Source organism: Struthio camelus, chromosome 1 (genome assembly GCF_040807025.1).
Source record: "Struthio camelus isolate bStrCam1 chromosome 1, bStrCam1.hap1, whole genome shotgun sequence".
NCBI lineage: Eukaryota > Metazoa > Chordata > Aves > Struthioniformes > Struthionidae > Struthio > Struthio camelus.
In genome coordinates, this window is record NC_090942.1 from 126,922,582 (window position 1) to 126,990,855 (window position 68,274).

Genomic DNA, 68,274 nt, shown 5'->3' on the forward strand with positions numbered 1-68,274 from the left:
GTGGTATGCTTGGGTTGGGAATTTATGACTACATTTTATTTTGTAGGTTCTTAAGCCAGGCTGCAATGCTGTCACTGGGGATGTTATTTTTGCAGTTGGTGCATGTCTGTGATAGCATGAATGGTGCTAATTTGGGGTGCTTTATGTTACATAACCCTTGGAGAAATTCCTCAGCTTTTTGTGTGAGAAAGGGCTAACAATCGTTTATCTGCCTTGTGATAATTCTTCAGGCAACCTGGAAGCACTAGATCTGCCAAGATGTTGACTCCGCAGAGCGAGAGTGCTGAATTCAGACTTGCTGTGTCAAAGCAACCTTTGTGAGCTGCAGGACTTCCCGAACTCTGCAGCCAGGCAGCTAGCTGGCCTCTTCCAGGAGCCAAGCTCCAGGCTCTACACAGTACGTGTGTATGCATGCAAAGAGCTGATTGTTCAGCCTTTTTTTTATGACTCCTGCATTTTCCCCTCCTTTTACTCTAATTCTGTTACAGAGGAAGAAGTTGCTGCAAAGGCGAGAAACTGCATAGACAGGGAGCTGAGGGAATACATGAGATTTTCAATTGTATTATCCTGACTAGAAAACCTGGTTATCCTCCTTCAATACTCCAGGCAACTAGTCTGGAAAGAAGCCTAATCCTGTGGTACCAGCCAGTTATATTAACAAAGATCTCTTGGTTAGATCCGTATATGTTGTACTGTTCATTTCGAATGAAACTACTCTGCCAAAGCCCCAGCATACTTGGCTCTTAAAGTACCAGACTGGTAGTAACAAACTTGCAGACGTGCAGTGAAAGGGGTGAATTCCTGTATTTTCCTTATGTCTTGTGTCCTGGATCCTCCTGCCTCATAGCTTTTCCAGCTCTCTTGTTGTGACAAGCCAGAGAAGGCAGGCAAGATATGGCGGGGGATGTTCCTTGCAGCTCATATTTTTCACTGGCCCCAACTACTAATATGATGCATAATGAGGTGGGCAAAAGGCTATGTCTCCGGATAGGTTTGGAGAGGTTTGTCTGATGTCAGATCTAGATTTTTCATCTTTCGGCAGAAGATGGTGAATGGGCTTTCAAAAACAGGTCTGGCTCCTCAGCCTGTGGGGAATCAAGGCACTGAGCTCTTCATCATACTGAACAGTTTTTAATGCATGCTGGATTCACTGGGAGGTTCCTCCTGCTTCCTCACTGCAACCATAGGAGGAACCAGGAGGAGAGCAACATGCACTTGAAAAATAAACCCCACAGAATATGGAGCAAAAGGACAGCAGTTACATGTCTACAGAAGGAAGCAACAGTGCTATTTGGAGCCGCCATGTGCACACGCCTCGGTGTGTGCACAGAACCCACTGGCAAACTCCAGGGCACATCTGATGAATTTCTTGTCTCATGCTCCCACTCCTGGCTGCTGGGGCTGAACCCCCATCAGGACAACTAACTCTTCAATGCTAGTGCAGCCAAAGGCTATGCCTTGAATTCCTGCTGCTAAAGGCTTTAGCTGGAGTTGAAATAATGTTAATGATCTTTTCTTCTCTAGCTGACTTGGCCTGTATTCCTACTGGGTGTATTCACTGTTACCCTTTTCACCACCTTAGAAGAAACTGGGAGAGTTTCCCATCCAATATTTCTGTCCAACACAATTTGCATTTCAGAGCAGAAGGCTTAATGGGGAGGGAACAGTAATGACCCTGCTTCCTTTCCTCCTCTCTGGCTCTGCATCTCAGCTCTGAAAGGTCCCTCTGAGGTGTTCATCTGCTCCTGGCAAACACCAATCAAACACCTGGCAGCCAGATGTAAACAGCTGCATGGTAGGTGCCATTTGCGATCCAGCCTTAATACAAACCATGCTTAGGAATGGTTACAAATGGCTTCATAAAAAAGACAAAACACATAGTACAGGTAAGTAGCACCTCTTTTAGTATTTCATGTCTCCTTTTATCTTATTTGCTTTCATATCTGTGGTATGGAGGAAGCCTTTGTGTGCTGGGATGAATAGCAGTTAAGTTTCAGTAATCTGGCCTCAATGTACTAAATCGCTTAAGTAAATACTTAAGTCACATGCTCAGTCTAAACATTTGTTTAACTGCTTTCCTGAATAGGGATGCTTTAGTGAGCAAGGGCCCCCTGTTATTTATTTTTGCTAACACTAGTGGCTAGCCTGCTAGGCTGGCTAGTTCTCTTTTTGATGTTTAGCTTGGTGGGTGCAAGATTACCTAATCTGAGTGTTTATGATAGCAAACCACTTTAAATACTGTAATACCTAGGTACCACAGGTTTTCAAAGGGCATTGCTGTAGAACAAAGTAACTTATGAGACCCATGTGTAAGGATAACATGCCTTTTGCCTTCAAGACATCCGTGTAACAGGCTATTGCTGCCTTTGTTCACCCCTTTAGGGCTGGCTTTCCACTACTTCTTTCCTATTATATTTTCCATTTTTTTGGAATACTTTGGACTGATATTAGAAGCCTTTTTTGTTATTCACTTTAATTTTAAGCGTGCATCTTCTTGTCTTGTCCAAAAGCCACTGTTAGGATCTGTGTGGAATGCACTGAGAATTTTCCAGTAGTCTGTGTACCTTTCCTGACAACTTCAACAAATATATTGAATTTCAATCTGGATCATGAGATTTTATAATCTCACATTTTATAATCTCACATTCCAGGCAGTTACAGTTTGATACTCCTGTTATCATGAGCTATTTGTATTTTCAGTAGGCTGCTAAATAGTTTGTGCTGTGTCAGATCATGCTGTTTTCTCTGCAGTAGTCTCATTATAAGCCCCCAAGGAAACATATTCTGAAAAACAGATTTGGCTCAGAATGGATGTTAAATCAAGGTTATAAAAAAGCTTACATTTTTTCTTCATTTTCTTTCATTCTTTTCTTTCTTTGCTTTCCTCCTGCCCTCCTCCCTCCTGCTTCCTTCCTTCTTTTTTCTTTCTTTCTTTCTTTCTTCATTTCTTCCTTTTTTCTTTCTCTTTTTTCCTTTATTAATTTTTTCTCTCTCTCTCCTTCCTTCCTTCCTTTCTTCCTTCCTTCTTTCCTTTCTTTTTTCCTCTGTCTTCTCCTCTCCTCTCGTCTTGTCTCTTCTCCTCTCTTCTCCCTCTCCTACTTCCATTTCCAATTCTCTCTCTCCCTTTCCTTCCCTTCCTCCATTCTTCTAGTGTGGCCTATATCTGTTTTCATTTGCCATATAGGCTAGGAATTTTTCGTGAAAAGAAAATCTTGATGTTGTTCTCGGGTGTATTGTCAAGTCAGTTTGCTGAGATGGATTTGTAGCCACAGGGAGCAGGATCAAAAGGTAAATGATAAATAACAGTAAATATCAGACTGCTACTTTTGCAAGTCATACATTTCAGAAACCTTTAGAACGTGAAGTACCTTTAAGTAGACTTTTAGTTTTTTCCAAATCACACCTCAATAAAGCACTAAGGACTTGATACTGTCAACTGCTTCATGTTTATTTTACAAAAAAAATCAATCAATAAATGCTATCCTTAATTATATCCTTAATGACATTTGAAAAATAAATTAAAATACAGATCTAGAGATAGCAACTGAACACCTGTCAGGTAGGTTTGCACATGCATGCATACCTATAGCAACCACTCAATGTAAAAGGGAAGCAGAATTTGAGATAATTTTGATGTTCCCTTAAATCAGGAGATTACCTAATAATGTGGTCTCCTGTATGGGTGTATATTCCCTGCCATGTCCGCAGTGCTGTTGCCATGGCATCACTTTGGCGACAGGTCCTGAAGAGGTGGGGAGAGACCGGAGGCTAGTGTCTGCTGGTACTATCCCACATAAACATGATTTACTTAATCTGAAAATGTCAAAAGAAAATGTAGAAATGTCAGGTTAAGCTGTAGGTTGGACAGTTGAAAGTTAGAGATTCAATAAATACAAGTTTTGTTTTTTTCTCATTTGCTCTTATTATCTCCCCCCTTTTCCCACCAAACAGTTCTCCAAACCAGCAACAGGTTGAATCATTTTTGTTCTGGTTCCAGAAAGTTATAACAATAAATTTCAAACTTGAACAGAAAGTTAAGAAATGAGGGCAGAAGAAATATACTGGCTTAGAATTTTTTTCTTGAGAGCAAACTTGCAGAACCATATTTGAATAGCTTAATTTATGGGGGCAAACAGAAGATGATATTTAAATATATTTAAAAAATAAGAAAAAAGCAATAGATAGGTTGGTGTTCCCCATCAAAAGAAGGACCAAAATGTATCCTTACTCTGGAAAACAACAACAAAAAAAACCCTAAGCTTTTCAGGGTTATGTGACACTCGTTAATAGTTACTGGCACTGTGCTTTAATCTAAAAGAGAGCTGTATGTTGTATTGGTCTGTGTACACCCTCTCTCTGCAGTTACACTGCAAAGGAGGAAAAGAAAATTTACCCCATCTCTGTGATTTATCTAAAGGCTATAGCTTATTTGGGGAAAAGGAGAGATGTGGTAGTATGCAAGGACTAAAATTAAAAAAAAAAAATTAAAAATGAAGCCCCAAAATTTAGAAACTTACACCTACCTTTGGAAACCTGTGTAAATGACCCGGTGTCTCAAAAGTGTGAGAACCTGTAGCCCACCCCAAAGGCAGTTGCCTCCTGGTCCCCGGTATTTGGTGTTTGGTGCCCAGCAGGGTGGGCACCCTGAAGGCATCCCACAGATGCATATGTCTCACCCTTCGAGTGATACAGCAGGTATGATGCCAAGTAATGACTTGTTACTTATCAGGGACCTTCACCTGCTAAGCCTGGCTATAAAGCCAAACACCTTGAGGAATGCAGCAGGGATGACAAGGGAATACCCCAAGCCATTGCAGTGAAAAGGTCTTTCCTTTGTGCCTGCAGAACACTGCCTTCTAGAAGTACTGTCTTTATAAAAGAGTGCAAATGTAGGATCCTGATGCTGTGGATACCACGAGGGGTTACATCAGGATCAAGTGACTGCTGGATCAGTGGTCTCCAGGCACTTGGAGAGACGGTGGCTGGGCAGGGGCCCTGGGACTGCCCTGTCCCCACCACTGCAGCCCTAGAAAGCTAAGCCCATTTCACTGGCTTCCTCCAGCACCAAACACTTTTTCCTCCTCCTCATTTCTGTAGTGGCCCCTGCCCACCTAGACACTGCTGAGGAAAAGCAGGATTTTTTTTCTCTTGGGCCCGACCACCAGTTGGCTAGCAACTCTGCAGCGCTGGAAAAACTTTGACAAGCTTGTGTGTGTTAGTGAGCGCTAGAGCTTATCTCTTCTGATGATGCTCTTGCCTGTTTCTGTGTGTCTGGGGAGGCATAGCTGCCCATAGCATTTTATTAGCTGAACATAAATGAAATAATTGGTTGTTGACTGGTGGGTATAGTTCTTTTTTTTTAGATTTCTGGTTATATGCACACATCAGCATTATCTGTCAGGTTTATCAGATTTTTGCAACTTTTCTTTTTCTGTTCTTTTTCTTTTTCTTTTCTTTTTCTTTTTTGGTAGCATTGGGTTGTCAGCTACAGATAGTCCTTGCATTTAAGGCCACCGAAATGAAGTCACTGCACAGATCCTGGGAGGGGTTGTTGATTTGGAAGAAAAAGCACTGCCTTATGAACTCTCTATCATAAATAAGATGTATTATGCTTGCTGAAAAACTGTTCCAAATAGTTTTTTGTTTCTTAGTCTCTCCTGTGATGCTTCTGGGTTGCACAAGAGAGTAATCTACATAGGTGAAACTTTATATAGTCTTATGAACTTAAAAGCAAATGGCATTTTCTCTTACCATTCTGTGGATGGAACACTTTGGGATCAAAGCATGCCTCCCTGCACAGGAAGATGCCTAACAAACTTTCTTATAGTCTCGTGCACCAAAACGTCATGACGATAAATGATTTCAGCAGTTTAGAAAGGTGGCTGCCTTCACCAGGAGAATCGGAACGGGTAACGGTAATTAAGGAAACTGTTTATATAAAGGTGTCAATACTTGAGTGTGATGAGAAGTTTGAGACTGCTGTGCTGAACAAAGATGTTCTGCAGTCCCTTCTAAACTGGAAAGATAGAGCTGGCCTCTCAAGCCCTGTAGGCCACTGAAATAAATGGATCTGATTAACAGCTACAGAGAATCTGACTTGTAATGTTGCTATTATAAAATTCCAGAAGATATCATTTCTCTTTTCCAGCAGCATCATTTTCTCTAGAAAAGTACCGTGTGAATGCAAATGAAATATTCTGTGAAAATGTAGCAATCTCAGGGAAAAAAAAAGAAAAAGAACTTCAGGTCTTTTGAAAAAACAGACTCAACAAACCATGCTATTGCCTTCCTTTGTGAGAAGGCTTCATTTTAATAATTTTGAAAAGTTTTGTTTTGAAGAAGCAAGACCATTTTGTTTGAACATCATCCTTTGCTTCACTTAATTCAGTTAATTATTGTGGCCATGCTATATGTGTCACGCTATATCATACCATACTACATTGAATCATAAAACCTTAAGAATAACCATATCACATTGGCCAAAGCTGTCTCCAATAATGGCTCGCAAGAGTGGAGATGCCTTCCTGGAGCAGCCTCCCAGCCCAGTCCCGCTCGCAGGTCAGAGCCCTCCGCTGCTGGGGCTGGTGTCCCTGTTGCCCTGCTGTGGTAGTGAAGCCCCCCTTCCCGTGGGCACCGACATCATGACACTTCCTGAATGAATTCTTGCTTTTCCACACCTGTGGGAGATCTAGAGAGCCTAATTCACCCTGGTATCAGCAGGGGAACGATTTGGAATTGGAAAGGAAGACAGATGTTTCTCCTACCATGTTTTCTAACTGTGTCTTACCACACAGCTTTAACCTCCTAGCTTTAGGAGACATGGTACCAAAAACATCAGTGCCTTGTCTATGCTAGAGCTCCTGTTCTTCTAGGTAGTTGAAAGCACTTTTCCTACTTCCAGTGTGAGCCCTGCAGTATTTACTCATGTCTTAGATATACCAGAAAGGTGAGTTTGCATAACTATTTGCAGATGACAAATCCAGGGTAGGGCAGCTCAGTCACACACAGTGAGTATATGCATGACAACAGAGGCTGAGGTGCAGTAATCACATGCATAATTCAAAATGTTTTCGTGGCACATGTCAGTCTGCTCTGTGGTTGCTGCAACTCTATCATACTATGCTGTAAAGAGCACTTCCACATCACTAAAACAACCAGTTTTAGTGGTTTTAGCGGTTTTAGCTGTATCTGTCTTCTGAGTTTAATTTTGAAGGCTTTCTGTTTCAAGCCAGAAAAACAACAAAAGGACCAAAATGGCAACAATGCCAACAGACTAGCCATCCCTTTTCTGTGCTGAACAACAGGAAGATTAACTGCAAGCATCACGTCTATGTAAACTCTAGAAGTTTTCAGAAAACCTAGAGCACCACTATGATTCTTTCCCTAATTTGCCGTAAGGAATCAGCATCCTATGGTGCTACATTTTAAGCACTGAAACAATACAACTGCTCCATCCCATTCATTAGATTTATTAAGTCAATATGTATTGAAAATACCAACTTAGATGATATCACCATATAACCAGAAGGGCAAATGTACAGCTGGTGTAAATTTAAGTAAGCCTCCCTGGTGGAACTAGCGCAAGTAGGGTTAACTGGATCTGATCCGCATTTTTTTCAAGCCGAGGCTACAGCGTTACCACCTTATCTTCTTAAGCGGTCCCCTGAAATTGCAGAGGTGAGCTCCGCAGGATGAGACAGTCAAATTTGAAAGCATCTCTTACAGTCATTGCAAATAAATGTTACAGCCTGGAAGAAGTCTGCAACACAAACATGGTCTTACATAGGTTTTAGCTGCACAGGACCAGCTTCTCAGTTCAGCCAAGGGAACTTCGAAGGAGCAGTTGAGAAGAGGGTGAACAACAGGAGCTTTTGTTAGCTTTGGACCAGCACTGATGACCCTGGTCCATAGTGCAGAGCTGTCAGCAGTCCCAGATGTATGCGTGTGCTGTGCAGCTCCGAAACCACTTACGGTCAAGCAACATGACAAAGATCTGCGTCATTCATTCATTCATTCACTCACTCACTCATTCATGCAGTGGATGAGCTATAAGTGATCAACATTGCTCACCAAGAAACTCTGTAGCTCGCAGGCGTTATTTTCAGCTAGGTCTTACTAGGTCTTACTAAAAATTTCCTGAAAGTCAGTTTTCCTGTGTCTTTCCTATTAGGTTAAACACAGGAAAACTGACTTTCAGGAAATTTTTCCTGTGTCTTTCCTATTAGGTTAAACACAGTAATCATAAGGAGCGATAAACAACACAGAATTTGAAGGCATTCAAGCAATCTACTAATTAGCGGTGCTCACTGAGTTGCTGAAGAGCCTTTCACTGTCATGTGAAGATACTTGTTTGACTGAGGTGTCTGCACCAGTTCTGTTAGGAAGCAGTGAATCCTCTGGCTGTCCCATGCTCTGGAGCTCAGCTGCTTTGGCCTGCTGCAACAGCCTGGTAGGGATCTACAAGGATGGCCAGTTACATGTCTAAACGTGCACCTCAGGGCACACTAATCTCATGACCATGAGTCTGTGCCCCTTGTCAGATGTTCTTATGTTAGGCGCAATGTCCAGCAAAAATCAAATCTTTCTGCCTCATCTCCAGGGTTTTTCAGTTCCTCAGTCCACACTTGTATTGCTGCTGCTAAGTCCTAGCCCCAAGGCCACAGGCTCGTAGCAATATTCGTAAGTCCTAGCCCCATCCCTGTTAGGTTTGTTTGGAGAGAGCTAGCTGGGGTGTCCCAGAACAGAGTCAAGGAGTGAGCTGTCAGTTACCCAGCCTGGACCACGAGGGAACCGTGCTTGAGCTTGCTGCCTGAACCTTTCCTAGTTAGCAACATATCCATACTCTTACTGGCCTTCCTGTGTCCTTCAACCTTCTAAGACATCCTTTTAGGGCTACAAGTCTTCCCTTTAATGATTGCTATGGGGTGGGTAAACGAGGTCCTTCATCCTGGGCTAGCAGCTTAAACTTAAACTGTTTTCTGTGGGGTGACAGCCACAGCAGTCACAGTTCCTGTTCTAGCCAAGAACATCCAGATTTGCTTTCTTCTTTGCTCTCTGTGACACTGCCCAACTTGAGACAGAGAGTGTGCAACAGCTGCCACGCTCGTGCCTGGTATGCTTGCAGTTACCAAACCCTGCCGTTACTGCCGGCTCCTTCCTCTCACGCACCTGCACTGAGAGTGACAGGACATGCTCGTGTGGACCCGTTGGCAAGGCTGTTGGTGTCCTCTTGTTCAGCCCACCTGCAAGTAAAGATAAGAGGCTTTTTAAACCAGGAAGCTTTTTTCCTATTTAGTGATACTGAAACCTAGTTTCAACAACTTAGCAGGGCAGGGTCAAAGATTCTTTAAGGATTCCTTAAAGAGTTACTTCTCTTTCATAAATTCTTTATTAAAATTTCTACACCATGAGCACTGGATACAGCTGTCCAAAAGCCTTGTCAGCTTGCTGGTTATACAGGTAGATTCTCTAAGCAGTTTGCCAATCCAAGCAAACTCTGCATCCTCTCCTTGTCTGTTGAGCTACAGGTATTGGTAATGATTTCAGCCTTATGGGGATCTGTCTGCACATCTCGCTGCATGGAGTTTGCAGTTGTTGTTAGTTTGGCTGGAGCTCTGGGAGCTTGAGCCGTTTCTGATCTGGGAATTTTCTTCTCTTTAGACAACAAAACTGTGTATGAAGACCAGGAAGATCAATAAATCAAATGGCAGATTTTCTTCAGAGGTTTATTCTCCTGAGAAATACCTCCGGTTTTGATCACTGCCTAGATGGCAGATTGAGGCAATGATGTCTCTGAAATGAGGATGTTGAATGCACTTTCTGTTTCAGGAAGGGCTCCTACCCAAGAGCTCTGCCTGGCGTATAAGGTGTAGTGTGTGGTATCAACCATTTTCTAAAAGTTATTTCCCTCTAGGACGTAAGGAAAATGTGTTCTGTCCACATACTGATTTAATTTTCCTTATTTGCAAATAAGTGACATCTCCTCCTGTGGATGAGTGAGGAGTCTCTCTACTTGCTTAGTTTTTCACTGGATTTCTAATTCTCTGAGTAATGAGCCTCCAGGTTTTACCCCTGGCTTGAGGGTAAGACGGAGTTTCCCTGCAGCAGGGATTGGGATGGTGAGATGCTTTCTGCTCTGTTCTGAACTTTTTGGAGAGCATCTCTGTTCCTGCAGGTCCTCAGAATTTTCTTGTATTTTTTGTTACAATGCATTCACCCTTCGGATGAAATCAAGGATGTGACATTTTTAAAATCCCTGACATTATTATGAACTCTCTCTTTCATTTACACATGCATTTTTCTCCTTCAGTGGGAAATAGTCCTTCTGAGCCATTTTTTTTCTGCCTTATGCTGCCTATAGTTTTTCTTCCAGGCTTGTAACCCTGTCAGACACCATATCACCCTGTGAAGTTCTGTCCAGCTGAAGATCGATTATTGCCATTTGCCCATGGCATGATTGTCCATTTATCTTGTGCCATAACATTTTTCACTGTGCCCGTGAATAATTCCCTTTCCTTTAATGGTGCTGTCACCATTCTCCTCACCCATGCTGTGCACCATAGGTTGATGTTTATTCTTTCACAGTCAGTGTCATCTGTTGTGATTCTTGCATCTTTTCTCAAATTCTAGTCATAGCTGTGCCTTGCCACAGCATGTGCAACAGATGTGCTCTTTCAGTGCATTCCATCACCGAGCTCGACTTGTCCTTCCACTTCAGGGCTCTTTTCCGAGGTGTGTTGGAGTCTCTGCCCATCCACCCATCAGCTTCAGTTTGTTCTGGTTGATCTCCTTCACTAAGCAAATTCTAATTGCTTTCTCTAGAGTGAATTCCGCTTACTGAAGTAAACCCTCAGGTTTTGCCCCAGTTAGCAAGTGAAGCTCTTTTCAAGGAGGTGAATGACTCCTAAAGTCATAACTTTAGCTCTGCCATGTGAGGGCAGCTGCAGACTTTCCTTTTTGTACCCTTTGTTTGAAAGTTTGTCATTTATCTTTTTAACTTGTAGGTGAATATGGAACTCTCATTTTCTATAATGGCTTCTTTGCTTGGAAGAATTGAAAATGATTAGGAAACATAAAGTGCTCCAGGACCAGCTACTGTCAGGAATATTCATTTGTCCTGCCTGTCCTCCATTTTGCTGACAACTTCTCTCATCTGTGCTGCACTCATCCTCAGCAGAGAACAATTTATACTCTTTTCAGATGCCCTCTGCAGCTCTGGTGTTTCAGCTCTGTCAGGCCTTTTGACTTATCCATTCTCACACATCGAACATTTTCTTAATTCATGTTGCTCCCAAGGCTGTCTCTGCTACCCAAAAAATCTCTCCATGATCTTACTCATTCATAGTCCAAGCTGGAGCTGAGAAGGACCGTGGACCCCTTGGTTTCTGTGGCCTGTTTCTTAGGCTCAGGGTTTCTTAGGCACCCTGAGCATCCACGTCAAGTTAGCTCACACCCTGGTAGCAGGGCCCAAGGGGTCTTGACCAGCCCGTGAGGATAGCTGGCAGTTCTTATAGTATGCTCACAGCATAGAGCCTGCACAGCCCCTTTCCTTTTAGAGGAGAACTCAAATTGCACCTTTTTAAAGGTAACAATATGGCATTGTTTTAAAGTGCTTTTCTCAGGTTCAAAGGTGTTTAAATTTATTACCACATGAGCCTTTATTCTTTCTGTGCCTGAAGTCTGTCTCTGATTTACACCTGAAGTTAGAGGCATATTCTATACCAGAAAGAAAGATGTTCTTGCTTTTATTTAAAAAAAACTCATAAAAAGTTTGTAAGATGCCAAAACTTCACTCATGTCAAAATCCATAACAAGATCTTTTTAATTCCTCATTCTAGACTTATAGTATGGCAGAGTAATCAGGTTCACATGTTCCTTTTGACTGACTAAACTGCAATGCTCTAAAGAAGTTCAGTGAGCTTCACCTTTGCTGCAGAGGCCAGAAGTTAGAGTACCCAGTCATCAAATGCCAAGAGGTAGTGGACCACATTTGCACCTAGTGCAGGGTCACAGATAGCAACGAACTCAGTGAAGCGTTGCTGCCTCACTTTTGGCAAGGATCTGGCTCCCGGGCTGTCTCCTTCTATGGTCTGAATTGCAGCTATCAGCCTCTGCAAGTTTGGCATCTGCCAGTGCATCACTCTTTCCTAAGCAAGGTATGTATTGTGTTGAACCTAGAGTTTGCATGCAGCTGTGTACATGAGACGTCCTTGGGGCTCCGTTCCCAACAACTGGTGTGGCACAAGGAGTTCATTTGAGTTCAAAGGGACTTCTGTGTACGTAAGACTAATGACTAGCATAAGTTTTGGTGCAGTTAGGAAGCTGCCCACAGGCAGAGCCAAAAAAAAAGGACTGACTCCTGGCCCTGGTTAAATCAGTGGGAGTTTTGATGGGGACGTTTGTGAAACCATGTTTCACTGAATGGGTCAAAATGACCGTATGTCTGAAGAGTTACTTGAAAAGTGGTATTAAGCTGTAGACGTTTTGCAACAGAGGACACAGTCTGAACGTCTGACCATTCCACCTTAATGACTTGTGTCCTAATAATAACTTAAATGGTTTCCTAAACATTAACTTGAACTTGCTCAAGGGAAGGGCCTTTCTTTGCATATAATAATTTCACATGAAGTACAGCATGCACATTGGAGGGTAACTGGAGTTAATGTCAATTATGAATCACCAATTTCCTGCTCTAAATAGCATTTCATCTCAATGACTTCACATAGAGCAAGCTGCCCTGCAATCTTAATTCAAATTGTTCTGCTGGGGCTGATTTTCATTTAGTGTTTCCATTTTGAACGTGTGGTTTTGTATAGGGAGTATACACACAAAACCAAGTGGTGAACAAACTAATTGATTTAATTGTTCGTAGCACATAACATGGAAAAATGTCTGCTCCACTTTGCTTACTGAATTTTTGCTACAATAAAATCACATCATGTAGGTGTTGGAAGGAGGGCATAACAAAATAGGGTTGCCATTATAAGAATCTGGCTATATCTTGCTAGGTCATTTTTGCTGCTGTAGTCAGGTTTTTGTCATTATAGAAACATTGTTTGAATCATACTCCTAAGGAAGGCAACTGTGCTCTTTTCATTAAGTGGAGATACTCCTGCCATCTTGACAAGTTTTCTCTCTCTTTTGCAAACCATCCTGGATGTGAAGCCTTCTGTTTGATCCTCAGTAATATGCAAGCTACAAGAAAGCCCTCAGGATCTGACCTGTGTTGAGGGAAGCTACTTTAAACCATATTGAGAAATGTTACTCTGCAGTTTGTACTCAGGCCAAACTTCCATATACACCACTGGAAGCTGTTTAGGACTTTCTGTCAAACTCTGACCTCTTGAGGAACAGGGAAGATAGGGAACATAATGGTAATGTTATCGTTTATGTTTTAAGAGGGTTGGGTAGAGACACTAACTTTGGTGCCTGAGGTGCACTCTACATTGCCCATGTGAGGAGATATTTAGGTGCATGCTGCAGAAGCACAGGTGAAATTACCAGAAGCATCATACATAGGATAAATCCAATGGTCCCAAACTCCACAGGGGAAGCATGGAGGGGGCCTGCATTATTACAACTCCTTCCTGCAAGAGATAGGAGTTAATATGGCTCCTTTTGTTACCAGTAGAGAGAAATAGGTATTGCCGAAAGGCAATTCCACCTCCTCATTGTCAGCAAGTGAACAGCCCTTTGGGCAGTACCTATCTGTAGTCTCCATTGACCATAAAGGGAGCCTAAGGTGACTAGCTGAGACTGAGGTATCTATCCAGATAGGACAGATACATCCCCTACGCGTCTGCATAACTGCTGATCCATCCTGCTGTGATTCATAGAAACAAGATAGTTTCATTCTTTCTTCATTAGATAAAAGAGGTGGCACTGGTGATCAGAGAGCAATGGAAATGTTGGCCAGCATGCTGTCATTGCAGTGTCCTAAAATGTGGTTCATGAGTAAGGATTAAGGAGCAAAGCTTTAGCACCAAAACCTCAAGCTGATCGCTGAAATGATCTGGGAGGCACTTGAAGGGGTAGGAGGATGTATTTGCAGTAGTCCCAGGGTGCTGTTCATGCTTTCTTTACCCTTAGCCCAGGGGATCCAGAGTGGTGCAGCAATTCACCCCAGAGGTGTTGGAGACAGGGATTTTGGTGGCTGCAGTCACTTCTGGGAAAAAGTAAAACCATCTTTTAGCAATCTGAAGTTAAGAAGAAGACACTTTTCTTTCTTATTTGTGATTTTATCATAGGATTGGGTTGCCTTTCTGTCTGTCTCTCTACCCTCACGTTAGTCTCTCCATTGGCTTTTCAACCAGCTGGACAATTTCAACCAAATTTTAACAGAGAGGCAGAGGTCTCAGAAAAAAATAAGTTCCCAGACAAGTCTGTGGCAATGATCCTTAGGTGGTGCATAGGAAAGAGTGATGCATCCTCTTGCTGTCCTGCAGAAGGAAGCTCCAGCATACACAGTTCAGCAGTCTCAACAGGTGAGGAGCCACAGTGCACTGGATGAAGAGCATGGGTTTGCTAGCCAATGAGTGCACACTGCCCCTTGCTCAGCCAGCAGGCTTGTAGGAACTTTAAAAAGAAGTTGAAAACTTTCTGAGAGGGAGCAAACAGTGCTCCAGAGGCAAGGTGAGGTATTACAAGAGGTGTGCAGAAGAGTTGTAGGTATTGTAGTGGAAAAATGTAAGTGGGTAAAAATGAGGGACATATGGACTTGATTATAAATAAGTAGGAACCCAGGCTTCTTAACTTCTATGCAAGCTGTTTATCAAGGTTCTGTAAAGACTGCTGGGGAGCCTGAGTTTGATGAAAGGCAGGCAGAGACTTTCATTAGGAGGGCAGACTCAGATGCACCCAGATTGCTCATTCTGACCTTCACCATCCTAATTACCATCCTCTGTTTTGGCAGAGCCATGTTCAAGCCACTCTTCATCCAGGATCTTTCTGATTTTTTAAGCTAGTGAGACCTGAGCTTATCTATTTTAAGTACTGATACTCCCATTGTCGTTGGGACCCTGTAGCCAGCACATGGCATGGGAGTCATATATGACTGGCTCCCAGTTCTTGCTGAAGGAACAAAGCGGGAAACAGGTCCTGGTAATGATGCATCCTCATTTTCAAGCAAGTCTCAGAAATGTGAGGATAGTCCACAGGCAATATGTCTTTCGGACTTTTGTGGTAAAATAAATGAGCAAATAATTCAGATCCAATTTTCACAGTCTTTTCCATAGCAGCCTTATTTCCTAGATAAAAGTGGCCTTGCTATACGGCTTAATTGCCTAAATAATGGCATATGTGTAAAGAACTGAATTAATAATTGAAAGAAGAGGCCCATTTAGGTTTCAAAAGACTATCTGCACTTAGGTATTTAAATACCCTACCCAATGTAAAATGAATCTCAGAGAACACACGACTGGCTGACAAAAGATGTGAAAGGCATCAGTTGCCTAAACAGACATTTGTGCCATCTGATCCTGAACCGATATGTATGAGTATGTGATTTTATCTATTGAGAACATTATTTATCTAATGTTTATTTAGATTATTAAAGTGACAGAAAGTAGTTCCTCTAAGAATTCTGGGTACAGAATAGACATATATGTTCTGTACAACATATATATACATCATATATGGATAATATCCCTTGTTCACAGAATCACAGAATCGTTTAGGTTGGAAGGGACCTCTGGAGATCATCTAGTCCAACCTCCCTGTTCAAGGAGGGTCACCTAGAGCATATTGCCCAGGATCACATCCAGACGGGTTTTGAATATCTCCAGGGAAGGAGACTCCACCACCTCTCTGGGCAACCTGTTCCAATGCTCTGTCACCCTCACAGTGAAGAAGTTTTTTCTCAGGTTTAGGTGGAACTTCCTGTGGTTCAGTTTGTGCCCATTGCCTCTTGTCCTGTTGCTGGGCACCACGAAGAAGAGGCTGGCCTCATCCTCTTGACACTCCCCCTTCAGATACTTGTACACGTTGATGAGATCCCCTCTCAATCTTCTCTTCTCCAGGCTGAACAGGCCCAGCTCTTGCAATCTTTCCTCATAGGAGAGATGCTCCAGCCCTCTAATCATCTTGGTAGCCCTCCGCTGGACTCTCTCCAGGAGTGCCATGTCTCTCTTGTCCTGGGGAGCCCAGGGCTGGACACAGTACTCCAGGTGAGGCCTCCCCAGGGCTGAGTAGAGGGGCAGGATCACCTCCCTCGTCCTGCTGGCAACACTCTGCCTAATGCACCCCAGGAGACCATTGGCCTTCTTGGCCACAAGGGCACACTGCTGGCTCATGTTTAACTTGTTGTCCACCAGCACTCCCAGGTCCTTCTCTGCAGAGCTACTTTCCAACAGGTCAACCCCCAGCCTGTCCTGGTGCATGGGATTATTCCTGCCTAGGTGCAGGACCTTGCACTTGCCTTTGTTGAACTTCATGAGGTTCCTCTCCGCCCACCTCTCCAGCCTGTCCAGGTCCCTCTGAATGGCAGCACAGTCTTCTGGTGTGTTAGCCTCTCCCCCCAGTTTAGTATCATCAGCAAACTTGCTGAGGGTGCACTCTGTCCCTTCCTCCAGGTCATTGATGAATATATTGAACAAGACTGGACCCAGGACTGACCCCTGGGGGACACCACTAGCCACAGGCCTCCAACTTGACTCTATAACAACTATATTGTTACTATAGACAATTTCTCATCACTGCAATACTTTCAGTTCCCCCTACATTCCCAACTATGCAAAACATATAGCCGAGCTCCTAATATAAACCATCATTTATCAATTAAATAATGGAACAAGACTTTGTCCTACCATGACCTGTATCCCTATAAATCCAAGTGATGCAAAGCATCTTTGGTTGTTCACAGGGAGAAAGATTATTATTAATGCCTACCCTAAACTGGCTCGAAGTGAAATTAATTTGGGATGGAATGTCTCTCCATTTGCTATGCAGGGAGCCTAAACTTAGTTTTTAAGGAACTACAGCTAAGTGAGATAAGCGCCATCTAATGGGAGTTCAGATTAAAATTGATGGGAACTGGATACCTTAGATCTGGAAATTTTATTTAATGTCAGTTGTCATCTCAGATATCTAATCATCTTTGAAAATCTAGCTCTGAGCTCCTGTGCTTTTGTTTTTACTTGTTTCTTTAAAATTTCTTTACCGATGGGATTAAATAGATGATATATGATCAAGATTTATGAACAGCTATAAAAAAGTTATGGGTCGTAGTTTTAAAAGGGGGGGGGGGGCTACATTTTTTTTTACTTCTACTTTCGTGCTTGCAACCATGTGTAAGTTCATTCAGGAGGCCACAAATGACAGTGTCAGTTTATAAGTAACTCGATCAGTTATTTGCTGATACACTGCCACTCACTACCAAACATGGATTTGAAGCTGAAGATGAAAAATTGAAAGTCACTTTTAACTTTTCTTTTTATTTTTCATTCCAGTATCTGCATACCTAGATTTTCCTGTATCAGGATTTCATAGCCGTGGCAGAAAATAGCTGAGCACTATTTCTCAAAAATACCACTGTTTGAGAAATTATTGTTAACTAACTATTCAGTATTTAAAGTGTGCTTAGCACCTAACAAACAACTAATATAGATATGCTCTCCTGTAGATGACGCAAAGGTTATAGATCTAAGCTGCACCAGTAAGGAATTTAAGAAACATCATTTTCAGTAAGGACTGTGAGTAGGACATCTACTGTTTCCTGGTGGCTTTCATCCAGGAGCTACTTAGCCAATCTTTTGTTTTCCACATTGCAAGTCCTTAGTGCAAGCAACCAGACCGTGCGAGCTACTTTCTTTCCCACGGAAAAACACTGCTCTTATATGCCAGCACAGTGACAAAAGTGCTGGTACCTTTAGTTTTAAAAGCTAGCTTTAGCTAAATTAAAAAATATTGCTAGGCAAAACAGTAAGAGATATATGTGGCCTATCTATTTAAGGTAAGGTAAGTGCCAGAGGATCCGTGACATTTGAGCCCACAGTCACAGTGAAGGTACGTGAGGCAAAGGTGCTGGTGAGTTGGGCTGTCGCCCACCCTGGGTGACTGCCGTGATGTTGGTGCATGCATGATAGGTGAGAGAACCACTGAGCTGACTTAAAAGGCAAAACAATGTAAACACTGATTATGAGGAAAAAAATGTCAAGCAAAACTCACATCCTGGGAATCTCGCTCCTAAGTGGATGATTTGTTTATCCCGCCAGCCAAACCTGGCTCCACAGTAAAGCAAGCCAAAGAATGTCTCCTTTATTGTTTCCATGATGCTTAGTCATCTACAAGCCATTCCCCTTTTAGATTATTCTATTTTTAAGGCATAATTTCCATCTGTTCTTTGATCTTGTACCACATAAGACATTTAGCTAATAACATCATCCATCAAATACCAACTTTCCTTCAGAGTTCAAACACACTCGACACAGGACTCCGTCCATCTGCTGGGCAGTGCTTGTGAACAGATCCAGCTTGTGAATGGCCCGCTATGTAGCCTATTTTTTAATTAGCTAGATAAGGTCTGTTCTTACTGGCACAGTGCTATGCTTGTGTAACGCAGCAGGAATACTAGGGGGCAGTCTAAAGTGAAGCGAAATGTGTTGCCGCTCCGGAGGGGAAGAAAATGGTTTTGTGGATCCAGCACTGTGCATAACCAAACACATTTGCGATGCACTTGCTATATGAAGCTTTTTCCCAGTGGACGGACTCTGTATTCAGCCTCTCAGTGATTTAAATTTTCTGTAAAAGACAGATTATATATATAAATGGATTGAAGGATAATCATTTTCAAACTTGGCATTCTTCAGAGGAAGGTGGATAAAGCAAAAAGATAATATCTATTTGAAATCTTTTGGCTTCTGTGAGTATATGAGCATTTATTTGAGAGAAATTTCAGAATTTCAAGACAGATTATTTGAAGCATCTAAATTTTAGATTTTCACATAGAATTATCTATACAGAAAATGCTTGCCCAATTGGGCAGCCAGGGTACATGAGGTGATTTAGCTGACCAATTGTAATAAAGCAGCACAGCTTGAATTTAGGATATCTGAGATCAATCACACTTAAAACAAAAAAGCTAAGAAAAATTTGTCTGAAAAACACATCAATGCATAAGTCCAGGGAAAAGGCAGTTTCTCTATGGAAATTTTCCAAATCCAAACACATATCACATTTTTATAATTTTTACTTTCAGATTATGCACTTAGCTCTAATTAGCTTGCGTCTCAGCAAACTGCTTTATCTTGCACGCAGTGCATTTATTTAGAAAGGAATTTTATTCAGAACATATATTCCACGGGCTTATATATACCATCGTATATATATCCCCAGATCTGAAACAATAAAAACAACAACAACAAAGTCTACATTTCCTTCTATTTCCTGGCTTGCCAATAATAAGAAGTCCCTGCAGGAGGGGAGCTTGGCTGGTGGCGTTTTGTGATTTCTCAGATAACAAGAGCTTCACATTTCTGTGGAATTCCCATTTGCCAGCGAGCTGCTGTTGCCGCTGCCCTGATTGATATATGACTGCAATGGCACTTTTCCATTTGACATTCTCTCTCCCTCTCTCTCCCTCTCCCTTTCCCTCTCCCTCTGTCTCTTTTTCTCTCTCTCTCTCTCTCTTAAACAACAGCCCTAACTTTTGTGTGTTGCAAATATAAAAGGCAAGCCATGTGACAGAAGGACAGAAGAACAAAAGCATTTGGAAGTAACAGGACCTCTTTTTAGCTCTCTAAAGAGTTTAAGGGAAGGACGGAGCAGTGCATTTTCCAAAGGTAAGCACATAAATAAGAGATTCCTCCAGATTTTGAGTATTACGTGGGCTTAAACTGAGCACTTAATCTCTTTATCTGACAAACACGTTCTCTGTGTATCATTTTTTAAATTAAAATGTGTTAATGTAGAATTGACTCAGTTCTAGTACCTGTGTTTCCCTCTTATCCTTATATCTTTAATTATATATTCAGTCTGAAGGATGCCTATGTGAAAGCAGATAGGTTGCACAGTGTGGTTCTAAATAATGTGGTTAAACACCTATTTTTGTGAACGTGCTGAGCTTGTGTTTGCAACTGTGCACTGATTCTATTTGTGTGGCTTCGGAGTGAATGGAAGTGCTGGATTCTGTCCTGAATTCATAGAAAGAACACGAGTGTCTCCAGGACTGTCTTTGTCCCATTACAACAGGGCTCTATGAACACAGGCAAGCCTGCTAGTTTAAAACTGAACTGTTTACTTTTGCTATTATGTATGCTGTTCTCTTGCCAGTCATCTGCTGGAGTGCTTAGAATAATTTGAAACAATAGGCAACATTTATTTCTAGCTTTGTGTGTCATGCTTCACAGGAGCACTTTTAATTTGCACATTATTATTCGTTCAAACTTCTGGGAAGCTTTACTATGGACTGGACAGCACTGGTTGTGGATTAGGATAGATTTAATGTATGTCCTTGATTGGTTGAAAACTATGAGGAAAGCCACAGTATTTGCCTTTGCTGTAACACTGGGGGGTATATTTAGTAGGTAGCCTGCCCCTTCAGCGCTACACGTAACGCAGCGTGGATATGCATTCGGTAGCTCACGTGGAGAGATGCTGCGCAAGATCCCAGACTGTTGGCTGAAGGAGAGAGAGAGTCTTTCAATGTCCTGAAATCCTTCTTTGCCAGGAGGATGTTTCTCTGTGTATCAGTGTAAGAGGCACGAGCATAACTGTTCTCTGTGTCTTTGGGACAAAGAAGAGTTTCCCTGTTATGAACCAAGTGATAACGTATTAGAGTATAGTGTAAATGCAATTCACTGGAACAGACAGAGCCTCGAGAGAACGCAGCTGAGGAAGAAAGCCCCATCTCCCTGCTGAGATTCAGGTGAGTAAATTCATCCTATCCAAGTTTAAATTAGTGAGTTCGGTAGCATAAATCAGAGTAACAAAGATGAACCGTGCGAAGAATAGTCTTAGTTACGTTTGCATTATGTTAATTAAATGATCTGGTATCAGTAGAGCAGATTCCTACAGAATGTGTGTTGGGGGCACAGTTTTCATGTGGCACATCTTACTTGTTTTTACCTCAGAGAGATGGCAAAACAAGTAACTTGTTATGGTTTCTGCAGCCCTTTGAAGATGTAAACACGTTTTTTAAGTGCTAAGTGTTATTAACAATTTCTAAGGCTTTGTAACTCTGTTCTAGTGGCTGAAAGGTGGGAACACTGCATATTGGAAATAAGACAATCAATCAAATGATTATTTTAAAACAACCATGAGTACAAATTCATTTCAAACCAGTTCTGCACTGTAAAATTGTTTCCTAATGGAAGCAGCCCAGATGCCTGGTGGGGTCAATAAATGTCAGTGTAATAATCACAGTGCTGTTATTTGTCCTTCCTCAGAAGCGTATCTACTTTTTAGGACTTTTTATTTTTCTTTTGAATTGCTAATGATGCTCACTTCTGCCCAGGCTGTGAGACCTTACTCATATTTGTGAGCAGTTATGCACATGAATAATTCCCTTGACTTAAATAGAACTATTTGGTGAATAATTACTTACTAGCTTCAATTAGGGGTTCCCAGTGTAACTTATACATTGATATACTCTTAGTGGAATAATAATATCTTATTTGCAATACAAACAATATAAGAAGATGCTTTAAGGTTTTCCCAATAAAAGAAAACAAAGGTGGAATAGAAGATGTTGCTTCAAGTTTACAAAATGAAAAGCAATTTGCTTTAGTTAAAAGATATAATTAGAGACTGTAGCTGATTATTCTAAATATAAGTTCAGATCACTGCCTGAAAGTGCCCCGTTGTAGGCTCCCTGTTTTTGTGCAGCACCCATTTTTTTAAACAGATGTATATATGCAGGACATTCCTGCTTTCAGAGCAGTATATCAACCCGTGGTACAGACAGCCCTGTGTACTGTTTGTTGCAGCGAGGCTCCAGTGAGCTCTCTGAGCGTGGCTCTGCAATAGCCATCTGTGCCACCAGAATGGTCCTTACTTAGGAAGCCACCTGCATCTTCTCGCTAGCTTTACTTGTCAGGACTGCAATGTCTTTTGCTCAGAAGGGAAGGAAACGAGGCACCTCTGTGGAGGCTGGTATCACTTGTCCTCAGTGCATCATCAGACAGGGAGCACTCGCGGAGTCAGCTTCGTTCCCAGTTTCCCCTGGGTCCCACAATATTCCCTCCCTAACTTGTCTTCTCTCAGACAAACTAGGAATTGCTCTGGGTTGCTCTTGGACTTAGGAGGGAGCTAAATGACTACAGGGTAGAGCCAGGATAAAGCCACCAAGACATTTGTTTTTGCAAAAAGTATGATGGACTGTGTATTTAACTGAAAAAAAAAAAGAAAAAAATACCCCTTTTTTTTTTCAAATGCTACCATTGTTATACAATTATAAATATTACAGATTGTTGTATTACAAATATTACAAATTCCTCTGCCTCTGATGCCTTGCCAGCTATCAGGAGACCTGTCGCTTTGAGTTTCAGAAAAGTTTTGCTACATAAGAACATGCCGCAGTCTCATGTTATTGGAGCAACCCGCCTCTGAGCGTGGCTGGAAGTGGCCACATCAAAGACAGATATAGAGATCCGGCGGTAGGACGCTATGGAGTAACTTGCCATCACGAAGGATTTTTCCCTAACCCCATCAATTAGACTTTCAGAGTCTTTAGAGTTTATAACCCTTCCGAAAACTCTTAAAAATAACCTCCTTACCATTGTAACCCTCATCTATGTAGGCAGTCCTTTCACTGAGCCCGCTCAACTTTTGCCCTCTGTGATATCTTGTTCCGTTGGATCATTGTCGGTTGTGTAAACATGTGTTTCTTTTCATCAGTGCTAAACGTGCAGCCTCTCAGCTCCCCTGCCCTTCTCCACGTTCTGGTATCGCAGGATGGGGTGAGTAGCCGTGTGCAGTTCACCTTTTCTCTGCTGTCTTTCATTACTGCCCACTTAACAGCCCTTTCACTAAAACTCAGCTCCACGGCAAAAGAAAAACGTGGCCACTGTCAGGTTAGCTCATTTGCCGGAGTCTCTTTGGCCAAGATCGCCCCACTTTGCCCACGGGTTTGTGCACGCGTATGAAGTGATGCTGTAGTCTGTGCTGACCATGATCAGCTGTTATTTCCTTTTTGTATGTGTCAGTGTGGAACATATTAAAATTTCTCAGTAGTGGTATGTTTGGAATCCCTCTGATGCCCCACCTCTAACTTAGCAGAACAATAAAAGCAAGGTTGTAGTAAGCCTTTGAGCAGCTGGCAGTCTATATATTCCTTCTTTTTTCACATAATCTAATTCAGACTACTGTCCGGGTAGCAGTGGCACTACCACTTCCAGACACCATCAGTGCTTGTCCTATTTACTGGAATTTCATTGTCTAGCACAGAGATCCTTTCTACCACAGATGAGTGTAGTCTTTCTTCCGGTACCACAGTATTTGGCTGCTCATGCCATGGAGATACAGCTCCGAGGAATTCCACTGCATCGTTATTTTTTGACTACTCTTTGTTATTTTTCTCTTTGCATCAATCATTGTTATGGTTTATGCTTGTCACATTGTCATGCTTATTATTACTGAGCTGTGAACTGTGTCAGTATGGCAGTGAGGAGGCAGCACAGGTTACGTTGCCCTTTAAGACATGTGAGTTTAGGATCTGAGTTAATGCCTCAGCTCTGGTTTGGCAAAGGTTAAGCATACCATGGCAGTGACAATCGCATTACTGTCATAGCAGCACAGCTCAAAGAGAGTGAGACCTAGGGGAACGCTGTTCCCCTTGTTAGAAGATACAAAATTGTTATCATATGCCAAATGTTCAGGTCCTTAATTATCAGAGGCAGAGGTGTATGGACACTGGTCTGAATTTTGCTTCTTATAAAATAAGAGAGGATTTCACCCTTAGAGTCAGAAAAAAGGCAACATCCCCTTCAGTCATGCGCTTTTTCCAGCCTGCATGACACTCTCTGCCGGTACTGGTGGGAGGGATGTCTTTGCCTAACGCTAAAGAGTAAGGGACTGATTCCTAGTCCTACAGCTAATGATAACTACAGTTTCTTGTGTTCTCGAGGATCAAGCATACAATCTAGTAAGAGGTAGAGAACGAAAAATGCCCATCTGTTTGTAAGGCACTCAAGCAGGTACAGGACACATGCTCTAATGCCCTAGACCTCTCAGCAACTTGTAATTTGGCCAAGAGTCATTTTGTCTTATGTTGGCTCATAAGACTAAAGCAGAGGTAATTACTGAAGCAAATCCTATAGCTAATGCTTACCTGGGAATATTTGCACTTTACATAGCAGCCCCTGCCTTGTTGATTTGATCTCTGAGAGAGGGGGCAAATGTTACTACTTAAACTGCTCAGCTCTGCATATGATCCTTCACTGAGGGGTGATGCAGTCCAGCACTGGATGAAAAAGTGCAAAACTGTATTCCTCTCAATTCCCGTCCCATATTCAAGATCAGGACTACTATGATACGCAGTAAAACACAAAAATAAAGAAAGACTCCAAGGTTCGCATCAAGTCTCCATTAAATGGCTTGAGGGTTCATCCCAAAGCTCTACCAGCTCCTGGGCTCATCTGAGTGAGATCCTATATATGCCTCTAATGGATCTATTTAAAGTTTCCCAGCAGTAGGAACAGAAAAGAATAAAAATACAACCACTTTTTTGTCTACCAATAGTTATTCTTTGTGAGCGTATTAAAAACTTTTCTTCATTTTTGTCTGTGCCTGTCTGCTGGCTGAGTGCCAACTTACAGTACCCACTACAGTTTATTATTTCAATAGCGTAGCAGAAACATACTGTTAGCTTTCCCCTCTTCTCTTTGCTACCTGAAGGAAGGAAATATTCTTGGAAACTTCAAAAGGAGAGCGGAGCTCAGGAGCTCAAGTGCTGTTCAGCTTAATTTGTTCCACTTTATGCACTGGCTCTCAGTCTTGTGAACACTCATGGCCTTGCATGAGCAACCATGTTAAAGGCAAGGCAGCTAGTGCCATGCCTGCTCCTAAGTGTGCCTCCAGCACTAGAGGCTTGTATTAAATTTACTGCAATTACTGTTTATTTTTTGCTTTGCATATCACTGTCTTCCTGTTTTTTTCACTCTGCTTGAAGGCTCAAGTATTCATCTCCTGAAACATTAAAACATTAGAAAGACCTCAGAGCAGGAAATGACATGTATGAATGATCAACTGAATGATCATCAAGTATCTGACATTTCTGATTATTCAGAGGTGGTGCCCATTTTCTCATCCTGGTTTTTAAGGGGCAATGCTCTGCAGTTGCTGGCTAGCAAGCTGTAAGACGGTGTGGCCTCGGTGGGACCAGAAGATGTGCTTCTGTAGACACCCAGAGGAAGAGGCTTAAGCCCCTTGCTTTGGGTCTCTTTTCCTTTCTTCTGCCTATTTTCTTCCCCTCGCCTGTTGTCCAGCAGTTGTTACTAAATCCGGCCTGCAGTGAGCCACTAGGCCTTTTTTTTTCTTGCCCTTTACAGCCTTGCACTGCTTTTATGCTGTGGGTGTGAAAATTCACATGGTGGGTCAGTGTGGAAGAAGCTCAGACCCTGATGTTGCTTTGGGCTTGCTCACCCACGTAAGCACGGTCACCCCATCCCGCTGCAGCCCTCCAGGCCCTCTGCCACTGCTGCGGCTGCTCGGGGCAATGCCACTGACCCAAACCAGCTCAGCGGGCGGAGGGCTGCCCTCAAGATGATGATGGATGACCTTCAGACTGAAGCTGGTTGGTGAGCGATGCCGTGGGCTGCGGTGCTGCCAAGTGTGGGGTGGCGGGGAGCAAGAGCTCAGGTTTCAAGGTAGGGGAGAGGGATAAGCAGCCAGGGGCAGTAGCAATGGGCACAGCCAGACACAATTCAATATTGTGTGGTGGGCCAGTTGCACAAGGGGACCACAGCAGGATGTGAGTTATTTACACACCATCTAGCACAGCGCGGAGGGGGTTGGTGAGAACAAGACCAGCCTCTCCCTGCCCTGTCCTCCAACTCCCACCAGGCATTGCTGCCCCACAAACTGGTATATAATGGGTGGATGGACCCAGATGCATCCCCATACAATAGATGATAAAATTCCTGTTGATGTCAAAAGGAACAAGCTTCAGCGCAGCTGTATGTCAACAGGGCAAATGCTCATTTAGCACAATGAGGCCTCAGGGAAGCATTTCACTTATTTAGACCTGCAAGGATCACACTCAAAATATTTAGCTTGGTATTTGCCCTGTCTTGGGAGGGGAATTAACCTGTTTAAAATGTGCATGGAGACATTTTATAAACAAACTTGAGTTCTCTGTGTTCACCTGTTACTTTCTGGTTGCCCCATGGATGTTTATTGACTTCATCATGTGTTTTGAAATGGGACGGCAGTGTGGGACAAGGATTTCAAATGCATATAGAGGAGGTCACACAGTTCATTGCTGGAACAGAAATGGTTGCAATAAAATAACCAAATGGTTGCAATAAAATAACCAAATGGGAAGACAATCACGTTTGTTTACAGAACTAAAACATCCACTGGAGTTGATAAAATTTCTCAGTCAATTTACCTGAAAACAGAATCAGGCACATTTTAGGGTGTCTCTTCTACTAAGTAACCTGTGCCAGGAAAGGTTCCTACACACTATACACCATCATCTCTTCTCTTAAATTGCTCAGACGGTCACTTATATGATTTTGTCCCAGAGCAAACAGTTCTTCCCAAGCAGCTCCCCAGCATGATGTGGACGTTTGCACGCGACGGAAGCCATATGGCGCTCTGGAGAGTGGCTAATAGTCTGGGAGCAGGCTACTCCATGTTGCCTGACCACAGGGCCAGATAGCCACTCCATGTGAGTTTAATTGCCCTGGGGAGGAAAATAGTCCTAGAGCAAAACTAGGCCTGTGCACAGGCAGACTAATATATGCCTTCAGGACAGAGCTCCTGGAAGGATAGCACTAGTGAAAGGGCAGTCCTGCTGCCACTGGCTTCTCGCCGCAGTAGCCAAGTGTAGGGTTTGGCCAAGGACAGCTTTGCACACAGGGCCCTGCAGCCCAGTGCAGAGCTGAGGTCTTGATAACTCATTTCAGGAGCAGAAAAGATGGTTCCCTGAGGTCCCTGAAAGTTCTAGTTTGTCACCCAGAGACCAGGGTTTGGGGTTGCCGCGGGCCATGCCAACACTGCAGCCAGCCAGCAGCAGCAGCTGACAGCCGAGGTGGCATCCCCACGCCCGTGGTTGTGGGGTCTGGAGCTTCCAGTGCCAGCACAGACTGCGCCTCCCTGGTCTCCCAGCCCCCTTTTGGGGACCTTTGCATGGCAATAGAGAGTTTAACCCTGCCAGAATGAACTGCAATGCAACCTGATAGTATATTTTGACCAGTAACATTTTGCATTCCAGTCCAGATTTTAGAAGAGCAAAAATTCTCTAAATTCTAAACTTTCTGGCCTAAACTTTTAGAGATATGATAAAGTTCTTGAGAAGTCCATTTTTCATAAAGATCAATTACATATGTACATATAAGGTTAGCGACGCTTTTTTTATAGCTGGAGTTTGGAGAAACTCTGAGCAGTGTTGTAACTTTTCTGTTTACATAACAAATTCAGAATGAAGGAACCACATGGTAGGAGCCAAGTAATTTTGTTTACTAAATATGCACAACACGCAAGGCCAGGCTTAGTTACATATACACACTGCTGCTCTGACTGGATTTTGGCAGCTTCTGAAGCATAAAAGACATTGAGTGAATTGAATTGCACCGTCATCGTCAAACAGGAGTCTCTAACATGGAAAATATACAGCAAATGAAGGCCAAGGTGCACATACTTGTATGCCTAATTTTTCGAGGCTTGTGGACAGGGAACAGCTAAGTAGGAGTACACCATAAATGAGATTTTCCATTGTTGCCTTTCTATCTTCCAGCATAAATGCTGTGCAAACCCAATAGACTTTAGGAGAATTCCTCAGGTCTTTATTTTTTTCCAAGATACATAGCAAAAGGGAATTTCTGTTTACGTTCTCACAAAGTGAGTGGCTAAATAATTCCAGATGATGGAATTTCTCTTCTGCCCTGAAAGCAAAGCAAAATCTTAACTTCCACTGCTATCTATCTATCTAAATTGTATTGAGTATAATAAGAAATCTTCATTTCAGCATTCAACAAGCAGTTAACAATGATATAAAGTTGAAAAAATAACCTTAACTCTGCCCCTATGTTTAAGTGCAATACAGTTGTTGATTACATGTTCATACAGTCGTTCTCTAAGATCTCTTCTATTTTTCTCTGCAGTTTAGGTGACAGCTTTAAGCATGCTATGTCTATATGAATTCATGGAAATTAATTATATGGAAAGTGCGTTGCAGGTGTATTAATAACATATAATAGCCATATCAATGAATTATCCTGCAATGGGACATTGCTACAGAATTTCATCCATTGTTAGGCCAGATATCTTTTAGCCAATTTTAAGGCTAAGAATATGAAGGCACCTTAGTATCTTCCTCTTTATGGTATGTTGTAAAGAGGAAGCGTTTTAGCATGCTCTTTGTTAGCTTGGCACATTGACTGTTAGCCACAATTTTTCACATGAAAAGAAATAGTGGGAAAAAACCAACTTAATTAAAATAGAAATTTTCTGTGTGAAATTTTTGATTTTGACAAAGAAGTGTATTTTCCAAATCAATTAAAACACAAAATGTCATCCTAAGTACAACTACAACGATTAATGATTACAGGTGTACTTGCTTCTGCTTTTGGTCAGAAGGATAGACTGGAAGGTACAGACATTCCTCCTGGTATCATGTACTGCATAGGATTTTATAATTTAAGGCAGTATTTCAAAAGGAATAGAAGCTTAAAAAAATTAAATGCTAATTTTAAATGTAATACTGTTGTAGTGTATCAACTGGAAATGGAAAATGTCATGTCAATATTGCTATTCATGGTGATGAACCTGAATGAAAATATTTAGACTTCTGATTCCAATTCAAAAATAAAATAAAGATTTTTTCCTTCTTCTCCATATTCATGGTAATTTCAAAATGCTTAAATGACCCTATGAGACTTTTTTCCCCCACTAAACAGCTCAATTATATATGGCGTATGTACATTTCTACTTGAAAAATGTGTATGTACTCACGTAGCTGTGTTAGAAGATACTGGCCTCTGCAAATATCAGAGTGTTGTCTGCAGTTCTGTTTCCAGTACCCACACATTCATTTTGTCAATATGTCTATCAACAACTGAACACAACTTTTTCGTGAAAGGTGGGCCACATTTACATCTATGGTCTCTCTTTGCTAAGAAATGTGTAATAGCAGTATTCTTGTCTTCTTTTGTTTTGTTACCAAGGACCCCCACGTTTATTACACTGCTTTTTTTGTCGTGGAAGTATCGGGTTTTTTTTCAAAGATCATGAGGCTGTTCATACTTCTTGCATACATTTTGTGCTGTGCTCATCCAAAAGAAGGTACAGCCGCTTAGCTGCTTTCCTTTTTTTTGCTTTTTCCGTGTTTCTTTCCAGCCTTTTCACAGTGTTTTCACGAGGCAGACTGTGTGTTATCCAGTTATTTGCTGAAGAAAACTAGGCAGATAAGCCTTTGAAAACTGAGCCAGGACTCCACATGTCTCTCACTCTATTCAATTTAAATCATTCCAGTCAAAACCATGTGAAGGTTTAGAAACAAAAAATTAAACTGGGAGAAATAGGGTGGGAAATGGGGATCCTTACATATAAAGTCAAATGAGATGGGAACATCACATATCGAGTACATTTATTTGGATGGAGAAGGAATTACTGGGTGTGTAATACTGGTAACTATGCTAGAGAGAGTCCTTGCCAAGCACAGCGCTCTGGTCAGCCTCTTTATAAAGAAGAATAGGAATGTAGGTAAAAGGTTAAAAATATATTTTTTAAAAGTGCATTACTCCTCCTGTTAGCTAATGCTGGGGCATCATCTTCATGAAAAACAACGATACATTTCAGTTCTATGAAGGGCTCCGTCCCAGTTCCCATGAGTGAGAGATTTCTGTCTTATCTTGTTTGGAGGAATATTTATTGAGATCAATGAGACTAAACAAATGGATCCACAATCCTAAATATTTAGTGTTGTTTAAGCTCCTTCAACTGAAAATACATTGTATTTTTTTAAAGCCATATCCACTGAAAAACATTTGCTTAGGGAAATATATCCAGGTCAAAGCCCAGAATCAGGGAAAAAAATTATTGTCTGTTAAATACATATTCACACCATTTTTCTTTTTCAATTTAGGCACATGGACAATAGTTTGAAACTCCCAAAAAGGCTTTTAAAAATGCCTGATACACAGAGCATCCCTAATTACATTTCTTCCCAGCATGAAACTTTGTATGTCACTTCAGCCTGACAGATCCTGACTCCCAACTTGGATGAACTCTGGAACTGTTTATCACTGCTATGCATTCGTCTTACAAAAGTGTTTGAGCAAGCTTTAAAGCAACCCACAAATCATTAAGCTGTCTAGTGGGGAGGCCTCGTAATTTCAGGCTGTTTTGGAGATGAGTATCAGTCTTTCTAAAATATCACCAGCAAATCAGAAAACTGTTTTGAAAGAGGCTTGTATAAGGCAATAAAGACACACATCATCTCTTTAAATAGGCAAGAGGCTATGGAAGAGTATTTCTGCATGACTAGTAAACTTGTTTTATCGTAAGTTTCTTCAGAAAGTCCTCCCACTTTTAACTTTACTTATGATGGGTCTTTGCTTTTTCAGGTTATATTTAGATGGATAACTCACAGGTCTTTCAAGCTATAGCTGTTTGTAGTAAAAGCAAAATTAATTCACCCACATAAGACTGTTGGCTTTGTAAGAATGACCAAGGGTGTAGGATGAAGAAGCTCAGGGAAGTGCCCTGCTTTCTCAGCGCAGAGCTCCAGAGAGTGTTTCAATGGTGACCCTGTGTCTGTTTGCTGGGGGATCTCTCCTGGCTTCCAGCCTGCGCCAGAAAACCAGATGACTAAGTGACAATCTGTGTGACTTTGTCTGCATATATTATTTTCCCACCTGATAGCCAGAATGCACTTGGATATTATGGAATATAATGTATTTTTCAGATCCTGCTCTTTAATTAATGGGGAAGAGACTGAAACTCAGGAAGTGCAACCTGATGAGAAAGCAAGTAAAGAAATAAGTTAAAAAAAAAAAAAGAGTAAAGAAATGTGACTCTTTTTGTGGGTGAATTTCGTACTCAGGAAAGCAAGGCAGTAAGAGCCTCAGGCAGTCCCCCATATAGTGCAGGTAGATGCTCAGTGAATTTCCTGAGAGGCTGCACTGCTGAGCACCTTGGTCAGCCCCTCAGCATCCCACCACCCTGAGCACACACCTCATCCCTGCAGTGCAGCAGCAGCAGCAGCAGAACAACATGCCGCCCCGTGAGCCTGGGATCAGACTGCCTCCATCATTTCCATTTGTTACCTGGACCAGAAATCTCCATCCTTAATGCAAGAAGCAGTCTACCTTTGCCTCTGAGAACACGCCTGTCAACATTTTGAGGGAATATGCAGTTCTTTCAATTTGCAGAAATCTCTGATACATTACAAAGCACCAGTTTTAATGGGAATCCATTAGAGACATCACCAAGTGAAAAATACTGGTATTGCAGCACTTGTGATATTAAAAGTTAAAATGTTCTCCTTAGTAAAATGATAGAGCATTGGTTAAAGTAACAAGGCCTTGACCTCTCCTTCCTAATCCCATATACTGTACCTACTGTGCGAATGATGTTCACTCAGAAAGTGTATTTTGGCTAGCAAAAATCCTATGAGCCTTACCATTATTTATGTCTGTTTTTCTCCAGAGTTCTTTTTGGTTAGGATTGTAATTTATGTTATTTTTATTCCAGTTACGCAGGAGATTCTTTGACGGATTACAATCTCAACAAACTCTAACTCAAGTAGAAGAAGAATGACAGCTAAGAGACTTAAACCAGACTTTTCACCATCCTGGAAAGGAACTGGATCTCGATATTTAGAATTTTTTTAATACTCTACCTCCCTCTGCTGTTATCACTGAGAAGTTCTTCAACAATGGGAAATCATGTACTTGCAGCTTCAATTTCCATGCTCTCTCTCCTGGCAATAATGGGAGACACGGACAGTAAAACAGACAGTGCCTTCATGATCGACTCAGATCCCAGTCGCTGTATGAGGCATCACTATGTCGACTCTATCAGCCACCCACTGTACAAGTGTAGCTCGAAGGTAAGGACTCCTCTCATCCCCTGTAAGGAGGATGCTGCCATCAGCAGAGTTTGGAGAAAAAGCCGTATTTTTAAATCATTTCTACATAAATTCCTTGCTACCAAAATACAGATGTATAGATATGTAGACATCTGGACGCATAGGTCAAAAATGGAGGGAGAGAAAAAGTCGCAAGATTCTTTTCATCTTTTCAAAAGGAGAAACAGGCTCAATGATGGTAAAACTGACATGTAATAAACTATAACATTAAAAGGAGCAAGTCTGGGTCTTGACTGCTATGCATCAAGGAAATGGGCTAGTTTGGAAATTCAGATCATCCCAGTCAGCCCACTCCTTCAAGTCAGTCTTTAATCTGGAGTACATAAATTTAAAGCTTTTCATTGGCTGTGTACTAAGGTATAAGAATCAAGCTGTAAAATGATAATGAAAAGAGAATGTGAGAAACACTGCTAATTTTTTTCCAGTTTAGTATCAAGGTCTTTGTTTTCATATAGAATGTCATTTAGGAGGTTTACTGTAGGGCTTGGAAGCAGAAGGAAATACAAAATTGCCTTTAATTTGAGAGTTCAAGCTTGAAAAATTTTGCGTGAAAATGGTTTAGTAGCCTGGATATGTAGCCTACAGTCATTGATTTCATTGTGCGGAGAAAAAGAATGCAGACAAACAATGGGGAAAAATCTCTGCTGGTCCCTTTTTTTCTTGTCCTAATTTGTTCTGACTGAGTTAACTCAGTGAGTATTCAAATGTATAGTCTCTGCTTTGACCATCCTTCTGTCTCTTGGAACATGAATTGCCTTATTCACACAGTTCCCTAGATTAACAAACGAGAACACCAGTAAATGCCAACACTTCTTCCAGCTCTGCATTATGTGCAAGAGCTACAGGTCATGGGTGTGTGATGGAGTACAGGACAGGAAGGCTGACCACAGTGTTGCCTAGTAGCAAAAGCTAGCAGCCGTGAGTCAGGGAGCATTTTAGAGCAGAGGGTGCCTGTGCAGTTAAAGCAGATATGGCGATGGCAAAAAAAGACCCCTCTTTCTCCACTCGCATGCCTTTGTGGGCAGAGCGAATTCTTCGCTTCATGTGATCAGCGCAGGGATGAGGTACTACCTCAGGCAGTAGCAGGACATAAAATTTAAAATAAAGCAGAGAGAAGCATCAACAGAAAATAATAGCCCCTCAGTGCTCTGGGCTCCCTCGTGCTGCCAGGATGGCTGCTGAGGAACAGTTCCTGTAGTGACTGTGCATGCTGGATGCAAGGAAAAGCCAGACTCTGGTCTCCCTTTTACACCAGTTTCACACCAGTACTGCCTGCCTGCCTTTGCATAATCACTCCCAGTTCAGAAGGGTGTGAGATCAGAGGGTTTTGCCCTCCTACTCCTGAATTCAAACAATAAAAGCACAAACAACCTGCAATTCAGGAGAGATCTTGTTCTCACTTTCGGCCTAGACGAGACCTTTTTACCATCTGGGAAATATCCAGCATTAAAATACATACCTGCAGAGATGCATGTGTTTGTGTAATATTGATTTTATTGCAGGGGACCCCACTGCGAGACACTGGTGAAAAGTGGGGGTGGTGGGGGTGATTTTCCCATATTTGCAGCCAGGTAGTAGCAGCCCTCCTCTCCTAGTGTTCTTCAGATCACCTGTTATAACGGAGACATCATTGCTATCGTGATAGTTTGGTTGAGTAGGGTGGTGCTCTGTTCAGTTGGCCTTTGGTCTTGACTCCCTGCCCTGATGGAGGGCAGGAGGAGCTGCGGTACATAGCACAGGCAAGGATGGTAGGTGGCCCAATTTGGGCCCTGCAGGGCCTTCGATCTCTAGCTTTGGGTAAGTTCCCCTTCTGCCTCCCAACATGCAGAAGAGCAAATGAGTAGCAAATGGCAACTTTACTAGGGCTGTGAGAAATGCAAAGTAGGACGGCTCTGGGAACATTGCCTCAGACAAAAGCGGATCAACACAACTGATCCCAGCCCCTAAGGCAATTCAGGTCTGGGAGCATGGAGGTGGGCTTCTCTGGCTTGAGGCCAAAGAGCTCCTGTGTGATTTCACCCACCCACCTGCCAGGAAGGAAGGATGGAAATCCACCAGCAACTTATTACTTAGCATCCCTAATGATGAAGAAAAGCAATCAGGCCTTTAGGAGTGGGACCGATGGATATGAGCACAAGGAAGGTTTTCTAATGAAAAACAGATTATTTCAAAACAGAGCTCTGAAAAAACTAAACTGTTGACATGGAGATGTGTAACTGTAACTGAAAAAAAAGTCCATGACATGTTTAAAATTAAGCATTTAATGGAAATTATGTTTGAAAATATTATCACATCTAGTGGCTTCCCAAATTCCACAACAGCTTCAAGAACAATAATATTGTAAGTTAAATGGGCTTTCTCTTGAAATGGAAAATGAAAACGCTTAAGGTACAATGTGGAATAGTTTTGACTTTTCCTAGAAAACTTTTCTTTGTTAAATCAAGCTCTATTTTAAGATCTCAGGGATCTGAATCATTCTGCTGGACGTGTGACTTCTGTTCTGGATTTAGCATACAACATAGAGCAATATAGACTTGCTAATGAAAACTAGCCTCAGTGTCTATTCCTAAATATACTGTGATAAAACATAAACAAATCAAAAAAGGGAAGGTTCTGTTGGATTTGCTACAGGAATTGTGGTACCTCTTATTTCCCCTGAATTTCCTTTGTGGAGCTTGGACTGATAATTTATGGCAGGCAGAGGCTTTGTCCTTTTTTGGTATGATGTTTTAGTTCTACTAAGCCATCCTTTTTCACTCTGTATATTTTCCCTTTTAGTGCAGCATAGAATTACAGAAGTTAAAAGTGGCTTCAGAAATTGCAAGCCATGTTACATTTGCCATCCATCTTGGTTAAAAAAGGATTAAGCTCACCCTACTTCTCTGTGGAGGCTGCCAATTGTACCCACTTGGGAACTAGGTTTGTTACATTCGGAAGCATCCACCAAATATAATTTAATCATTCAAATCCCTCTTACTTGTGAGCTCAAGTAGATGTTGAAAACAGGTTTCCAAACATGAAAAGCCTTTGGAAATGTATTCCGTTACAGTAACAGAATGCATAAAAGGGACACTAAGGAGGGAAGAAAGAAGACAATTTGTTACTGAAAAAGTGTTCTCCGTTGACTTAGAGGAAGTATTTATGTCGGCTCATAAGGTACTGTCTTCCCTAACTACTGCCGGATCCTGCCTGACCTCTGTCACTGAGTTCTGCTGGTCTTCGATGTGCTAGATCGCCTTGCTTCTGCAATCAGAGCCTCCTGAATTACAGTGCTGGTTGTCACAAGTATTTCCTCCCGATGTGCCAGAAGAGTGCTACAACTGACAGCCTAGCAATAAAGAATCCAGACCAGAGACAGATATACTACATGAAGAAAGATTTACTGAATGTTTTAAAGATACTATTAGAGGCCAGAAGTATTTCATGAGCTTTTCTGTAATTCCTTCTTACAGCCAGGCCATGAATACTGTGTGAAAGTTTGTTCTCATGTATTTCAGCACATCTGCTTTCAGGTCTCAGCCAGTTGCTGACGAGTGCAACAAAGAGGACTACAAATACTGTTAATAACAAACCAGTTCACAACTTCTGAATTTCCAGCATATGGTGTGAGCGATTAGAGTCAAATGTTGTCTAAATCTCACCTGCTATAACAAATGCTCTCTTTCCTGGCTGTCCAAATACCTATGAGACTGCTGACTTCAAGTAACAACATATATTTTCTTAGCTGGTCAAACACCATTGCACTGGCAAGCAAGAATTCCCCACCGTTCCTGCATCGCGTTGTACTGTACTTCTGGGAATAGCATCGCAAGGTGACATGCACGGGCTTATATGTGTGGGGGAGGAGGGGAGCTAAAAGGCGTAGAGATCAGGTTATAAAATACCCACACATTTTTACTATATATACACTTACTGTATTACTGTGCTATGCCATCATATCATTACTAATTATTTAGGCGATAATCTCTATTCCGCTATAGTATACGATGCAATAAACAGCTGGTGCAATTGATTAAATGGCAAAGCAAAGCTTTTAAAGTACATGCTATTTCCAGCTCATTTGCACACCTGCCAAAATCTACTGGTGGTGTTCTGGATTTATGAGGAGGAGGTTAAGCTATGCTGAAGACTTCAGGTTAGTCCAGAAGCATAGAAAGCCATCAAAATTGGAAGTCTGAATACTTTTACTCCTACAAGATTGACGTGATACCCATGGTGCAATGCCACTTGTAAAGATTTACACTCTAATCTAAAAATAGGGCATAAAACCAACACTCTGTGTAATTTTAAATGAAATTAATACTAACTGTCCTCTTACGAAAAACTAAGTAGCCAGCACAGTTTGAGATAATTAGAGTCCCCACAGAACGAAACTCATTTTTAAAGGCAAGGCTTACTAACACAGTTGTGTATTGAAAAAAATATTGACTATTTTTGCAGAAGAAAGCTTACTGTTACTAAGAAATCTATTAAGACACATGGCTATTGGCAGATCAGGTAATTTTACCTTCTAATTACACTGATGCAACTGTTCTGCCGCCCTCAATCCTGTTCCTTGTTTTTGAGGGGGCTGGTTTTTTTGACAGTACCTGTAGACACAGGAGCAGATATGTGACATCGAAGGGTCTTAGGATCAGAGTACTGGAAGTGACTGTTCCAGCTCCTGAAGCATCAACTACTACAAGTTACCTTCATCATACAGCAACTTATGATGACATATTTGGGCTGAAATCACAGAATCATAGAAATATGTGTTGGAAGGGACTTCTGGAGGTCACTCTGAACTTCCCAAATTGCAACTTGTGGCTGTTGCCCCTTGTTTTAGCATCTGCCATTGCTGAGCCAAGTTTGGCTCCACTGCCTCTGTGACTTCTCTTCGAGCAGTTGCAGGCTGCTATTTGATTGCTCCTTAGCTTTCTCTCCAGCCAAGCACTTGGGAACAGTCTTTGAAAAAGAGTATTAGCGGTCTGGTGAGCCAATCAAAGTTGGGGTGTAATGACAGCTGTCAAGATGCTGTGAAGGGAACTAACTGTTTTAAATGCCCCACCTCTTGTCTTTCATTTTCCATACACACTGAATGAGATAGCATTGTAACTCTTCACCAACTGCCTGTCTACCACTGTGAGACAAGAGTTTTGTTTACCCAGGGGATGCAAGTAGCTCTTTCTCTGTTAGTAACTGAACGTTAGTAACTGAAATAATTGCCCCTTTCAGTGTTCTGGTACATATTAAATATGCTGGTCTTAAGTAGCCTGACATAGCTAATGCTTGATGCTTGCTGGGGTGTGGCTGAACTCCAAAATTTCCTCCTCACTATATTAGGACTAACAGCTGAAGTGAATTTGCTTATGAATAGGCATCATCACAGGAAGGGTACAATAAATTTATGCTATGAGTCATGAAGGATGCCAAATTTACTGGGGAGCCACAAGAACCCATCTCTTAAATTGATGATTAACTCATGAAGATGTCTTCCTCGTGCTCTGTGTTAACTGGAAGTGTAGTTGCTAATATACTAGTATAATTCCAAGCAAGCCATTTAGCATGCATGACTTGCATGAGCCATTTTTAAGCCCTGTACAAAGTACTGTTCCTTATGGGCAATCAGTGCCTTTCTCAAGGACGTAGGCAATGCTGGTATTTTCCTTGATGCCAAGAATATTGTCACTCTCTCTCTCTCTCATCTTTCCTCATGATTCTGCCCAAAGGAGACTGCTTCTGAAAATTAAGCATTTGACATACCTACCTGCAAGACTTGATGATTTTCAGCCAGTTAAGCATGTGTAGTGAAAGAATCTCAGAAGTATTTAATATTGTAAAATATTTCCTGTTATATTTGTAGTTGATCATGAGATGTGTGTGCAAGACAGCAGAAATGTAATTTTACTCTTTGGTTATAGGATCAGAGTTACCACATTTTTACTCTCCGTTTTCCCACTTCTGTGATATTCTTACCTTATTTGGATGCTACAATAAGTTCCTTTTAGAATTTGTGTTGGGTTAAGCAAAATTGGCTGATCTGGACTTAAACAATATTTCATTCGCAATGAAGGTGTATAGCAGTTTGTTTAAGCCAGTCGAACACTCATCTCTAGAAGGTCTTAAGAGGTGTTTCTAACCACATGCTCTGATGAGTTTCCTTTCCATGTTTTATATAGAGCTAAGAAAACTCTAGCCATCTCCACTGCTCAACAGGAGATAGTTGGGAAGGGAAGCAAATTGTACCCCACGGGAGTTCCTTAGTTCCTCCTGTTGTGTAAGTTATTTTACTCTGGTCACTCATTTGGTGAACTCAGGAGGAGAAGAATGATGGAATCTGTATTACATTTGTCAGATCTCACTGGTGAACTTTCCTATGTTGCAAGAAGTTCTTACTGATTTATATTTTCACTGCTTTATACTATGCATAACACATTTTATATGGGTGGATTATTTTATGTAATCATATATAATTCCAAATAAGCATTCAGGCTGATATTTGCAAGAAAAGGAACTAGAAATTTACTTTTTTACAGCAACAAACTGAGCATCTTCTTTGTATTTCTACTTTATATGTTCATGTATCTAAGCATTTGAGGGATCCACTGGCCCCAAGGACCATGCAGGGTTGGGTACCGTCACTACAGTGGGGAGATGCCGTAAGTGAAGTAAGATCAGCCAGGCCAGAAGGAGCCACACATCTGCAGTCATTAGCTTGCACTCACAGCTAGGGTGGTGTGTTTCCTAACCCATCTCTGTTCATTTGTAGATGGTGCTGCTGGCTCGCTGTGAAGGACGCTGCAGCCAGACATCGCGCTCGGAGCCGATGGTTTCTTTCAGCACAGTCCTGAAACAGCCTTTCCGTTCCACCTGCCACTGCTGCCGGCCCCAGACCTCCAAGCTGAAAGCAATGCGGTTGCGTTGCTCGGGTGGCATGAGGCTCACTGCAACTTACCGCTACATCCTCTCTTGCCACTGTGAAGAGTGCAACTCCTAGGGTTGTACCTGCAACAGCAGTGGGGGGACAGGGATGCTGCTGGCGGAGAAGGCTCCCAAGAAGTACCCTAGGTGAGGGCAACGATCCCAGCCTACAATAACAGTAAGGGCAGGACAAATCAAGCTGGATTGCATTTAAGTGCTGGAGCGTAAAATTTCCTGGGGCTCTGGATGGTGCCAGTACTGAATTGCTCTCTGTGACAAAGGCAAAAGCAGGAGGACTTGTTTTTAAGAAACCTTTCTTTTTTCTGAAAGGATATTTTTGTGAGTTTCTTTTTTTTTCAGGCTCATCTCTGACTACAGAGAGGTGATTTTACTTTAAGGCCAAGGCCAGCAAGGCAAAAGAGAGGAAGACCAGCTGGATGACAGCCCTGCACTCTGGAAGTTGGCATTTGGACAGAAGATGGACACTGATTCCCACATATGACCTCTTAACCTATCAATTTATTCTCAGTTTCTTAGCTATATTGGCCTTCAAAATGAACTGTGTTGTCAATAAGGGTTACCTGTTACTGGATCTATCAGCCAAGCGCTGGACAATTTTAACAGTGGTTTAGCAGAAATTACAAATAAATCATTGAAAAGTGAACTGGATATGTAAAGTAACACTGGGATTACCCCACTCTAGCCAGCTGAAATGCTTATTTGCAGTGGATAGCATCACAGTTCATTGGCTGAGTGACTTTTCAAAAGTGAAATGTCACAAGACTCATTATTCCTCTCTAAAAGCCTGGAAATGTGACACATTACATCTGTCACAAAAGCCATTATTTAACACTAGAAACTAATCACAGATTAAAATGACATATACTAAACTGAGTCTTTTCTTAACTTGGGTAGACCTATTGATGTACAGAAGCAGAGCCACCAAAATAATAATCAAACTTAGGACCTATTTTCATCTATAGCTCTCAGCCTATTGAGTATCACTTTTGTCTTTTAAAGACAGGGAATCTGAGACGCAGGGAAATCAATGGACATGCCTACTCTCCCATAGGAAGTTTAAGGCAGGGTTTCAATCGCAGTATTATCCACTGGACTGCAAAGGCCATGTTTGGATTAACCTAATGATTTGCTGCTACCTGGGGTCCTGGTCCACTCATAATCCAGCCTGGGACTGCCATAACGCTTTTCTGGGCTATACGCCCAGGTTTCCTTTGTGCGAACAGAAGGATGTAGGAGGTTGTGGCAGAGTTAACGTGTGCCCACACATCACTTCAGTAGGAAGCTGGCCCAGAGACAGGCTGTCAGAGAGGAAGGGGGCTGCTCTTCTGGGCCCTGCAGGATGGGGCAGCCAGAGCTCCTCTGTGAGAAGCAAGGCAGACTATGAGCTGCTTTCCCCTATAGGACCATTGCAGAAAGAAATACTCTGATGAGCTGAATGAATTAGAGTGATTGATAGTGTGAAAGGATTTTAAAATAACAAAAGGATCTGAAGATGTGGAATGCTATTTGTGTAGCAACCCTGGCCCTCCTCCTAGACATGATGTTTTAGGAAGGTTCAGCCACAGCCTTTTATGCCCAGAGGGAAACAACACAACATACTACAGTTCTTGTCTCCTTACATGGGAGTGTATTCAGTCAGTCTGCAATAGGTCATTCACATAAACCTGAACAAACCATTCTTTGTAGAGAAGTCATGAAGATGTCGGGAGCATCTTTGCTGGGTAGGAATTCGTATTCAGCATAGTTTCTAACCCTCAGTGACACCAGCATGCGTAATCCCACAGTTACTCTCTAAGATGGGCTGCAGTAGCTCCACTGCACAGCGATGTTGGAGCGGGGCTGGTGAGGACTAGAAGTCCCATCCAAGCCCAGCGGTTAGTCCATCTGTTCTGCGCCCTCCAGCCTGTCTGCAGCAACTGCCATATATAGCAGCTTGGTGTCTCACATGGACATCACAGGGATTCCCCTGCGCATGCACAACGAGTCCCCGAGGTCTGCCAGGGAGGACTGCAGTCTTGCGGTTTACACAGGAGTTACTGTGGCTGGCCAGGCCAAGCCAAATTCCTTTGACACTGCTTCCTCATGAAGAATATGGGAGGTGAAGATAGGCAGACAACATACACAACTGGCCTTGTGAGCTGAATCCTGGAGCAGGATGGCATTCAGAGGTGGAAAACTAATGGGGACAAATACACACACAGACACTGGTTAGAGGTAGATTTGTAATACATGGGATGGACTGTCTTTGCCTTCTGGAGAATGACTTGCAACGATGGACAGTTTTCAAGAAGAACATAGAGCTGCAGACAAACAGCAAAGGGTGAATCAAATTGTTAGAAGCTGGGGGGACTCAGATTAAAATGTCAAAACCATGACTGAAGAGCCCCAGCGAGCTCATTAAACATCACTCATTGTTTCATCACTGTCAGTCACTCTTTCCACATCTGATGAATGGTTTGAACATCAAAGAGCGAGAGATGGGAGTGTGAGCTGGGCATTATCACCAGACTACTTAAAATGAAAGATCATACGTGTGTCCCTTTTCTGTTATCCTTCAACTTTCCGCATCTAAAAATCCCATTATCCAAAAAGCACCACTTCCTATTGTTAATTATATATAGAAAATTCCCGTCATTATCTGAACCATCAACAATACCTTTGATAACCAAACAACTATACCTCAAAATATGCATGACCTCTAAGCTTCAGTACAGAGACTACTGCACACAAGCTATGCTATGCAGTTATCTAAGGAACTGGGAATGTTTTAAGGGTAACTGCTATATTCAGTGTCACTCCCCCTGTACCACGCTGTCGCAGGGCCTGTGGGGCCAGCTCCCTAGCTGGCACAAGCCGCCAGGCTCCAGGGGCAGCCGCAAAGCCGTAACACAAGGCTCACCTGATGATACGCCCCTTGGCGCTCCTACTTGGCAGTAAGTGGCTCTGCCGGCTGGCCAGGGACAGGATGATGAGCGTTGCTCATGAGAGTGCTCCAGTGTGGCTCTTGTCTCTTTTTGGTGAGAAGAAAGGAGGGATTTGAAGAGGCACTTTCAGGCCTGAGCCAATTTAGGAAAAAGAGAATATTTATAGTGAGGGAAGGACTTGGCTGGTATTTATTCTCATATCCCTTTGCTACCACAGTGCAAGAGCTATAATTGCTAAAGTAGGGCTCACAGAAGATATTTGTATTTTAACAAAAGCTTTTCTTTTTCTCTCACACCCCACATTCCTTCCACTTTTTCTTGATTCCTCTAATGCAGTCATCCCCTTGTGATCTCAAAGTCTGTTGCCAGGCATAAATGTTGAGGTAAATTCAACAATATCTAACTTAACTGTTGAGCCAAGTAAACAGACAGAAGCAATATAATGGAAATTAAGAGTGACACAGTGAAACATACTTGTAAACAGTTAAAAATGGACATTAAACAATGAATCACATTTTTGAATTCTCCTCAGTTTTTGCTTTGGCTTTGTCAGGCAACCTTCATATTGACATGTAAGAAAAGGAGGAGCTGTTCTCCAAAACCACATGTCCAAACATTCTTAAATCCGTACTTTGATACTTACATACCAGTATTTTAAGCAACCAAGTGCTGCATGAAGCACATAGTGTTAATTATGTGTTAAAATTCAGGAGATATACTGAAGGAAAAGAAAATGAGGCTTTGGATAAAAACTACAGGTTTAGGCTCATGGTGACAAAGAATCTGAATGGCATCTGGAAATGAAAAAGCTTCCTGACACCACTTTGGGTACTTAAGCTCTGTTTTTCAGGTTTGACTGCTCAGTAAGTACTTCTTAAATTGAGTTGTTTCTGAACAACCAGGAGGGAAAAGGCTAGTTGTCCAGATAATATTGTGGGGCTTTTTCTTTGCTAAAGCAGTCTCTCCCCGAGATCCCAATAGGACAGCTTTCTTGTTATTTTCCCCACTGCGACTCATCCTTCAGCCCCATTCTTCTCCTACAGAAAGGCTGGCTCAGCTGTGACTGTTCTCTAGCTTGCTCAAGGCAAGATGTAATAGAGACTTCCAGCTCTCACCATCCCCCTGTCCTTGTTTCTGTTGATTATGTTCCCGAGACCAGCTTGGCTTGCTCTTGAAAGCTACCCATCCCAGCAGTGGTGTTCTTGTTACATTGCAGTTAGACTGATTGCATGGATGGAGACCAGACAGAAACATTAGAGCTCTGCCAGTACCCTTTACTTGTAAGGAAAACCTTATAATGTAGCATTTTGTGTCTATTGGAAATTACTTGTCATGGGCCAGAGTAAAAGAGCCTGTGAACTAGCATAATTTAAGTATTCTGGTCCGTGCTTTAGTGGGACTATTCAGGCACTTAAAGCTGCATACATACATAAACGCTTTGCTGGTTCAAGCCTTATACAAATCATACAACTTAAGAAGTAAGCTTTCTTAGAGGCATCCCCAATGACTTTAGTGACACTCTGCCTTGGCTTCTGAGCTTGGAGAACTGCTACTAGATAAGAGATCCTGTGTCTGACTATCTCCTGCTGGCCTTTATCTAAGGCTTTTGTAAACTCACACAGCGCTCATGGCAACAAAAGAGGGAGGAGACGCTGCTGACATCTGCAGTATCCAGCAGCCTTTGGTGGGATTGAGCTTGAGCTGAGACCTGTTCACTGTTCACCAAGTCCATACAGATCTATCATTAAGCCCTGAAAATGAGGCATGAAAGTGTAGACTGCAGCCAGAATATTTATGGGAAAGAGGAGAGAAATAAAAGACAAGAAGTTACTGTCTCATTGGAATAGTCCAATGCTCTGTTCCTTTGTGTCTTGGCTCAGTTCTTAGCACTTGGTGTGAGAAAAGACTGTGCTCCCTTCTGCGGTGAGATGTTTGTAGTGCCTAGTCCTACATGCTTAAAGACACAGAAGAGTATCTGACTGAATTTGTCTGAAACAGGTTTAAACCCTCTAGGAAACAAGAGTTCTGCTTAGCAAGGATTTTCTCCTCCAGCTTGGGCCATAGATATTTCTATACATAAATATAAATATAATGTAAATATGTGTGTGTACAAATATAAATATAATATAAAGTATATAAATGCAAACACCATTAAAATCAGTGTAGAAGTAGGGGATGTTTTTCTTACTTTCTTTGACTCTACAGGTATTTAAAAAAGGGCTGGGGAAAAAAAGATCATATCTAGAGTACAGGTGACTGACAGCCTTCAAAGATGGATTACATCATAGCTAACAGGTATTGAGACAGATATTCTTACAAAAGTGCTGCAGGCTGTGTTGGAAACAAGTTGCCAAGTGAGCTTGTTAAGCTGTGTGTGTACATAAAAGCTATCTGGAGATGTGAATAGTGAGTCTATGCCTTTCATTTTCCAAGCAAGAGGTGAAAATCTCTATATATGGTTCAAAAGAGAGAAGACAGGTAATCAGTAGCCTGTAAACTACGTTAGTAAGCAGGCTATTGCGCTGAAAAGGGTCTTTTTTGGCTCTATGTTATGAAGAAGGTGCTTTATACATATCAAGGTACAAAAGATCAGAGTTAAAGGGTCTCATAAACAAGAATAAGTCATCTTGTTTGGCCTTCACCAAGAATGTATATTTCAAAATGTTTTGTCTTGCTTTTTTTTTAATAAATAGACCATTTTGGAACAGTCTAGGAATCAAAAACATGTATGAAAAGACAAGAATCATCTATGATTTGTCTGAGTCAGAATTAATCCTTCCTTTATGTGCTGACCAAACTGAAGTGGCAACAGTATATACTATGAAAACAAAAAATTAAAACCAGCTAATCATATTGTCAAGTAATCTATATTTATTTTCCTAAGTGATCTATATCTATTCCTTTTCAAGGAAGAATTAAAGAGCTAATCCTTAGAGCTGTTTTCATTTAGATGCACAATTGCTATTCCAAGCTTTACATAGATCTCAAGACTTCATAATTTTCCATTTTTTCAAGGCTTTCCAGATACTGCTCCATTTCCAGTTATAAAAACTAACTGAAGTTAGCCCTGATGTTGTATAAGGAATCACTGTACAGAACACAGGATTTATCCAGGGAGCAGCAGTAAGCAATGTGCCAGGGTGTATCTTCCCCAGCTCTCTGCCCTAAGCACTAGAGACTTACTTTGTCTTGCTGACTTTTATTCTGCCTCCAGAATGAGTGAGATTCAGGAGTGGAAGTGGAAGATCCTCTCCTTTGAAAGCATCAATGGCTAGCACTGTAAAAACCAAGGGTAGGGTAAACCCCCTGTTTGAGCGGGGGAAGGTCTGAAAGTCTCCACTGTTTTGGGTGAGTATGCTGCCCATGGGCCATCGCACAAAACTGAAGAACTTGTTAACCAAATGCGGTGTGGTATGAATAAGCTAAGCTCACTCTGAGCACTTGCAGGAAAACTAAGCTTCTCTTTGGACTTTAGTTTTCTGTGTGCCAAATAACATTATGCAGATGCAAGCTACTTGGGTAGTCCCCTAAAGGCTGGGATAACCTCTGATGGCCAGAGAGACTTCTGTCTGAAACTCTGAGGGCTGAGAATGTGCCAAGTGTCTAAATACATTAGAAATTAGATTTGCAAAATTCACACAAATGGTATTAAGTACCGAAATGGTTTGCTGACTGCTTAATTTGTTCCTTGAAAATGAAATAAATGTACTTCTGCAGAAGTCAAACATTTGTAAGGATAAACAATCTTTATTAAATAGGCTTGATTAAGGAGGAATTTGGTGCTGTTAAAAATAAGAACTCTTGATCTTTTTGTTATATTCATGTGTGTATATACATGCACAAAACAAGGCCCTATTTTGGAAACATCTCTCTTCAGCCTCACAGCCTTCTGCCACTCCTTGAGACCCTGATAGCTGGAGAGGAGCAAGCACCTCCCCTAGACCTTCTCCACTGCTCTTGGAAAGCTCTGTGTTTTGCCACCGGTTGCACAGCCAGCCAAAATTTGGCGGTGCTGATAAGTAGGTGGCCTGAATAACTCATCATTCTCCTGAAGTGAGACATCATAGTAGGCACCTAAGTCCAAGTCCCTCAGCTAGACTGTTCAAATTCAACTCTTTGTGACTGCATCATCTCTTAGAATCAAATAAATATTCAAGGCACAAAGTTTTGTTGCTCCTTGTATGAAAAGTATCAGGGTGATCTGATATGAAGCCACATGTTTACAAATCTACATTTACCTTTTATGTGGACTTTTTATGGGCCTTATATTTTTGAAATTGCAGATTTTCCTGGCTCCTGTTTTGATACCCTTAGGTTATTGACAAAGACAATTATTGTCACTTTAATAAAATTGTTATAGGGTGTTTAGAAATTGTGCCATTCCTCAACTCTGGAATTATACTAAAAAATTGAATTCTTCCCTACAGACTGTAACTGTGAGAAAAAATTCAGCAGATGATGAAATACAGCTGGGGATGCTTGGAGGAACAAAGACATCATATTCTATACTTTGCTGAAATAACAGTAAGGGATTTTCTTTAACTGAAGAGATCCTGTAATTAATACTTAATTAAATCAGCACTAAATGAATTTGGAGTGGGATTTTTTTTGAAGGAGCTCGGTATCGGCTTAACTCTACTTTCATTCACCCCAAATGTGAGCATTCCATGGCTCCAGTGGGAACAGATGCAGACCAGCACTGCAAAGCCTCATGCCTGAGAGTGATGGGGAAAACAAGGAAGGAGGAAAGGGGGAAGGATCCAGCTCTGTGACATGCCTCCTCAGGATGTTGACAAGTGTTCTTAGTGTTCACAAGTCAGCTGTCATTAACTGAGGAAAATTCAGACTTATGTTCATTTAAGTTTTCATCATCCCTTTTTCCTGCCCTGCTCTTCTCCACACACCCCGTATCTCTAGCACACGGCAGCAATCATGCTTCTGAGGTGCAGTTGCTAATGTCAGACACATCATCATGTCATCATAAAAAGAGCTTGTCCAAACGTTCAGTTAGTAGCTGGGAGTGGGAGGCCAAAGGGAAGAAATCTGTGACCTGCTGCAGCAAGTGTGTGCAGACTTAAAATTGACTCTAATTTTGTATGAACTATGTATGTTCAAATATCACATCTCCAGGGAAGGATTCTACTACTGTCTCCCATATTTAGTTCACAATGAAGTACAAGAGCCCCTATGCTGGGAGAATCCATCTCTGTGCCTCCTAATTTCACTCACGTTCTTTCTCTGCCTCTTGTTCTGCAGTGAGGAGCTGCTGGTAGCCCACCTCTCTCTGTCTACACTCTCCAGTTTGAAAACAGCTTCAAAGGGAAGCACCATCTCCCTCTCTAACTGAACACTTCCCCCCCGCCCCCCCCCCCCCCCCCCCCCGTTGCATCTTGTTTCACAGACTGAATGAATGAAGTTCTAATTCTGGCTTTCTATCTGCAGGCACCAGAGAATTTGGGGCATGTGGGCAATCTACTTTGTTTCCTCATGCTGGAAACCCATTAATGACTGCTTTGTGAATTTTGTTTCTTTAAACTGTATGACAGATAGATAGACAGAGAGATAGATAGATGTGTATGTGCGCACACATACATGCATGCACGGGCAGGGGGTGAGACTGTTTATTCTAGGACTGGAAAGAGCTAGAGATTCTAGGCCTGACTTTGATAAATCACAGCTTTGTAGGAAGTGGTTTATATTATAGTCTGACAAGAAGCTATAAGAGAGAAACATACACAGGCACACACAAACCTACGTTTACAGATTCATATATACAAGAGCATTTAAACCACCACAGTGCCAGCGCTGCCAGACAAAATAGCTGCGCGGACGACCTCGAACTGCTGAGACATTAAGAATACAACACAATAAAAGGGCACAAATACAAAATGATGCCAGGTCAGCGACACGCCTGGCTGCAGCGGTGGCACAGGGCGTTAACCGCTCCTCCTCCCGCATGCGGCCGAGCGAGGCCAGCTTTCGGCTGGGGTGCAGCCTCGCGCGAGGCTGCGGCCGGCCGAGCCGGAGCCGGGCTTCGCCTTTAGGGGGAGCTCACGGCCCGCGCCGCAGCCCCGCGGGGCGGCAGAGTCCGCCCAGCAGAGCCCGCCGCCTGGTTTGCCCCGCTCGGGTTGACGGGCACGTTCCCCAGCCGCTGAAATACGGTCTCTTTCGCAGCGCCGTTGCAGTGGGATTGCTATCGAGCAGCGCCTGTGGGACAGCAGATTGCCGGTGCATCTGCTTTGGGCTCGTTTGTGCTAGGCGGGGCGGAGGTGTCGTGCACATCTGGCAGGGGGAGTGCCGGGTATATCAGAGACCCTTCGTGTAGGTCCATTTGGCCAGGGACGCTCTTTTCAGGGCCACCTCTCACCCCAATCTCAAAGGATGCCTTGGGTCTTCAGCTCCCGCGTGAGACGTGGCACTCCCCAGGAGCGCGGGACAGGGGATGCCTCTGGCACGTTTTGCTGCACGGCTGCAGAAGGCTGCGTGGGGTGGTGGGGTGTGTGGAGGCTTTGTGACTGGGAAGAAGGGCCACTGCATTCGGCTGTGCCCCTTTAAGCACAGGCACTGTGAGGTGATGAGGTGCAGCGGGGAAGCGTGAAAAAGCAGCCTCCTGTGCAAGTTTTGGGCTCAGCAAGGGAGACTGCTTTTCAGTAGATGCAAACTTGTGGTTCCCAGGTGTCCCTTTTCCCCTTTGTGAAATCTGGCAGGCTGGAGAATGGACAAAAATGAACGAAAGAAGACTTTATATTAGCAGCACTCAAGAATTGGTGGACTGCAATTAAGTCACGTGAGGGCTTACAATTTTGTCTAACTAATCCAGGCTTGTAGGAGCTGTGCTCACTTCACCCTGTAAAGGTGGCACCAGACATCACAAACAGGACCTGTGTCAGCTCAGGAGAATAAAGAATGTGGGTGTCCTGGGTAGCACCAGGGGACAGCACTGGATAACAGAAGGAGCCAGGGATGGTCCTCAAACCTGCAAAACATGAAAAGGCAAAATCATTGTACTCCACTTTTCTTATGATATTCTGAAGCTGCCAGCTTGCTCACAGAAGAGGCTAACATAACCCCATATCTTGCCCACCATGTTCTCACACTCCCCAGCCTCCTGGGATGAGCAGATGGCTGGGACAGCAAGTGTTTAAAAAGCAGCTTTACACTGAGGGTATCCTGCTGCCAGCTGTGGGATGATGAGGAAATTACATGGACATCAAAGAGGTGCAAAATGCCTTGGTGAATCCACACAGCGAATAGAAAGGTATGTTTCATAACAGCTGGTTCTAGCTTGTTGCCACTGTGCTGAACTAGAAAGTTTGGTGGTTAGAGTGAGCCTGGGCTGTGCAGTCAGTATGCAGGCAGCCTCTCCAGACTCGGCTGCTAGGGTGGTGACACGTGTTAACAACAGCATTGCTGTAACCTTATTGTCATTTCATATGAGATATCATGGCATTGAGCTCTTGTTCCTTCTTGCGCTTAAGTTGACTTTGTTCAGGGACAAAGAAGGCGGATACCGCAAGTCTGCAACATCTTATCAACAAAGTCCACCTTACAGCATCCATGTCTGTGTAACTGGGGCAACTAGAGGGGGGGCGAAGTTCAGATATTCAGTTAATGGCCAAGGCTTTTGAAGAGCAAATTGTGTGACCCAGCTTCAGCTTCACACTCAAATGACATTTAAGTACTTACAGGTGAGAATAAGTAACAGGTATAGGAGAAGAGTTAAAGTGGTGCCTTCACTGAAGAATATGTTGCAACCACATTATAGACACAGAAAAGTCCAGTAGGGAGAAAAGCATTTTAAAACAAAACAAAAGCAAAACGAAACTAAATAGGCTTCATAAGTTTTCAGCCCACAGAGCTACTCTTCTTTCTTATTTTAGTGCCTCCTTATTTCAGTTGGATTCTCATGAATCCTCATTCCTGGTCTTTTTCTCTACCCGTGAGCAAGAAAAAAAGAGTAGAAGACTGTGAATATCTATACAACAGCAACTTGTTTGGTGAGCTGTTCTCCAGGCAAAACTTCATCAGTTGGAACTAATCTGCACCACAAATTCTTCCCTGTTTTGTGATCTCTCATATCAGTATCCAAGCTTACCTCATCACATATGGTAAGAAATTTTAAATAGAAATCAATTTTAGGGAAACAAGTTGTAACTGTAAGTGTTGCTGGTGTATCCTTTTCATACTGTTATTACTTTGTTTTCCTCCTTGATCCCCTTCCTTTTCTTAGGAAAAAAGTCTAATCCTTATAAGCAGCATTAGTAAATTAAGATGATCTTATAGGTCAGGGTTAAAAAGACTCAATATCCCTTTCACATGGTAGGTCACTACCCATTAACAGTAGTGATTACTGAGATTAACAATAACAAATGCCAGTGTTGCCGCGTTCCTCCTATCTGCATGGTAACTGTTATCTTTCTCACTGTTTTTCTCGACTCTAAAAACGTGCATCAAAACCAACCTTGTAGCTTGGTAGGTAGGATTTGGCTCATAGATCATGACACCTAGATTTAAAACAAGTGTTTAACTTCCACTGCAGTCAATAGAGATCCAGTCAAGACAACTGAGTCTGAAGAGCAATTGAACTGACTATACGTTAGTGTCTACTTTGGGGGAGCTGAGTGGCCTTCTAGACAGAACTGACTGTCTTGACTAGATGCCTGAGGATTATAACAGGAGGTTAGACACCTATCACATCTGTAGATTTCTCCTTTGCAGTCTTAATCTGCAAATTGAATCGCCTCTGCTGTTTTTTTCCTCAAAAAATGGGCAATTCTGTTACTATAATTTATTAATTTCGCTATCGTTCTTATCGTGGAAAAAGCAGCAGGTACAGATCAATATGCTGTAAAAAAAAAACGAAGTAGGACAATTTTAATGCAGAGAACCCAGATTCAAGGTATAACTTCCTTCTACAACAGCATAATAGCCGAGGAGAGCAATAGGTGTCACAGTGAAGCTTTTGACGTAGTTTCTCTAGTAATATTCTCATAAGTAAGATGAGGAAATGTCGGGTAGATGGAACTACTGTAAGGTAAATAGGCAACTAATCTCAGAGAGCAGCTACTCGTAAACACTGTCAAAATGTAAGGAGACATCAGTTAGCACTCTTCATATTTTTGCTAATGCCTTAGGTAATGGAATAGAAAGCATGCTTACTGTATTTCCACCTGACACAGAGCAGGAGGGAATGCAAATCCACTGAAAGCCAGGATTAGTATTCAGAGCAATCCTGACAAAGTGAAAGTACCACCTAAAGTAAACAGAAGGGACAACTGCAAGATGCAGCAGACAGGAGAGAGTAATCAGCTGTACAAATACAAGCCTTGACAACAGTTCTTCAGGAGGAGATATGGGGGTTACAATGGGTCACAGCAGAGCATAATTCAATAATATCATGTTGTTATGAGAAAAGTAAAAACCGTACTGTGAGGCATCATGAGGTACCTGAAGCAATCCTTCCACTTTACTCAGCATTAATAAAGCTCCAGCTGGAACAGTTTGATCAGTTTTGAGCTCTGCATTTCAAGAGGATGGGCACTAATTGCAGAAAGTACAGAGAAGAGAAATTAGAATAGTCAGAGGGCATGAAAACAGAGCCTACAAGAAAAAAATGAAGGAAGGGCATTGGCTAGCCGAGAGAAGCGAAGGCTGAGGGAAAACCTGCCGAAAATATTCACATATACAAAAAGCAGCTGAAAAGATCGTATTCCTAACATATATAATGAAAAACCATTCTTACACAGAAGGCAGTGAGGGATTGGAACAAATCATGTTAGGCGGTTGTGAAGAGACATCTCTGGGTGCCTTTATGAACAGTTTAGAAAAACATCTCCCTAGAGATGGTTTATGTATAGTTGATTCTACCTCAGGACCGTGCAGTGAATAAGATCGCCTAAGGTCTCTCTCAGGCTGCTGAATCTGTGCCCGAGTGTAAGAGCGTATCATGACCATTTTGTCACAATGTCTTTATCTCTGCATAGCTCACGATGACTTGTGAGGAGAGGGTTGAGCAATTGTGCCGCTAAGCAAGGGAGGTCAAGGCATGCTTCTTCACTGCAGGGACTGACACAGAACATTTATGCCAGAGAGATTATCCGATCAGGAAGCAGAAAGGGAGAGTCAGTTCTGAGCAGCAGTTGCAACAGGGCTAAAAACACAGTAGAGCCACATTTTAAAAACATAAATATACCATGTATTTATTTCACATTAAGGGGAAGCCTGCAGAGGTCTGGCACCATTCAGCTTGTAAAAGGATAGGCTAAGAAATATTTGTTCTCGCTATATTTCAGCCAGAGGGAATTTAGTTTTAGTTTGCAGCTGTGAATATGAGCTTCCAATGCCTATGGCAGATGCCTGTAGAGCTGAGTTAGTTCAAACTCTTAACAGACTCTGTTCGTTAAACATACCTCTCCGTATCTGCTTTTTTCCCTTTTTTCTCCCTAAGAGTGACTTGATTCCGTTTCTCCTGGTTTACATATTCTATTCCTGTTTGTACTCTGTGCTTCCCAAAGTCCTTAGAACACTCTTGTCACAAAGCCAGCAGGCTTAGAAATCTCTAGAGGCTAAAAGTCAGGGAATTCTAATGGATCCTTGACACAGCCAATATAAATGATAATCTTTCCATACTCTAACGCCCCAGCAGTAAACAGATACGCTGCTGGTCTAAAGTACGGTGTAGAGGCCGTAGGAAAGAAGATGCTTCCAAAGAAAGGTTCAGAGAGGTTCAGGCTTTATAACCGTGAAGATATATGAGGGAAAGGATGAGAGAAAGGAGGTAAAAAATGTATTTTGAAACCTGACAAAGCAGCCTAAGAGAAAATATTTTCAGGGAGAAGGTAGTGGTCAGGAATAGGGATATGACTCGTAACTACAGTGCAAAAAGAGATAAAAACGCTGGTTCCATGGAGAATAGACACAATGAACTACACTGAAAATCAGGGCAGTCATCTCCTGGGAATCTCTGGTAATGGCAAAGAGCCACGGTTAAGTGAAGCTGTAGTAGGAAGCTCGGCCTTCTTTCCCTGGGTGAGCTTTACTGTATATATATCTTTGCTAAACTAGATTCAGGGGGCTCCTTGGCAGCTTTCACTGACCTCAGTATTATTATTTATTAACTCTATTTTTAGAACAAGTACTTTCACTTTGAAGGCGAGCCGATCCGTGCTTTCTGATTATTCTTCCCTCCTACCCCCAAATCCCAGCTGAAAAGGATGTTCTAATGTGGCCGTAAGTATTCCTCGCTTTACTATCTCCTTATCAGGAGGTCCGTGCTCCTCACGCAGCTGCCTTTCAACCAAAGCACCATTAAAAATCCCTCTCCTGAGCTTGGATATAAGCTTGGATCAGAAACAAAACAGAACAAAGCAACAACAACAAAACAGACCTCCATTTGCACCAGGAAGGAGGAAAGCACAATTTCTAGTCTTCTAGATTCAGCAGAATACCTCATCTTACTATATAATGACATACCACGCCATGCTTTTTCTGTTTTTAAGGAAACGTTGTGACATTTCCTTCTCCTGTCTGCTCTGACAGACAGTAACAAGAGCGTGCTCGACATCAACTCCCCTGCTACCTTTCAACATCTGAGGCAATGAGAAGCTCCATATTGCCTGGTGTTTAGCACCATCCACCTGTATTTTAACCAGTCCAGCAGACTGGTTCAAGTGTGAGAGGCAGCATGGAAATACGGTAATTGTGGGGTACTTTACTCTTTTTAGCACCAGGTATAAATCCTTTAGTCCCACAGAGATTGTGGTAACATAGTCTGCTGGGGGACAAAAATGCCTCCTTAAAACTTATGAAAATGATTGACGTATTTACTATTTTGAACAATAACTATCATCTGGGATCATGACCAACACAAAGAAGTAGATAGGGTGACATTACTATAGTTCATTTGAAGAGGACTTCATCTTTAATCTCCGTCTTGAAATCACGATGGTTACAAACCTTTTGGAGAAGTATACACTAGACGGCAGAGTATTTTGCTTCGATCTTGTTTAATTGCCATGGCCTTTTTAAATGCCAACACTGAAAATTTCTCTATACTAAGATCTAAGTAGTGGTCATAGGCTCAGGCTCTGCGGCTTCATAGGACTACAGTAATAATCAGAACATAATTTTTAATTGCATTCTGAGGTGTTTTCACAGGACTATAAATCATCACTGAGAACCATAAAACACTACTACAACTACATGTGTAGGAAAAAATAATCTCATTGTTGATAAAACTGTAGAGATTTTCCATTTTGCTGCTTCATACATTTAAACCAGGTTGTTCTATCTCTTTCATTATAAATAAAAAACAGCCTCTCTGTCTCCTGGCAAACAACATATGTGCTTCTCCCCTCCTTCGCTCTCCCTCAGGGACTGCTACTTTGATGGGAACATGATTAGATATTGGAAAAGGAACAGGGACCTTACTGGAAGAGAACTAATGTCAAGAGAATGTCATAACAGCTCGCGCGGTTCACACTAAAGAAAACAGACAGGTACTTCATAATATAGCTGAGATACATCAACTTTTTGCTTGCCTACTCAAAGACAAATGCAATACTATTGTCAATACAAAGATAATACAATTTGTCTTACATTGAATACAAATAAAAACATTTTGCTCATGAGGTGAAATACCTAGCATATAATAAAGGCTATCACAAAATTGTTTAATCTTATGATATATTTCTCTTCAGTATTTATTTCTAGTACAAATATTCACAAAGAATTCCCACTGTAGAGCACTAATGATATTTGAATATAACTAAAATTACTACATCCTAGGACTAATACTAATGCAGAATAGGATGGGCATACATGCACAGCTACAGCTCTCCTTTGAAATAAACTATTGGATGGGATGTGAGGCATGTAGGGATTTTAAGTCATAGCTCTTGTCTGGAAGTGCTGGCAATATTTCTTCACAGTAAGACTTTCAAGTCTTATACTATTTCTAGTGGCTAAAACTGAGATATGCACTTTGCATCAGCCAAAGAAAGATGTTTATGGACTCATATTTTTAAACATGTCCAATTATAATCAAAACAATCACTCTCAGAAAGAATGTTGTTCCATACTTAGGAATTAATGACATAATTTAAATTTCATCTTCTATCGTTAAGCTGTCCCCAGACATTAATACTCATTTCTATTTGGCTCCTCTATAACCCCCAGAGGTTCAAGGTATCATGGAAGGTTTGGTTTAGGGGAAAAGCTAGGGAAACGGGTTTTATAGACCACTGGCATAAGGTGTCAATCACCCTGTCCTTTCTGTGACCTCAGTTAGCCCGCGGAAATCTTCCGCTGCCATAATTTAAAATCACTAGTGGATTAAAATCACTGGTGCTTTAAAAGCCCGTACCTGTCACTCAGGCAGCAATGTTCCAGAAGGAAGGTGGCGCTGCCCAGGAGGCTGCAAACAGGTCCGTGTTGTAATTAGGGGTTGCAAACGGACCAGTAAGAGCCAACCACTGAGCATTAGTTGCCTGCGGTCCCAAAGCGGGATAGGTATAACAGGGACACGTGCTCCAACAGTGGTGGCTCCTCTGTGACGGCGACAGCGGAGGAGAGAAGAGCTGAATGCACCAAAGTCCAGCGACTTGGGAAGCAGCAGCCTCGGCAGCCTTTCTCAAGGCTTGAGTGTGGCTTGCTGACCTTGGGAGCGCTTGTGGCGGCAGCGCGCCGTGCCCGGCGTGGCCAGCCCTGGGCGTGAAGCGGTGCCCCTGCTCCGGGCGCTGCCTGCCCCCCCCCCCCCCCCCCCCCCCCTTTCTGGCATAACCCGGGAGTGAACCGGTCTGAGATCCTGTATATACATAGAGGTACTTGCAGCTATCGTAACCAGCCCTGTTCCATGTTGTGTGTCGAGTCTGAATGTATAGTTGTTGATTAATTAACTGTATATTATTGTTATTGTTGTTGTTGTTATTGCTAGTTCTCAATTGCTATTACCAGTGGTGACGCATATTGCACTTTGTCATTTGTTCTGGGCTGTTATTTGTGAACCCCTTCACAAGTGACAGGGACACCTCTACTGCCACCCCGAACCTTTTCCTGTAGCGTGGAGGGCTGTGGGGACCAAAGTGTTGAGATGCTCCGCGGTGGGCTCAGCCGCCCCACCTGAGCCTCCCACAACATAGGGCATTCTCTGATCAGTGATTTCCAGATCTGTTATCCATCAGGCCGATATCACCTCTCAGAATTTCTGTGGGTGACCATGCATCTTTAACACGAACTTTTAATCGTAAATACTGCGAAAGTGATGTTAGCTCCACGACCAGCTGCACATCACTTGCCACAGTCTTGCAGAACACAGTGCTTTGCAGACAAACAGTTCCTTAGGATTCATCTACAGGGTAAGAAGAGCCATTGCTTTCGAAATTCAGAATCACATTATTTGCTGACTAATACGCAGCCATACTGTCTTTACAATAGGTCCTTGTTCAGGATGCATTTCATGTTTGGTGGAATGATGAAGATCAGCAGGCTGTGAATGCTGGAAACTTACAGAGATTACACAGTTACTGGCTACCACATCATATTATCCAACCTTGGTCATTTGGTGAAGTTTATTCCAAAGAAGTGCCTGACTGCTCAGTGCCATCTTAAGACATAACCCCTAGAGCCCAGGTCCAATGTCCCCAAGCTTGAAAATGTCCCCAAACCCATCATCCAGTGTGCCTTGGCCATGTAAGACCTACTGTATGCCCACAAGACTATCCATAGAGGAACTGAGCTCCAGGCCTGCAGAACCCCTGTGCTTAGCTTTATCAATGTCCTGTCCACAGGTGGGGGTCACTTGCCTCTTTCTGCAGCCATTGGTCAACATTCATCTGGAACTCAGGACATCTTGCATAGGCTGTTAACTAAGAATAATTTTTAGAAGGGAGTGAAAACAAATTACAACCACTCCTAATGAAGAAATCAATCATCATCAGACAGCTGTCATGACTGTATCCCATGTCTGGATCAATTAAAAGTCACTACATTCACTCCTTTGGAGTACCTGAAGCAATACTTGTGCTATCTTAACTTCCTATCACCATGAAGTTCTTCATCTAAGCTTTTTGTGCATTTCACTGCTTACTGTTTGTTGCCGGTCTTGTACATCTGCAACCACTTTTTCAAGCACAGCAAACCATTGTGAAATTACGTATTACATCACTGCCATATCACAACAGAATCAGAATTAGACACCAAATCATGAAACACAGTTTACAAGGCACAAACACCCTGTTTATTTTACAAAAGTGTGTTGCAAAGGAACACATCACATGGCAAATTTTAGGTATGATCTTGAGAGTCATAAAACAAACTTTTAGATACAGAAGGGTTCCCTGTAAGGACTCTTCCATGGTTTAAGACATGCCTGCCATCTCCCTTCCCATTCACAGTGACAAGAAAAACCATTACGGTAAATAACAGCACTGCTTATTTTGCTGGGTTCTTCTAAGCCTTCTCTTGCTGTTCCCTCACATGGATTGAGAATGTGTTCAGAATCAGCCTGCGAAAGTATAAATGCAGCCATCATCCTGGCTTCATAGGCCTCTTTGCTCCTCCATCAACACACACTAATGTTAAACCTGCAGGTTTATCTCTGACCTTTTGGTCCACCTGAATGCCTGCAGATGCTACTGGTTAGTGCAGCTTCTGCAACACAGAAGACCCTTTTATCCATAGTGACCTGCTAAGAGCGTGAAAATGGTGTTGGCTCCCTCTAGGAGATAAACCATAGATAGAAGCAAAGGGTTTTAAGAGTCTGACTCCCAGGTATAAAATCTGGTGTCTACAAGCTAGCTTCTCCAGATCTCTCACCACTTACCATGGGACCCACAAAACACAGAGCCTGGCAGCAGTGCAGAGGAGCACTAATCCACATGGCCCACCATCTTCTTCAGAGGAAAGCCTGTATCTTTTTCTTAGGAAAGTAGTATCTTGTAATGCAGTACAAGACAGTGTTCATTGGGATATGGTTACTGTATGCCAGCTAAAAGCATACAGTTATATCAAATAATCTCACTTCAGAATAAATTCCCTCACATAAGCAAGCCTCATAGTTTTATAACGCTTACAGTCCAAAGTCTTCTATGAAAATGTCATTTTTTTTCAGAAATACCACATATATTTGCTAATTAATCATAGTGTATTTACTTTGCCTGTTCTCTACTATTTGTGTTGGTCATTCAATCCCAGACAAGATATAGACTATTCTACAGAGTTCAGGGTATTTGAAATCACTAGCCAATATTCAAAAGGCCATTTCTTTCAGGTATTGTCTATACATATTCTCCAAGCATGAAAGTATGCAAATATACTTGTTTTATTAAAAACTTACATCAGTGCTAAGGCTTTTATGACTGTGAATTTATAAGACCTGACTGATATAATTGCTTCTTGCAATTATATCATGGGCATAACATAAAAGTCACATTTGTTTGCCAAAAGAACTCCCAGATGAGGTATTTCTTGTACCTCTCTCCTGTTCCAGAAACCTGTGTGGTTTAGAGAAAAGTCTGTCTAATCTCAGTGGACTGCTTGCACCCACTAATGCCCTTTTCATCTAAAATCACACATGAAGAACAAAACAGCTTTTCAGATCGAGGAGTTTTAGAATAGCAATAAAAATCCTAACACAGGCTCTCATAAAAGAGTCCCTGATGCCAAGATGAATCTCTCTACTGGCTCAAGTAATCCGTGGAACAAGGCTACAGAATGTGTTGGTGATCAGCAAATACTACAAACAGAACATGTGGCAAATGTTGCAGATGGCCAGAAACTAGGCCCTCACACCACAATCTGTTTGCAATATTGAAAAATCCAGACAGACGGACAAACTTAGTTTGTGATCCATGCAGAAACTAGTGCAGACATAGCAGATGAACCAACCCACTGCTGAACTTGCTATATGCACAATATAAAGAGCAGTAAGCAGTGCTACAGTATTCAGAAAGAAGAAATCCTGGCAGTTTCCTTGGCCACTGTGCTTTCACTGCATGTACATGCAAATATCAGAAATAAAGACTCAAAAAGTTGCAGCTTACATAGAATAGAAAATACCCACAATGGGGAACCAGAAGAAAATATAAGGCAAAACAAGACAGATCAAAGAGATCTGTTAGGGAAGCAGATAACACTTCAAAAAGAGTAAAATCTCAAATCATGGTCTGACCCCAAGACATCATTTAGAGTTCCAGTACTACATTCAAAATAAGAATGTCTATCTGAACAAGGAAAGCAGACAGAAGAATCCTTGCTGAGGTACCCTACAACATCATGGAAGCTGGCTTCAAGCACTTGCATGCGATGAGTGGAGTCTGGCACATCACCATCAGATACCAACCTTTCCCTAGAGGGCATCAGAGAAAGCGATGGCCCCTGCATACAGAATCAATCACTGAAATGCATGTGACGGCTCAGGACCAAGATTAAATTGCAGCAGAAGGCACATTTTGTTTTCCTCTGTCATTGGCTGTGGAACTGCCAGAGGTTGAAGCATCACCACAGATCTGCTCCCAAGCAAGCAGACAGTAAGGTCAGGTATTTGAACATGACAAGCTTCACCTACCACAAAATGAAAACACTGTGACAAATCTAGATGGCATCTATCCTATAAGATATTTTGATTCAAGAATCTGGTTCTTCCTGGCAGAAGAACCAGATCAGGTTATTTTGATCAGGCGAGGTCTTTTGGGAAAATAGTTAAACTTGCTCTCCATCCATACAGCTCCCTTCACTGCAGTCACCAGCAACAAGAAACTAAATGTCCTTAGGCAGAGGAAGGGGACTGAAGCAAAGTACCCTGGTGGTGTTCGGCTGGTTTTTTATCTCTGTGAAGTACCAGCATTTGAAACTATCCCACCTAGTTCTGACTTCTGGCAATATCTACCCACTGTGAAATGCAACCCAAAATAACAGTAAGGCTGATTACCTCACAAAACCAAAATACTGACCATATGAAATGTGAGACCAAAAAATACTTACATTTCAACATTATTGTTCAGTGTCTGTATTCCACAGCAGTTAGCATTCAGAGATACCTTCATTCAAAATATTTTGATTTTATTGAAACTATAAAAGAAGATTTGCTTTGGGGATCTCATTATAAACATAAAATAAGTGCAGCAGGCTCATTTTGCAGAAAACAAGGAGACTTGTGCCTAATCGTGGCTGCGCTGTAAAGAAATGTTAATAAACATAAAACTCCTTTGCAAGTTGAGGTTATTAAAATAACAAAATGTTTTGAAAAAAAGCAAGCTATAAAATGGAAGACAGTAGTGTACAGACACTAAACCTAAATACTTAGACAGACACAAGATAACAGGAAGGTAACAATCAAAAGCCTTGATTAATTTTAAATCCTGATTGTGCTGATTTTAAATTATTGCACAGCTAGTAAGTGGATACATAATTTTTTTTATTTTCTAGAGGAGTTTTTTCTTTTATGAAAATGTATTAAAGGAAGCATACAAGGAAAAAGTTCGTGAGGAGTCAGACCTTGGAATTTATAGAATAATTAAAGACTTTGGACAAAGCTTAACCCCCAAAAGAATGAAAATTGTGTATGCAACAGAAAGAAAAATAAGTAACATGAATGTGGAAAATCTACCAAAAGTCTCAAAGAACAGAATCAAGTGCTGACCCTGCAAGATTTAGCACAGAAAGATTTGGAATAAACTCAGCACTTTGCAATGTTGGGATTTTGAATGTTTACAAAATACAGAGTGCAAAGGGCGATTCTAGGAAAAAAAACTTGATTCTGATCCAGGATACAGCTAACATTGACTGTCTGTGGCTATGGGTGCTTAAAATCCATGCTACGACGTTAATAATTAGCAAGGCTTTCACTGAATTGTGCAGCATGTAGCTAGTGGGTCTTCGTGTACTTCCACTACACTCACTGAAGAACTCTCTTAGTTGCTCTTTGCTCCCTCTGTGGACCCTTGAAGTGGGACTTACCTCGCTAGTTTTAAACATTTGAAAGTTTATCTAGTCTAAGTCAATCAGCTAGGTGTCCTCGGTGGTCAATGGAGACAGATAGACATCTTGGGTGGAAATCGTGTCCCGTAAGTGTACACAGAAGTGCAGACAACATTTCCTTATTAGTCACAGCAGCATTACCATACAGAGGTAATGTAATAACCTGCTCAGTGATAACTACCTCCTCATTGATACATGATAGCATCTTGTTCATTATTTCAACTTTTTCCCTAAGTCGACACTGTAGGAACTTCCAGAATATCTTCCTGTATTTTCTTTTTCTGCAGAAGAGGATCATGAGTTTTGTTATTGATGCTGAATTATTTCACCACTGCTAGCAATAAGGGAATGTGACGTTAGAGTAAACACTAGGGAAAAGACATAAATTAGAGAATGAGGAACAGAGGAATGCGGAAACTACTTCTGACTGTGGGTCAAGTGAAATATATTAGCAATGAATTAACAATGGTTGGCAGCGGCCAGGCTGAAAGGGAGCTATCCTTCAAGTGGAGGATGGAAATGGTATGCTGTGACTTTGACAGTTGCTAAGCAGCAGGACCAGTATGATATAAAAATCAAAGATCATCTGCCACTATTCACTGAGAAAATATTTGACATGAGTGAGAGGCATAGCTGTCTCTTCAGGAACTTTTCAGGCTAGGTTACCAGAAAAGGACAGGGGAGTCATTTTTGTTAAAAGGATAATAGTATTTTAATTCCTAAAGTGCTCTGAGTTATGCCAATGCATATTATACAGAGCAGTGTCTTGTGTAGAGGTATGAGAAGGAATTTCACTGCTGCCATCTGTTTTGCATCTTTAGCCTTTGCTCGTCAAGTATAAGGGGGAAAAAAAAAAGCGCTCAGCCAGACTGTAAACAAGGGTCGGAAAAAAGACAGGCATTACATAGCAAAGATTGTTGGTCTTCAGTTCAGGTTCAGTTCAGGACATAAGTCTTCTGGCCACTGCTTACAAAACACTGATTGTTTTGGAACAGTGTCCTTCAAGTCCAAAATTAAGTCCGCCTCCATCTGAAGAAGGAAGATAATCATTTGGACTGATCTCTACCATTCTAGCTCCTGCACTGCCTAGTGGTCACTTCTGTGGCTCTTTTGTGGCTACAGATAAACTAGAGGAACACCTCATTCAGATTCGTTCTCCAGCCTGGGCAATGGGGAAACCAGCCCTCCATCTTGCCAGTTTAGCTGCTGCTGCTGTTGAGAATATTTTTTTTTTTGTTACTTTCTAAAAAACTTTGTATATCTCCTTTACATCTACTTCAAGTACTGCTTTCCCTTCTTCTGTCATCATTCTTTTTTGGATGGCTCACATGTGGACATACCCGTTAGGACTTCTGCGCGATGCGAATTGGCATTGCCTGTGATTGAATGCAGAATGTCTTTTGAAAGTGGTAGGAGTCCGTGTCACAGACTCCATGGCAGTACCAGGCACCTTTGCCAGATGGGCGTGCTGGTATCAATAGCAGACACCACCACAAACCTGACAGTGTATTTCTTTCAGAGGACAGTTTTGCAAAAGATAAAAGCAATAGGAAATTCTACCAACTTGGACTGTAACTAACAGTCAGACAGTGATTAGCACAGTGCAGCAATGAGCTTGATGTTGGGAGAATAATTTATGCTAAAGTTTAAGGGTTTCTGTTTTTCTGGTTTTTGGGTTTTTTTTTTTTTTTTTGAGATACTAGTATATATGCATGTATATGTATAATTACCATTATTGATATCAATCCTTGCATCAGAACAATGCTTACATCAGGCATAGATTTGTAAAAACAGACTCATTAGGCCAAAGAAAGGGAAAGAAAATCTAGCGGTTATGAAGTAGAACTATCTAGAATCATTTGAGAGACCATATTTACTTTCCTTCTCTCTTTCTCAGGCTTTCATTATACAAGCAATCTTGATGAATGGATTCTCAGTGAGACTGAATGACGGGGAATGGGTTTGACTGCTTATTGTGTTAGAGCCTATAAGACCCCCCCTCCATTAAATGGGAGTCTGTGTTCATACATAGTTGGAGACACCTCCTGCCAGGAGCCTTAAGTCTGACCAGACAAAGAGATAACAAGAAGGAAGCCAAAAATGTTCTGTATTATGATCTAGAAACTTGTCCACTTGTCTTCAATGATTATGATATCAGCAGTGTCCTAATTTTGCTGGCCTTTCTACTGACTAATCTGAAAACAGGCAAAGCAGTTCTGAGCCACTGTCACAGCCATACCTCAAGATGCTGCAGCAGTGCCAGGCTCCAGCCCTGCCACAGTCCTGCGCCTGCCTGGCCACGGCACCCAGATCCTTTTTCTGTTCTTCTACTAAGCCTCTATGTTGTAGAGGGTAGTATGTGCACATTCACTCAATGCTTTTACTAATGGGCTTAATCTTGTAGGCTTTATATTTAATGATCAGTTCTACTTTTACTGGAATCTGACTGATAAAATTTTCAGTTTTTGCTTATTACCTCTAGATTAATGTCAGACTGTTGTATGTTGGATGAAAAATCGTGGCTGTTAACATTTAGCCTCTCCAGTTAACATTCTCTGTTAATCAAGATACATCTTGGTCACGGTTGATGCCACCTTAGGGCAAAGGGACAGACTAGACATCCTCCTGAGACTCCTTGAAGCAGGTTTCATTTATTGCAAAGCTTGGCATGGAGCTTATGTTCATTTAGTTGTACAGTACCTCAAAAGCACTGACGTGTGCTTACATAATCGCTTCTTTGCTTGTTTTAGTGATATTTAAAATTGTGTAAATTGCATGTTTAAAAGGTATTTAAACATGCATATTTTCTGTAACTTCACTACTCAGCAGAAACAAAGATGCTGCTGGTGGAACTGTATTACCTGTTTTCAGACTATAGAAAGCAAGCAAGCACTGTTTCCTGCACCTCCAAAGGAAACTGTCTGCCTCTGAGACATTCTCTGCCTCAAACTGATAATAAAGTATAAGCACCAAATTCGCTAAGGGCCTGAAAGCACACAGTCACAGTGTATGCTCGTGGCTGATGGAAGATGCAATCTCAGTCTTTACACACAGTCTGTTTGTTAGCGTCTCTGCACAGTTTTCCTGTATGCGACGGAGGTTCCTAAGGCTATGTCTAGACTTGCCTGTGCTCCCAAGCCTGATCCTCCGACCTTCAAGCAGCCTAAAACCTGTCAGGCCTTTGTGCCCTGGCCCCGGTTATGATGATCCGAGACCCACTGTGGTGTGCCTGGATGTCCATCTAGCCTGTGGCCTGGGTGTCTTTCCACTATGGTATGGCAGGGTGGCAGTAGCAAAGAAGAGTGGGAGGCAGGATGAACACCTAGGACTTGTTGATATAGAGCTGACATGCTGAGGGTTTGCATCCACAGCCAGGAATTTAGGGGGATTCTTGGCTGTGATTGTATCACTGTAGCTGAAGCATCCTAGCGATGCAGGTGCTAATATAGCTTGCTAGTAAAGGAGGAATCCATTCTGCTGCTTTGATTAAAGGCTATGTCCGTATCTATTACATGCCAATGAGAAATTTCAGCAGTGAAAACTGGCTCTTCCTAAAGCTGATACTTTCCAGCTGAATATGAGGACAAGAGACTAACACATAATAAACAACAGAAAGCTGACTTTTTAAAGACAGTGCTATTCAAGGAGCAGAAGCTGAAAGCTTGTGTAATTTAAAACGCTGCACTGTGTTTTTACCACCCATTGACTAGACAGTCATGAATTACGTGCCTAAATTCTATCTTAGTCTTCATACATTGGAGATCTTTGGCTTTGACTCCTACTCCAGTAACTTTCCACTCATTTCTCAGTATTTACTCCAGTGATATCAGTAAATTTTCTGTCCGACAATACAGCTATTTTTGCCACCTCATTACCACCGTGTCTAAGCGCCCAACAAAATTTGTGAAAATAGTGTACTTTGTCTAGGTCTCGGATGAATTCCCTTCCATGCTGGGAAAATGTGGAGGCACGCAGTTGCTCTGTTTTCTCAAAAAGTTTGCTTAACCTATAGCATTGTGCATTCAAAGGTTAATGCACCAAAATTCAGGCAGAAGAATTCTCTCTCTGTTTAATTAGTTAGAACTGCAGGGGATGAGAGAAGCAATGGGGGCATAAAACCAGAAATAGAATCCTATTGTGATCTTTATGAAGATCTTTATGCCATCAAGAGGCTTTATCAGGATTATACATACCATTCGGGTCTTACTCATTGAAAATAAATACATTTGGACTAAGACAGGTGAAGAAAAGCGATATTAGGATCAGTAAATGGGACTCCCAGAATGTGAGGAAACTAGAGTGCTTGATTATTATCAGCCTAGCAGTAGGAAAGCGGAAGGGAGAACTTGATGTCTGTTTAAATCATCATAGTGCAAACGTATTGGAAGCAGAAGAGATTGAAGCAGAAATGAAAAAATGAAGTTTTGAAATGGACTTACTGTGGGAGAGGGGAGGGAAAAAGCATTGAGCTGGCTTTAGAAGAGGTTGGCTGGCTCTAAGACAGAGAGAGACTCATTCATTAGAAGGCTTATATAATGTGTCCTTAACAGTAGGAAACTTGACTTAATGACCCAGATGTTTGCTCTGCTGTACTTCGAAATTGAAAATTCATATTCTTCCAGAACAAAGCACTGCTAGCTGATACATGGAGACATAACTCACAATTAAGAATTTGCTTGCTATAACTAGTGGATGTTTTTAAATGCTTGCTACTGCTCAGTGTTTGTTCAGACTGGTGAAAGGTAAAAGGTGATGAGCAGGGAAAGGGAAAAGGGTAATGCAGGGAAAAACTGGCTCCTAAATTAGCCAGGAGTCTCCTGAATGGCCAGTACACAGAGATAAATATAAAGGAAGGATGACATGGCAGAACTCCCAATCCGCATGTAGAAGATGACACTTAGGTCATACCTCTTCCAACATGCTCAGGCTTTGCATCAACATCATCCCATTTTTTTAAAGTCTGCACTGCTAAAAGGTGTACCTGAGATGATAGCTCAGCCCCTGGCACTCTGAAATCTCTTGCCACTCTGGTATGCCTTCTCCCAGTAAAAAAAAAAAAACACCCACACACCTAAAACAACAACAAAAAACCCCACATGATTAGGAAGAATTGCATTCCCATGCAAGATAAGTGTGCACGTTTTCCAGATATCAGTGCTGTAACTGTTAATCTGACAGTTAAAAGTAGTAAAGATAACAGGTAAACCAAGGGAAAATTTCCTTCTTCAAACCCTGAGAACCCTGCTGAGCTAGGTGTTGCTCTTTCTCTATTTTTTTGAAAATTTAACCTTTCCTTCACCCCAAACTTGCCCTTATCCTGGAATCATGGGTTTTAATTGTCTGGTTCTTTAGTTTTCTGAGGCTTTCATCCTAAAAGAACCATATGGCTGGAATTCATCTGTCAATTTACACAGTTTGGAGAAAGAGCAGCTAGGGTACGAGGAGAGGAGCTAGCTAAGTGAGAAGGACTGGAGGAGCAATGAAAAGTAAGGGCAAGAGAAGTACAGGGAGAACATTGCCCGGGAAAGAGAGGACACAGACATGAAGATGGAAGTGATGTGGGAGCATATGAAAAATATATAAAGGAACATGGAATGCTTGTTAGTATTCCTGTACGACGGATAGTTCATCCTGGAGTATCATAAAGATGCTGGAGCCTTGACACTGGACATTACGCTTACTGCCCTTGACCACTCTGCTTTTAGAGGGAAGGGATCTTAGCCATATGAACACATCCATTTTACCTCGATGGGTTTCCTCAACTCATTCAGACCAGGCATGAATGGAAAGCTTTTAATTTGGAAACTTCTATTCCAGTTCACTGTTGGATTCATTTACTGCCTTCCACATTTACATGTAAAATCTCACAGACAATTAATTAAAGAGAATGGAGCAGAAAACTCCTAATGCACCACATAGGTTAGGTCCAGGTAATACAGCTCTGCAGAGCTGGAAATCAAGGGGAATCATCTCACAGCACCTCTCTGAATTATGTCTTCCCACTGCCTGTAACACTTGCCAGTTCTCCTAAAACAGCACATTAAGGCTTTGTCAATAAATAGCGGGACAACAGAGACAGAGAAGTTGGGTCCACGAGTGATTATTAGCATTGCAACCAGCTGATCTAGATGTATCTTTTCTTTTCTTTTTTCTCCTTCCTGCCCGCTGAATTTTCCTCCTTCACTTTCTTCTTAAAAAGGCAGCGACTGCACCTTCTACAGTCAATATTTGTGCCTCCTGGCACAAGTGCCTCTGCCTCAGTACACCACCAGCTGTCACTTGAGTTGTTATGCAAGAGGAAGAGAGATTCCTGCCCAGACTCCTATGGGCTATTTCTTCCAGCATACGGTTCCAGAAAACGGGGAACAACATGGACTGAAAAAGTGACTTTGGCTTAGAGGAGTCTTGAGGCTGTGTCTCTTCTGCCTCCAGCCAGCTGAGGGTGGAAGATCAGGGCACGACTGACACAGCTGCTGGCTGTTTTCCATACAGACGCATGGATGAAGAATGGATGTGTGCAGACAGGTAGCATCTCCAAAGGCTCTTCTTCCAGAGTCCCACTCCCGTGGGAAACTTGAAACCTGTGTGATGGAAAACCCTGTTGGGTTGGTAGGGGACCAGCCTAAAGGCTCAAGGTGACCTTGATGACACTGTTGTTTCTGGATGAGCCAGTCTTTTCTGCTCCAGGTGAGTTTCCTGAAGGTATGGGCAGACAACCCTACACGTGGAGGCCGATCTGGAAAAGCAGAGTGGATGTGTACTGCTGGGTTACACAGGACAAACCAAGGTTGGCACAAGGCATAGCTTATTTAGAGAAGCTTTCAGGGAAAGCCTTAACTGGAAAGTGATCTTTAATACTGCCGATCTTTTAGAGTCCATAACTCTGGCCTAGGCAGCCGCAGCTCCTGCCTGGTGCCCTCAGTGGGTGAAGAGGCAGCCTCCAACACATCCACAGCTTTCGGAGGATGAGGGATGGCAAGCCCTTGAGTGCTCTGCTCCTCTAAGCCATGGGCTTGTTCTTTGCCCAAACCCTGCAACAGGTAGGAGAGAAAAAGGTATTTTTTTTCCTTAATAGTGGCATATGTGGGTAGAGGGGTATGACATGAGTGCCATGTCTGCTGGGAAAAGCATTAGCTCTCCAAGTCATCCTTGGGACAGCCCTAGGGCTGGCAGCAGGGGCCCAGCACCCCGGGCCCCACAGCTGGC

General features: G+C 42.1%; 1 protein-coding gene across 19 annotated transcripts; it reads left to right on the top strand.

Moving 5' to 3' along the window:
- The first annotated feature begins 1,636 nt into the window (after positions 1-1,636).
- NDP (norrin cystine knot growth factor NDP) lies at positions 1,637-40,042 on the top strand. 19 transcript variants are annotated; one of them, XR_694856.2, is made up of 7 exons: positions 1,637-1,886; positions 19,634-19,775; positions 20,517-20,860; positions 22,831-22,892; positions 31,852-32,209; positions 38,997-39,295; positions 39,509-40,042. XR_694856.2 is itself a non-coding variant. In XM_009679559.2 (6 exons), the coding sequence occupies exons 5-6, from the start codon at positions 32,036-32,038 to the stop codon at positions 39,222-39,224; spliced, it is 402 nt and encodes a 133-aa protein (XP_009677854.1). In that variant the 5' UTR covers positions 1,637-1,886; positions 19,634-19,775; positions 20,517-20,860; positions 22,831-22,892; positions 31,852-32,035; the 3' UTR covers positions 39,225-40,042. The 19 variants fall into 19 exon arrangements, 14 of the variants coding, with proteins under 14 accessions (XP_009677854.1, XP_009677856.1, XP_009677857.1 ...); XR_011135827.1 differs by having other exon boundaries at positions 20,802-20,860; XR_011135826.1 differs by having other exon boundaries at positions 20,517-22,892.
- Positions 40,043-68,274: the final 28,232 nt, after the last annotated feature.

Coding starts and splice junctions, on each gene's coding strand:
- NDP (XM_009679559.2), top strand. CDS start 32,036: ATGGGAAATCATGTACTTGCAGCTTCAATTTCCATGCTCTCTCTCCTG. Junction 32,210..38,996: donor TGTACAAGTGTAGCTCGAAG/GTAAGGACTCCT, acceptor GTTCATTTGTAG/ATGGTGCTGCTGGCTCGCTG.